Source organism: Amblyomma americanum, chromosome 5, assembly GCF_052857255.1.
Source record: "Amblyomma americanum isolate KBUSLIRL-KWMA chromosome 5, ASM5285725v1, whole genome shotgun sequence".
NCBI classification, from domain to species: domain Eukaryota; kingdom Metazoa; phylum Arthropoda; class Arachnida; order Ixodida; family Ixodidae; genus Amblyomma; species Amblyomma americanum.
Genome location: NC_135501.1, coordinates 50,670,339 through 50,728,677, shown reverse-complemented (window position 1 = coordinate 50,728,677; position 58,339 = coordinate 50,670,339). Strand labels below are relative to the sequence as shown.

Below are 58,339 nucleotides of genomic sequence, written 5' to 3'. Positions count from 1 at the left end.
TGTAGCTCTCAGTCATTATTCTGAGAGCTTTATGGCTTCTCTGTGTCCACTGGCGCTTTGGACGCAAGCAGACCAACGCTAGAGGATGCTTCAGCCGCACTTTTCGACCCACTAACTTGGCCGAGACTAGGTGTAAACTCTGATATAAAGCACAGTTGGTAGACATCATGTGCGGTGAAGGTGGTGTGACACCCATGGAAGGCTAGCGTCTTTGGTCTTTGACGATGTGAAAGTTCCGGCTCCCCAGAAAGCGGCGGATAATGATTTGCATCGTTACAAGTTGTTCGCAGAATGCGCTGTACTTAGCTTCAGGGAATTTGAGCTTTTATGAGAAGAAACCCACAGGCTGCCAGCAAAAGGCGCGCTGCTCTAGACGGGGCCCACTGCAACACTCGATCCATCGGCGATCACACGAAGCACTGGATCAAGAACCGGATGCATGAGCATGGTGGGGACAGCAAGTGGCTTCTTGGCAGCAGCGAAAGCAGATGGGGGCGTAGCCAGAAAGTCAGAGACCTAAGGAACGGGGTGCACTACAGAAGAAATCGGAGATCGAAGTTGACAAGTTCCAAGAATTCCCGGAGCTTGAGGATGGGGTGGGTGGCAAATTCTGACTCGCCTCGGCTTTCCTATCAAGAGGCTTGATGCCTTCTTTAGCGACAAGCTGTCCCAGTCGATTTTAATGACAGAGAAGACAGACATGTTCGGGTTTATCTCCTGGGCTCTAAAGAACAAACCGGTGGGAGCACGCAGGTAAGCTTAATGCTCAGGTCCAGAGGAGCATGCGACGAGTTGGTCACCGTAGTTGACGAGCACAAAGTTGACACCTCGAGTTGCCTCGCTGATAATTCGCTGAAATGCCTTCGTAGCGTTCCGATATCCCCTAAAGGCATAGTCCCGTATTAAAAGAGGCGAAGGCGGTGGCAATGACAGTCTTCGGAATGCCAGCGGGCTCCACAGAAACCAGATCGTACACTTTCACTAAGTCAGACTTAGAGAACCTCGTGCAGCAACCCAGATGTGACGTGATGACCCGTATCTGAGAAAGTGGATAGCGGTCAAGTAGGGCTTCAGCACTGAGGGCGCTACAATCGCCACTTCGTGATATCTTCTAACTCTGAGAGCCTTCAGGAGGCATGGAAGACACGAAGCGGAGGAAAATTGTTGCCTACAAGGTGATGCGAGGAAGGGCGCCTCGAGCTGCAGGAGCCAGGCGCTAGGCCTGCTCAGCCAAACCGGCGGCAGGTTGACGCGCTCAAACGCTGCCAACGAAGTTCCGCTAGGCCGAGCGTCCTGCGAGTCGCCAGTGGCAGGAAGGCCAGAAGAGCTGGCGCATTCACGGCAGAAAGGAGTAGGGTTGCGCGTTCGAAGCCAGGCCGCCGAACTTGTCGGAGCTATAGCGGTAACAACCAGCCCCGGAAGTTTTGGTTATCGAGCTCCCCTTATAATCACGCCGCTCGCGCTGTCAGAGCTGGTGTCGGCTTCAATATAGACAGGCGCCCCGCGCCAATCAACTTCTGTCCGCGATGCCACGCTGCTGTGGGCGCCACTGTATAACTTATTTCATGAATTGAAATAAGCGTACGCAGTCGCAGAGGACGCAAGCAGACCGAAAACGAAAATGAAACACTAAAATACCTTCCATGCATTGAACTCCCGCTTACCTTCACACCTTCGGAATCCACAGCGCCGACTAGCTCCTTGGCGTAGATGTAGCCTAAGCCGCCGTGCAACATGGCCTTTGTACCGTCTTTGTAATAAAACGGCGGGGCCATAGCTCCCAGCGACAGGGACAGCTGGTTCAAGACGTGAACGTACTGGGAGTACGGCAGCTCGATGCTGTCGCCTATTCGCAGCTCTTGCAAGCCAGCGTCGGAGCCGATGAGGCCGCGCAGGCTCCGCCGAGTCTGGATCCAGAAATCCGCAAACGAGGAGGCGTTGTCAGGGAAATTGGTATACGCCTCCTCGAGACCCTCGGCCGTGAGGAACTTCTTGTCTGGCCATACAACACTACGCATACCTCGTAGCTTCTCGGCCGCGACCTCTTGAGTTTCATTGTCAAACCAGTCTGCGGAAGATGTCTTCTGAACGGCCATCTAAGGAAAGACCGGGCAGACGTAGATGCTCTTACTGGGTATACGGCGCGACAAAAAAAAAATCCAGCGTGTCGGCCAAACAACGTACGCGCTGGCGCTCCAACAAAACTGCTTGTACGGAACTACCTGGAATCTGAAGACATAAAAATGACTCTCTCACGACTCCCTCCCTCATCATTATTCGACCCAAGGTAGAATACGCGTGCGTCGTCTGCGACCCATTTACTAACACTAATATTCAAGCACTGAAATAATTCAGCGCAAGGTCATTCAATTCATCTTTTCAAAATGCCGTTCAGCCGACTCACCAGTTGATAACATGGCACACCTCATTCTAACATTACAAGTAGACAAAAATTATCGCATTAAGATTTATTTCTTTTCCTTCTAGAACATAACAAGTTGTCAATGTGCCGCGATTACTACGTTAGGCCATTTCCGGCTCAACAGCCAACATGGCATCGCCACTCTGATTCAATAACTCCATACACCACCAGAACTCACCTATTTAAATACTCCTCCTGCCCTCGCACCGTAACTGAGTGGATTGATTTACCTTTGACAGCACTACGTGACATAGACGCCATTGAAAAAATATAAAATTGACGCCATTAAACTTATCGCCATTGTGTTTCAAATTTATTCGTTTTTGTGTGTTTTTGTGTTGCATTGTATTGCCGCTCCTGCTAGGGCCCAGAGGGGCCAGCAGTATTATGTAAATGAATAACACCAAGACTTTCGTGGTTCCCCCTACGTACAAGCACAGGCACCTTTGTCACAGTCTCAAGATGGCAGCCCTTCAAAGCACACGAATGAACTGACGACAAATTCGCTCTGGAACGGGATGGAGACGGCTGCTATCATCCTCGGTAGTTTTTCTGTTTTTCATATGTATTTCTACACCCAGTCTGCCAAAATACAAATATACTTCGTAACTGCAAAAATTTTAAATACGGAAATTTTGTATGGTAAATTACACCCAGAATTTTAAGCTCCTAACCCTCCAACCCTTCTTTATTAACCTCTGCCGCTGATACATTCACAGTACCTTCGTCTCTAAACCCTATAGCGTCGGGAATAGTGACTAGATGCACCCGTACCTGTAAGGATAGAGCCGTATTATACCAATATATGCCAGAGTTTTGTTGAGGTAAACCGCTCACAACACGTATGTCATGTTTTCGGCTGAATTTATTTTTATAGCTTGGTATTCTAGGACACACCGATCTCGCTTAAAATAGTAGCGCACTGCGGCTTGCATTACCACAGAACCTTTGCATCACATTGACGAGAGCGCTGCCTCCCGGAGAGGCCCGCTTCAACAATGTGCTTATTGGCCACTAAGATAACACAATATTTTACCTGCGACAACGGCGCGAACTCTCACACCATTCACCTGAAGAAAGTTCCTTCTGATACTGTCGCTATTATTGTGCTTTTGTTAACCATGTTATAGTAGACTGTGTTTTTGCTTGTTCTTGTATTCAAGCACCTCTGCCCTTTCCACAATGCATCAAATCTGAGAAATGCTGCATTACAATTTACTTCAATGCCCGATACACTGTTGTACTGAAACTGTGGTTACAACTATAGATTTAAAATTAATGCGCGCCTGGCATGTATTTGTGACGTTTAACTCGCCAGAGAAGATGCTCGATTATACGTAATCCAGTTTCATGGGTGCGACCTCAATCCACCACTAAAGCTGTCCAGCGGAAATGTATCGTTTGAACAATGACATGTGCAGGTATCAAACGTGGTTCACTCCTGACTCCAGACAGGGCAATAGCCCGACAGTTTCGGAGCACAACACACCCTAGACGCAGTACGCATTCGCGCCTACCTCTAGGATACTGGCGAGGTGGGTGTCTACGCTGCGGCGTTCTTCCTCCGAAAACTGCATCACCGCGACCATAGCGGAGACCAGAAGCTTGTAGCTGGCCTCAACCTGCCCGGCGCAGAACAGGGGGCGTACCGCTTCGGCTCGGCGCTTGCTACCGTATAGGATAAGCAGGACAGTGGCAGGGCTGGCCACGGCTGCGTACGCTTCCAGGAAGAGCCAGGCCAGGTGACGGCGCACGACGCTGTCATCAATTTCTCCGAAAATGTTCAGGATTGCGTGGAGCAGCGCAACGTCACTCATAAGTATCAAGTCTTCCATTGTGAAGGGCGGTTGGATTCCCAGCTTGGTGTCTATGGCGCGCTTTATATAGGTGGAGTTGGTGAGATCCGTGAGGTCGTCCAGTTCCCTCAGTGGCAAAACGGCGGGGACTCGTGCCTTGCCCGTGCTCGACGAAATCATTACGTCGAATACATGCTTTAGCCTGTTGTAACTCTCTGTGATTCTGTCAGGCGGCGGCGATGTATCTGTGCCGCTAGCGAAAAGCCTGAACATGGCACGGTAGACCTTGTCGAAGAACTGCCTCGGTATTTGTCTGAAAATGCTCCTCCACTCAAGCATAAGGTTGTTTGGAGCAATGAAAAGACGCCGCTTCTGCTGGTCATCCGCGGCGCGTGGAAGCAGATCCAGCGTGAACCAAAGGTTGACGTTCCAATTAAACGCTAGGTCAAAGAGCACTTCCACCGGGCCTGGACTGTTACCTACGGGATCCTCCGGCCAGACGAGGCCATGCGCACTCATGAAGTTTTTGATGACGTCGACTTGCAAGCCCGTCTGCGTCATGCAGCTGTTGAACATGGCAGCCGCTTTTCTCCCCACGGGAAGCCGGGCGACTCCCTTGAGCAGCGTGTCGGGCACCTTGGACTTCCACGCCATCACCATATCCGTGAGCGCGGAGCGGGACAGTTCGACGAACTCCTTGCGGGGTGCCCAGCGGCCGCAGACATGAGCAGCGAAGTCTTGGCATGGATCCAAGCTCTTGTCCAGCTGGCTTTCGATGAGACCCCTGTCAAAGAACACGCGACACACGCATCATATCCTTCCGCCGTTCGTTATGTTGAACGTACAGGGTGCTCTACTGTATCGTTTAATTTCCGCCTCCAACCATGGACGTCAGCTCTGTATAGTGTCCATTCCGCGTGTCATTTATCTAAGGTTCGCACGCTTAAGAAGCCTCAACGATAGTGTAATTTCATTTTTATGTCAAACGTTTATCTAGCTAAAGAAACGTTTTGCAGCGGGACTGCAACATTTTCCCATAGAAAAACAAATACTTGAGGACGCGTTACTTGCATGCGGATGTGGGCTATAATGGCAGAAAATATTTCAGCCCCTTGGTGCGCAGTGGTGTTAAGTTCCCGCAAAGAAAGCAAGTCAACTTGTAGAGATTTAGCTTCTTTTTACCTCATTATGTTCCGTGCGAGCAGTGGCATGATTCTTACAGTTACGTGAAGCACACAAACGAAGATCTAAAACTTTTGTTTGTGAGCGCTTCTCTTCAACATGAAACCTGCAACCTAATAAATCAATTATTTTAGTGATGTTAACCGGAAGATAGAAATAAAGAACCATTCTTCTAAGCACTCTAGTGCATGGAAATCAATTGCTTTCAGAGAACAGCACAGCGCCCGCAAAGAAGACTCTTCATAGAATGGGCTGAGGCCTCCAGCGTGCATTACTTGTTTCGTTGATAAAGTCTAACCTTTGTCTCTACGCTGTTCCAGATATGCGCACATACGTGGGTGGTCTCAAAAACAAGGTCTCCCATTATTTTAGAAATAACAAGAAATATTTCTTGTCGATAATTGGCAGATCACTTTAAACCCTGAGCAATCCTTTTCTTCTGCACAATCGGCATTTCGGTCGATGTATTTTCGTAGGCGTTGGGGCCATTTTTGGATGTCCATGTCATACCAGCTATCCGCCATGTTGTTAAAGAACCGTTGGACCGGATCTTTCATGGCAACTACGTTGCTTAAGCGCATTCCGGCCAAATTGTCTTTCAGCACAGGTAATAAGTAGTAGTCAATGGATGCTAAGTCCAGACTAGGGGTGGGTGAGCGATGTCCCATGTAAAGTGTACAAGAGAGCGATAGTTTGTCTGGTGATGCGGGGGCAAGCATTGTCGTGTAGAAGGCTTAAGCTCTTGCTCATCATTGTTTTTCCCCGGTTTCGAACCTTCCGTGCGAGTTGTTTAAGTACCCCACAATACCTTTCGGCCTTTATTGTGGTCCCGGGAGCCACGAAGTCGGTCAAACATAACCCCGTTGGATCCCAAAAAACCATTTGCATGCCTTTGCCGGCTGTTTGCTTTGGCTAGGGCGAACAGAAAAGCGGCCACTCAAGTGACTGCCCCTCAGTCTCAGGTGTGTAATGAAACACCCAGGTTTCTCACAGTAAGAATCCAATCCAAAAATTGTTCATTTTGTCTGCAAGCACCGAAGGAATTTGCGGGAATTGTAGGCACATTCCCGTTGGTGGTTTGCTATGAACATCTGCGGGACCAATCTTCATTGGAGGCAGAGTGCTAGGGGTCAGTGTATTGTGCGTATCAGTGCGCGTTAAAGGGGACATGACAGCCTATTTTCGCGCATACCGTGCTTATTGCGTTTAACTACAAAACCGTTAAGTTACAATTCCCCGATGTTTGAGTCGATTCTGTGCGTTAGATATTTTTAAAACAATTTTTTTCGTTTCTTTTGCAAACTGCTTGCTGGTCTGGCAACCTTTGACCGCTGACACTACAAGGGCATGCCCGCACCCCATCGTCTGCTGCGCGTTGTTGGCTGCGTTGAGGTTCCCGCATGCACACCTTAGACAGTGGTCCCTCGAAGTTTTTTTTTTTCTTAGAGAAACAAAATTCATTTTCCGTGTGTTCTTTTCAGAAGCCATCAGCTTAGTACAGGAGCTTAATGATAATTGGGAAAGTGAAACTGCTTGTGTCGCCAGTTTTCTGATTGTTGAGGAAAAAGAAAACGATGGACCCCTGCTTTATTATTTACAATTAGAAGCGCGTTGTTCGCATATTATGAGTGTAGTCTCTTTACAGCATTCAAGTGCTCCCGTATGAGAACACCGGCACATGCCATGCATGTCTTCGGCGATGTGCGCCGTGAAGCGCGTGACGTTCTCTCGCAGGCTGCGAAGTTCTCGTCCGTTATTCGTCGGCTCGATAAGTAAACTCAAATCATCAAAAGGTGGAACAAAGAGCAACCTTGCGGAACGAGAGGAGCACAGAAAAGTGCCCAGTGCGATGACTTCCCCGCTGCATGCGTGTGTTTATAAGTGGAACCTACATTCGCTTTGACCCGTATAACCCTTTTGCAGGAACCAATCCGCTTGCAAAACCCTACGCGACTCGAATGCTTTCAGTGCTCGCACCGATGAATAGTCGCCTCCGTCTAAATGAGTGCTTCATAATAATAGTTAGGTATGGTTTATGGGGTTTTACGTCCCAAAGCAACACAGGCTATGATGGACGCCGTAGTGGAGTGCTCCGGAAATTTCGACCACCTGGGGTTCTTTAACGTGCATTGACATCGCACAGTACACGGGCCTCTAGAATTTCGCCTCCATCGAAATTCGACCGCCGCGGCCGGAATCGAACCCGCGTCTTTCGGGTCAGCAGCCGAGCGCCGTAGCCAATGAGCCACCACGGTGGCTCAAATTAATAGTATATCATTTAGCATTTTTCTCTGCGTGCGCATTGTGCTTGGGAGAGTGCGATGATTACGACAGCTGCACCCCCAAGCTAAGGTTGTTTACATTGCTGTGTTCAAACAGTACTGCTCGTTTGCTTGGCATAAAATGTAAGCTGGGCTCTTGTTATTTTAAAATATTATCAACACTTGCTCACAAATTGTAGTTTTACTCGTTTACACAATATGAGAACACGTACTGCTATAAACGCCGATGATGCTTTCTCCGGCTTGAAAAACGTTTCGCGTTAGACCGGCGCTTCCCGCTAAATGCGTCTGCTTCCTCCAATATCATTAATAGTTATATTTTAAACCGTTTTATATAGAAATACGTTCAGGGAGCATTTTCACTAATGCAAACAACCAAAATTGTTGTCCACATCGACGCCGACAACTACTGCTGGCTGCCTTCAACAAATGCTGGCTATATCGCCACTACACTCTTATTGTACACGCGTCGTGCGATGTAAGAAATCATCGCTTTGTGGTCACTGTAGCCAAAACTACACTTGACGTCTATTTGCATGCGCTAAAACTTGTACATTCGCTCTCCGCAGTAGCAGAAATCACACAGACAAATCTGCTGACCCGCTAGGCTTCGTCACAAAAGGAGCCGGCGGTTCGCTGCCAACCGAAATATGTGTCTGGCAAAAGTTCAGTGCTGATTAATATTAGAGTGTCAAGATATGAAGTGTAGCCGCTCGTTTCGCTTTTTTTCAATGCGTGTAAGGTACACACAAGCGTAGATTTTCTGACCGTCTATTCAACGGGCGTGAAGCTTTCGCTCGGACAAACAAGCCGAGGCTAAGGCCCGTTTCATACGCTGCGACTAGAACTAAAATGGTCGGCCTAGTCGGTGACGCCGCAGTCCGATTTTCGGCCAGTGCTTTCACAAGCAACGCGTACCCATAAATTCATTCAGAGGGACATGCAAGGTCGCTTTAAGTGTGCATAAGCAAATAATGAGCGAACGCGACAGAAACGCTACACGAAATGTGTTCGCGATGTTATGATCAGCGCACATTTAGATGCAAGGCAATATTTCGTATGTTTTGACTACAATAAATAACTTTGCTCCCGCCGCGGCAACAGCTCCCACGTGACCTCACGTCGCACGGCGTCTCGGCGCTCCCCATTGGTCAGTCGCAGAGCGAACTTACCGACACTGCGACTGAATACCAACCGGATGGAACTCGATCGCAACCTGTCTACGGCTAGACCGACGGCCCTCCCCAGTCGCAGACGGACAGCATTCGCAGTGTCGCAGGCTAAATTCGCATTCAAGTGAAACGGGCATAAGGCCCTGGATACATGCGACGTTTTTTCCGACGATGTTCGCGCTGCAGGAAACGTCGTGGCGGCGCGATGCCCGGCCGGAGATACATGGACCGAAAAAGCGGCAGCCCGCCGCCAGTATCTTTCACCGCGAAAGCAATATGAGCAACAAGTGGCAAATATCATTGAGCGAGGAGCTCCTTGAGAGCAGCGACGCTGACTCCTCTGTCAGAATAACGAACCTGCTCATTTGGACACCGTTGTACTGATTGCAGCACGCGTGCATAGATATCTACAAGGTTTTGCGCGCTCGAATGCAAGCGGTCGCGTACCTTTCGATGCCCGCTGCGGTACATAGATATCTACAAGATATGAAGCTGCGGTTTTCTTCAGCCCATTCACTTCACGGAGGAAAAGCGGGCATTTCAATCCAAGATTCGGTCGTGTTCTCCAAAAAAGGGACTTTTCATGTCTCGTGAAGCGTTTATTTTCACGACAATAACATTTCCGTGCAATAAACACAGGAGTGCTCGTCGGCCATGGCGGCCATGTTGGCGGCGGCGGCGGAGGCAGCCAAACCGGAAGAGCAGCTTTCTGCGCTGCTATTGGCTTGCTACGGCTGCCGCTTCCGGTCTCGCCGGACGCCTCCCGTCAATATCGGGCGCGGCCAGATCGGCGGCGGCGGGCGTTTCTTTCGAGGCCGGGCGTCAAATGCGCGCCGTCGAGCGAAAATTGCCGACAAAAACGCTCCATGTATACCGAACTTAAGGCGGCGAGCGACAAGCGGCGTCGTCGTGCGGTGTGTTTGCCCGTGTCGCTTGCCTTGCATTGCGGTTCTATGCTCAGGTAGCGATTGAAAGCACATCCTCGCTGGTGCACTCGCATCGCTTATGTCACCGCGGCTAGCATGAGGTCCAAAACTTAAAATTTAAGTTTATAGAATGCCATACCAACTAGCCCCCTAACACTCTTCTGGTTCCCACTAAGTTCACTCTTTGCACTACTACGATACGCGGTCGTTGGTCGTGCTGGCGTCATCGTCGGTGTAGTGTGAAAGACCGGTGCGTCATCGACGGAATCTGAATTCCGATCAGCCTAGCGGCCGTCGATCGGCATCGCATCGGCCTATAGTGTGACCGGACCCTACCTACACCGCAGAAGAACTGCGTTCAGTGTTATCGCTTTTCCGGCACCAGTCACTGATATATGAGGGACGTCTGCTAGTTAGATCGCCCGCGTTAATTACAGTGGACAGGAAACCTCGCTGCCCGCATTTCTTTAACGATAGCAGACGATGCTGCTCCGCGCAAGCCCTTGTGACGTCACGACAGCATTCAGTATGGTTGTCGCTGGCGGTAGTAGGAGTTTCCCGGTCGCAATTTCAAGCGCCTTTTTTAATATACAGCGAGTTCAGGGTACATAAATTTTGGAAATTGAATCCTAGGTTCTTCTATAAGTTACTGAAGTACAAAACTGTAATAAGAACAACGACCATGTCATGGCCCCTTAACGAACCCCCGGTTCGACATTATCTGGAGCCTTCCACTACGGCGTCGTTCATAGCTTTAATCGCTGTAGCACTTTAAAACCCATAAAACCAATGTAAAACACCTTCCGCACACATTCCGATATTTCAGTGCAGCCCCTGTACTTTTCAGATATTACTTCTGAGAATACCCGCGTATTTGTAACACAACATGTCCTGCAGCCGTACACTAATACAACAACCAATAAATATGTATTTCTTTAAAATCCATTTTATGAGATTTACTACAAGCCAGAGACCAATGCTAATTTCACCAGAAATCTCTTTGATGTTGATCCTGTTAGGGAATATGTTTTTTCTCTTGGCATACCACTATGTCCATGTTTAAAAATTTCTTGCCGCTTGTGTTTCCCTCACGCACATCTTTCTAATCGCCGGAAAAGTGGACATCTTGTCAACGCAATTTTAGTGCTACGTATTGTTTTCGGTTTGGTCTACGGGAGTTTAACGTCCCAAAGCGACTCTGGCTACGAGAGACGAGTATTGTTTTCATTCAGATCCATATCTCCCGAACTATTGTCTTGTGTAATAGTATACACTGTGACTTTTCATTTGTCGGTCACGCCAAAAACCACATCGTCCAAAAGATTACCCCTAATTTAATGTGACTGTTAATCTGAAAGCATAATTTATAAGGGCTTCAAAACTTCGCACTTTATGGGAGAGAAAAGCCTTTGTTGTTTATTCGCCGGAACATGTGAAATAATCCTCATCTCCAAAAAGCAACTACGAACTTGTATCGAAACGTGATGAACTCTTGAGGGTTTGACACCGCGAGGTCAGCTTAAATCTCAACACGCGCTCAGCCTCACTACATGGGACAAGCACTGAAGTGACCTCGGGCATGATTTAACGTATTGGTTAAGTGGTTTCACCTCAATCATGGACTCGTGAGTGAGGTCGGCAGTGGCGGCATCGAGTAGAGATATTCGATCTCTTCGCTAAGACCCAATCTCAGTATATGCGGCTGCTGCAGAACAGGTATATTATAGCGCTTCTATTTCCCCGCTGCATTCTATATATTACTTTTCCTGTTCATGATCTCCTTATGCATTGACAAACCCCACTTTCAATGCAGAATGTTGGCTCGCGCCTAGCAACAGCTAGTACCTGGGCTATCCGGAAATTTCGACCACGTGGGGTTCTTTAACGTGCACTGACATCGCACAGTACACGGGCCTCTAGGATTTCTTCTCCATCGAAATTCGACCGCCAAGGCCGGGATCAAACCCGCATCTCTCGGGTCAGCAGCCGAGCACCACAACCACTAAGCCAGCGCGGCGTCTGGTTGAAGGTATATAGATGTTAAATATAAACACACAACGTAACCCACTCAATATTCATTTCCACTTAATTTGTTTTCTGCTCTGAATCTCGTGTGCTCCTGAATGGGAGCAGGAAGGGGGCAGACTTTTGGTCAGACATTTGTGTGCCTTTCGGTCTGCCCCCTAGACAACTGTAACAGCGTACTATAAATAAAATACTTTTGTTCTACTGTTCAATTTAAAGAGGAATTAGATAAGTGTTAGACTTCAGATTTGAGTCGATCATGGGACCAGGCTGGCGTTCGGAAATGCAGCATACGTAGTAAGCCAGCTGGCAGCAATCGAAACAGATGTTAACGACAGCTTCATGTCTGTCATTCTTGATATTGCAGAAGCATAAGAGTGTTTTCGCAAACTACTTCCCTGATATTTTGAGGACGTTCCACTTCAGACTGGCGAGAGAACGTTCTGTGTCTGCCGCTATGGACGAAGGTGGCGCTGGCGAGCACACTAAATTCTACACGCAATATAAGTAGCCCTGAAAGTAGAAAATTGGACGGCCGCCTCCTTGGCTCTGTTCAGGCCGCCGCGGTGGCTCAGTGGTTATAGCGCTCGGCTGATGACACGAAAGACGCGGGTTCAGTCCCGGCCGCAGCAGTCAAATTTCAATGGAAGCGAAATTCCAGAGGCTGCCACCGAGGCGGCTGTCACAATTATTGAGAAACTTCCATTAATCCCCTGCACATTGCTGCCGTCGACCTCTGTTATAACAGAGTTTTGGTGCTAAAGCACTCATACGCTCACCAACACCGACCAAGAATCTCGTACGTCATATACTTCTTGTGCCGACACCTAGCCACAATAACGTCATGGTAAGTTTAAAAAGAATGCATTGAAAGACAGAAATCTCCAAATTTAAACCGGCCGCCCCCGTATTTTAACGCGCCCAACATGATGGTGACCTCAAAATTTGTACCAGACCACCCCAGAAATTTGGCCCACCAATTCCCTAAATTTGATCCCGGCCGATTTGGATCAAAATCTATGTTCAGCCCTAATTGACCGCAACCAACATGATGGTGACCTGCACATCTGGCCCGCAACACCTTGAAATTTCACCTTAGCCGTCCAACGGCAACTGACAGTGGTCCTACTTTGGATCAGGCCATTCCCAAAATTTGCGCGGGCCACTACCAAAAAAAAAGACAGTCTTTTCGCACTTCCATTTGTTTAACAAAGGTATAACCCTACCACTTTCTTGTTTTTGCTGTGAAATCCTGAAATCCTTCACTTTTCCTGTTACAGTCAACTAGTTAATTTGCTTCTTCCTTACTAGCTTCCGCTATTCCGTACTCAAACCTAATGTAGCAGCAGACCTCACAATCCTGCGAACCCTGCATTTAATCTTGGGGAGCACCAATCTGTCCTCCCCGGTGCCAGGATAACCGCACACTGTGAACTCTAATTTTTGATATCGCTCTGCAGCTCATCAACGTCCAATTCCGAATTTGGAAGCGAAAATCTTCACTAAGCCAGCTTTTCAAGTCGTCAGCGGGGCCGCAAGTTCTCCTTGAATCTAGGTAGAGGTCAAGCCATGAGCATAACTGGTTTTAGTCAGGTTCGACAAATGGCTTCAGCTACAGCAGGAACATCAGCGGCTGTTACAACAACCTCGACTTAGACCTTAACCTTGACATTTGACCTTTGACGTTGCGCTCCGGTAAACCTGGAAATCGTCTGCGAGCATCACATGCGCAGGTCATGAAACTAGGTTCTGCAACGATATATTAGACAGATACTGCAATATTTCCGTTCCCCAAAAACCAATTATATACATAAAACGTCGGTGCACATTGATGCGTTCAGCAGAACGGCAGGTGTGATCGATGCGACGCCTGCCGACTGACACCCGACCGCATCAGTAAAGGAAGGAGCATGAATTTAAAATTGATTTTAAGGAAACGAAATGACGCCTGTCTCACATATCTCGGTGGACACCTCAACCGCGCCGTATGCATGAACCGGAAGTAAAAACACTAAATATGAAAAAAGGTGGCGTGAAACTGAAATATCACATCAAAAAAGCACTATAACCAGAAAAACAAAACCAGAAATGAACGCGTGCAAACAACATCGGGGTCAAAGGACGGTGTCAAGAACGCTAAAACAGCAACAACGAGCGAGCCTAAAAGGGCCCAAGCAAGCGAAGCAAAAGCAGTGAGTAATCTCAAATCAAATAAAACGTCATACAATCATATGGATGCCGCAAAAAAATGGCTGAACAAAAACGAATACAACTTAAAAAGGAGCAAATCTTTTGTCAATGCTAGAAAGGCAAAGAGGCAAACGCAGACAGAAAACTAATAGTCCACATGTAAATGTGGACTGTTAGCTGGTTCCTTTACTAGCCAATGGCTATGGGTCCAGCAGCTGTTTTGTATTTTGAAAGAAACACAAAAAAATTCCTGAATTGAAGAAAAAAAATCACAATTTTCACGATTACAACTTATAGACCGCGCCGAAGCCTGAGGAGATGCAAGCGCACTGGCTAATATAAGAAAACTTCATGAGTAGACAGGAAGTGGCTGGCGAACATGCAAAAACAGGAATTCTTAGGCATGGTCAAGGAAGCGGATTTCTTATCCCTGCAGTGAAATTGAGGGCGTGCTTACGCAAAAGTCCCCTGCCTTAGCAATACAGAAGCCCTCAATAACCTCCCTTTCTGTTTTGTTTTTCGACGTTGCTAGGAACCTTGTATTCTCTAACATAGGTTTGCACTTCTGGTGAGGCTGGCTGCAGTGGTCTGCGAGATTGCCTCCAGACCGTCTATCTACGTTGAGGAAGTGCTCCCAGGGCCTCGTAATTAATCATCTTTTCGTCTGGCCCATATACACACTACCGCACGTAAGGGGCATCTGTAGACGACACCAGTCCGGCAGTGTGTGTACCCTTCCCCGTGCCTCATAGCGGTCTGTACAAAGCAGTTCACCAGAGGCTAGACGACAGTGGAGTCGTAATATTTCAGAATTCAGCCGGCATAAGTTTTATGAAGATCCTGAGTTTTTACCTTTCGCCCGCTTTGTTCTCTTTCAGTGGTCAATTTTTTACCAAGAAAACCGGAATTTGTATTGGCTCGTCAGTCGCCCGGTTTTGTGCGATATTCGTCTGGCTACACTGATTATTTACCTCTGCTTTCTGCCGTGTCTTCAGTTACTTCATTTAACCCGACAATTATTTCCACTATGAAATATCTCTATCGTTTGTCTTCTCTTGCCTAATTTCTTTTATATCATATCCGGGGTCACTCCGGTATTTTTGGAAATGAGTTAACCGACCAGGCTGCTGGTAGTGCTGGGCAATATGGCCGTTTACACACTTCTATCCTTTCACGGCGTTGCGTGCGTTCCCGTTTACACCATTATTTACTTCTTTTATGGCGAACTTATTGTCAAGAAAATAATGGCGGCACAGAATTTAACTGGAACCCTGATACGCTCAAAATTCCTTCCATTCATCTACCTAGGAGTCCTCCTATTAATTTACTCACTGGACATGGTCGATTCCCTTTCTACTTTAAAAAACTTGGCTTGTAAGCGCTGTGTCCCCTCTGTGTCGTTGTTTGTGAGCGCCTGGATTTATTATCTCCTTCTTCAATTTGCTCATGCGGTGTTTTGTGCGAAGATGTCAGTCATTACTTCCGGAATTGCTCCCTTACTGCTCCTTTAGTCTCCCGTTTAAAGTCTCTCTGCTTATCTGACATTACACTGTCTACTTACCCTCTCTTCTGAATAACCCTGCTGTTTGTGCTGTTCTGATTCAAATGGTTCATCTCATCAGCAGCACAATTCCTACAAATTTCCGATGGGTTCCTTCGTCACTCTCATTTCTCCTGCATAAGCTCTGTACAGAGAAGTGCTCTGTGTTCCTTTGCTGAACAAGGATGCATCTCTCTGTGGCCTTACACTGTGTTTGCACCATTGTGCCTGTGACTTTATCTGTGCTGCCATTATCTGTGTTTCTGATGGTCTTTGGTGTTTCGACCAACTGTGTCGGTGACATTATCTGTGCTGACATTCTCTGTGACATTATCTGTGCTTCTGTCTGTTCTGTGCCTTTGGGGTTTTATGGTTTTTTGCTTTTCTGTTGTATCTATTTCCAACTTTTCTCTTTATGTTAAGTTTTTTTTTTAGCGTTTAGCTCCTTCTCTATTTTTTTATTGCGTTTAAGTCCGGTAAAGCGTTGCTGGTCCGGGCTCCCTCTCTCTTTAATTTTTTTTTGTATTTTTTTCTGAGAGGACCAATAAAATGGTATGTAGATGACTACTTTGTAATTATGAACAGAGCCGCCACTGACCATTCGACGGGGGCCGTTAACGGCATCTTCGAACTGTTCAAAGCCTCATCTGGTTTTCTTAATTTCACCATTGAATTGCCTGTGAATAACAGAATCCAGTTTTTAAACCCGTTGCTTCTTTTTATGGACGACCATGCTTGCTGCTCTTACAACGTAAGATCTAGAAAGAGTCTGCTACGTTTTGACACTATGCACTCTAAGCTAGTATAGTAAAAAGAATGATAGTAACAAGGGCACATTTGCCTGCGTTAGCCAAGAGTTGTGTTCATATGGCAAAACTAAAGCTTCGAGAACCAGGTACAGTGCTCCTACTCTGCTGGGTACTCGCCTTCATTAGTAGATAATCTATGCGAGACCATGCATAAAAAGTTAAAGGAGGGGAGCAAGGCTAGGAAGGAGCGAGGGAAGAAACGTGTTGCAGTCACACCTTACCTCTAAGAGGTGTTCCACAACGTAAGAAAGATCATCATCATCATAATCATCATCAGCCTTACTACACCCACTGCAGGGCAAAAGCCTCTCCCATGTCTCTCCAATTAACCCTATCCTTTGCCAGCTGCATCCACCCTTTGCCTGCAAGCTTCTTAATCTCATCCGCCCACCTAACCTTCTGCCGCCCCCTGCTACGCTTACTTTCTCTTGGAATCCACTCCGTTACCCTTATGGACCAGCGGTTATCTTGTCTTCGCATTACATGCCCTGCCCAAGCCCATTTCTTTCTCTTGATTTCGACTAGGATGTCATTAGCCCGTGTTTGTTCCCTCACCCACTCTGCCCGCTTCCGATCTCTTAATGTTACACCTATCATTTTTCTTTCCATGGCTCGCTGCGTTGTCCTTAACTTAAGCTGAACTCTTTTCGTTAGCCTCCATGTTTCTGCCCCGTAGGTGAGTACCGGTAAGATTATGCTGTTGTACACTTTCCTCTTGAGGGAAATTGGTAAACTGCCACTCATGATCTGCGAGAATTTGCCATATGCGCTCCACCCCATTCTTATCCTTCTAGTTATCTCCCTCTCATGATCCGGATCAGCTGTCACTACCTGCCCTAAGTAGACGGATTCCGTCACAATTTCTAGGCTCTCGCTGCAGATTGTGAACTGTTGTTCCCTTGCTAGGCTGTTGAACATTACCTTGGTTTTCTGCATGTTAATTTTTAGACCCATCAATCTGCTCTGCCTGTCTAAGTCATTGATCATGATTTGCAGTTCACCTCCTGAGTGACGCAGCAAGGCAATGTCATCAGCAAATCGCATCTTATTTAGGTATTCTCCATTTATTCTTATTCCCAACTGTTCCCAATTCAGGCCTCGAAATACCTCCTGTAAACATGCGGTGAACAGCATTGTCGAGATCGTGTCTCCTTGCCTGACGCCCGTCCTTATTGGAATTTTATTATTGACTTTATGGAAGACTATAGTAGCTGTGCAGTTGCTATATATATATATATATATATATATATATATATATATATATATATATATATATATATATATATATATATATATATATATATATCTTCCATTATTTTGACAAAAGGTTCTTCTACACCCTGATTACGCAATGCCTGTATGACTGCTGAGATTTCCACTGAGTCGAATGTTTTCTTGTAATCTATGAAGGCTATATATAGAGGTTGGTTATATTCTGTGCATTTTTCTCTCACCTGATTCATAGCGTGAATATGATCTATTGTGCAATATCCTTTAACAAAGCCAGCCTGATCATTTGGGTAAATAAAGTCCAAGGTTGCCCTGGCTCTATAAGCGATTACCTTAGTAAATACCTTGTAGGCAACTGATAGTAAGCTAATCGGTGTGTAATTTTTCTATTCCTTGGCGTCTTCCTTCTTATGAATTAAGATAATGTTTGCATTCTTCCAAGCTTCTGGTACAGTCGAGGTCATAAGGCATTGCGTATACAGGGTGGCTAGTTTTTCTAGCACGATGTCCCCTCCATCCTTCAACAGATCTGCTGTTACCTGATCCTCCCCAGCTGCTTTTCCCCTTTTCATTCCTTCTAAGTCTTTCTTTACTTCATCTTTCGTTACTGGCGGGATGACGCATTGCTGTGCACTGCCGTCTTTCTCATTAACGCTCTGATTACATTGGCTACTGTACAGGTCTGTGTAGAACTCTTCGGCTACGTTAACTATCTATCTATATTGCTAATGACATTGTCCTCCTTGTTTCTTAACGCATACATCTGGTTTTTACCTATGCCTAGTTTCCTCTTCACTCTTTTTAGGCTACCTCCGTTCTTTATAGCATGCTCGATTCTCTCCATATTAAACTTCCTTATGTCAGCTACCTTGCGCTTATTTATTAACTTTGATAGCTCCGTTAGTTCTATTCTATCGGTAGGGTTAGATGCCCTCATGTTTTGGCGCTTCTTAATCAGATCTTTCGTCACCTGAGATAGCTTCCCGGTATCTTTTCGAACTGTCCTACCGCCTACTTCTACTGCGCACTCCGTAATTATTGATGTCAGATTATCGTGCATTGAATGAACATCAAGATCATCTTCCTCAGTTAAAGCCGAATATCTGTTCTGCAGCGCTATCCTAAACTCCTGTGCTTTCCCTCTTACGGCTAACTCGTTAATTGTCTTCTTCTTCACTAGCTTCTTCCGTTCCCTCTTCAAGTCTAAGCTAATTCTAGACCTTACCATTCTGTGGTCGCTACAACACACCTTTCCGAGGACGGCCACATCCTGAATGATGCCAGGTTTAGCGCATAGTATGAAATCGATTTCATTTTTAATCTCACCATTGGGGCTCTTCCAGGTCCACTTCCTGTTTTCTCGTTTGCGGAAGAAGGTATTCATGATCCGTAAATTATTTCTATCCGCGAATTCGACTAATAACTCTCCCCTGCTATTTCTAGAGCCTATCCCACAGTCACCTACCGCGTGGTCGTCCGCCTGCTTCTTGCCCACCTTCGCACTGAAGTCACCCATCAGTACCGGGTACTGCGATTTTACTTTATTCATTGCCGATTCTACGTCCTCATAGAAACTTTCAACGGTCTGGTCATAATGGCTGGATGTGGGTGCGTAGGCCTGCACCACTTTCAGCTTGTACCTCCTATTCAGCCTCATTACTATAGCTGCTACCCTCTCGTTAATACTGTAGAGCTCCTCTACGTTGCCAGCTATATCCTTATTAATGAGGAATCCCACACCTAGTTCTCGTGTATCCTCTAACCCGCGATAGCACAGTATGTGTTTGTCCTTTAGTACTGTATACGCCTCACCTGTCCTCTTAACTTCGCTAAGCCCTATCACATCCCATTTAATTCCCGCTAGTTCCTCAAACAGCACTGCTAGGCTAGCCTCACTAGCTAAAGTTCTAGCGTTAAACGTTGCCAGGTTCAGATTCCAATGGCGGCCTGTCCGGATCCAGAGATTCTTAGCACCCTCCGCTGCGTCACAGGTCTGACCGCCGCCGTGGTCAGTTGCTCTGCAGCCGCTGGGGAATGAGGGCCGAGGGTTAATTGGTTTGCTCATAGAAGGTTGTGGCCAAGTACTACACCAGGGTGGCCAAATCCTGCTCTGGTGAGAGAGTGCGTTGTCGGTTCTGGTCACCGAGACCAGGCCGCACTCCAGGCCTGGTTATGTAATTCCATCGACACGCGGATTTTTTTTTTAACCGGTCGAGAATTGCGCGGCACCAGGATTTGAACCCCGGTCCTCTTGCATGCGAGGCGGATGTTCTACCTCTACGCCATCGCTTGTACCTAAGAAAGATAGCAGGGCGTCAAAATATCCAGGTCGTCTTTTCTGTATCATGCAAGCTTTCTAAGATATGTGTCTTAAACAATAGAGGAAGACAGGTGACCTACACTACGAGACACGGGGACCGGTACACACTCTGACGGACTGGTGTTGTCTACAGATGCCCCTAACGTGCGGTAGTGTGTACATAGGCCAGACGGGAAGATGCTTTAGTATCAGGGCCAGGGAGCACTTCCCCAACATAGATTACGGTTCTGGAGGTAATCCCGCAGACAACTGCAGCCAGCCTCGCTACAAGTGTAGACCTATATTAGAGAATACAAGGTTCCTAGCAACGTCGAAAAACAAAACAGAAAGGGAGGTTATTCAGGCGTACTTTATTGCTAGGGCAGGAGACACATTTGCGTAAGCATGCCCGCAATTTCACAGAACGAAAAAGAAATGCGCTTCCTTGACCATGCCTCAGAATTCCTGTTTTTGCATGTTCGCCTGCCACTTCCCGTCTAATCATGACGTTTTCTTCTGTTAGCCGATGCGCATACTTCCGGTCAGACTTTGGAGCGGCTTATAAGTTGTAATCGCCGAAATTGTGATTTACATGTAGACTGTTAGTTTTCTGTCAGTGTTTACCTCTATGCCTTCCTATTCTTGACAAACGTATTGATCCTGTTTAGGTTGTATTTATTTGTATTTAGCCATTTTTCATAGCATCCGTATGATTGTATTACGTTTTATCTGATTTCAGATTACTGACTACTTTTGCTTCGCTTGCTTGGGCCCTATTAGGCTTACTCTTTGTTGCTGCTTGTGTTCTTGGCACCGCGCTTTGGCCATGATGCTGTTTTCACGCGTTTATACCTTGCTTCTTTGCTGGTTATAGTGCTTTTTTATGTGATCATTTCATAAAGTTTCCTGCCCCTTTTTTTCCATATTTAGTGTTTTTCCTTCCGGTTCATGCATGTGTCGGCTACCCTTTGTGACTGTGCGTTAGGTTGTAATCTTTGGCCCCCTGACTGTCTCGTGTGTTTTGGCATGTATTGTGCTGGGTTTTCCTCGAAAAAATACAGTTGTTAGTCAGCGCCCGTCCAGTCGTCAGTGTGTTTTTTCGTTTTCTTGTCTTCGTTTGTTTCCGCGCTGGTCATTTCGAAAAGTTTGCGCGTCGTTTGGAACCGGATTTGGCCCCATATCTCCGCATACAACCAGCAATATTAGAGTTGTAAATAACACCAAAACTGGAATAAATATATACCGTCCTGTGTGAGCGCCTTTGATGTCGTTTCGAAGAAAACAAGATGTTTGAAAAATAAAAAACGCCTACTAATGTGTGACAGTACGTATACCTATGGAAACCGTCTGTCGCTCGACCACAAACGTAGCCAGGGAGATGCAGCTTTCGCTTTCGACTAGGGTTAACCAGAATTCAACCGGCAGAAATTTTTTTAAGTCTGCAGAGGTAAGTACTCGTGATTCCTAAATTATATCGTCCTGCGCACTCTACTAATACCTCCCTTTTTTGTTTCCAGTACCTATGCTATGATCATCGCTTGCTTCGTCTCCTTCGTGCTTCTTGCTAACCTTGGCCCTGAAGTCGCCCATCAGGACAGTGTTCTGCATTTTTGCTCTACTCACTGCTGATTCTACATCTTCAACAACCTTTCGATTAGCTTCTCGTCACGACTGCACATCGATGCGTATGCTTTGAGATAACTGCCACCCTCTTGTTAATGGGTGTGAAATTTGAATATTCTATGTTGCCAGCTATAGCCTTATTAATCAAGAATAGTTAAGCTCTCGGTGGTCATCTAAGCCATGATAGCGTAGTACGTGCTCAACCTTTATCATCTGTCCTCCTTACTTCACTAAGCAGCTTGACATCCTGATGAATACCCCGTAGTTCCTCCAACAGCACTGCTAAGCTAGCTTCTCAGCCAGGCAAAGCAGGACTAAATACACAGGCCTCTCCTTCACCTGTGCTCGACGCAGGACTGTGTTATGCAGAGCCGACTCCTTTTCGGGACCGGGCTTGGAAGCAGTAATATGGTGAAGGCCACCACAGCGCCGGCAAACAGCATGATGGCGAATACCTTGGCCTCCGTCGACGCTTTCTCGGGATAGGTACTAACTCTTTTGGGTGAATGCGTGGGCTGCAACAGAAAGATGGCACAGTAAAAAACCCGTGACGTGCATTATAATCCTAAGAGGAGCACAGTGCCTTTGACGTTGTGTTTTCCTGTACACATGATGCATCTAGGAAATTTATGGCGTGGTTGCCATAACAATGAAACGTATTCCTTTATTTGCTCCTGGCTATTAATTACGGCTGTGCTAGTACTACGAATAGTACAGCCACAATACTGTAATGATCCATTCAAGCAAAAGCAAACACAATTAATTCGAAACAGGCAAATGTACACAATGCTGTCACCGGGTGAGGCAAACAGAACTAGGTGAAGCAATAGTTCCTCACGAGACCTTCTCCGCAGATTCAGTGATAAAGCAGACTCCAGCAAACCACGCGCCTAAAGCATTGAAAATTATTGAAAACAAAGATACATTATCATTCCTTCATGCTGCTCACAAGGTAATCACCACAAAAATATAGCACACAATACATACAAGCAAACGAACTAAAACAAGACAAATAACCGTCATACATATTTTCTCACTTTATCATTAGAAGCAACGAAAACACTCTACGACTGCTAGTCAACAAGTTTTGGATAATCAAATATTAAGAAAACAGGTATATATATATATATATATATATATATATATATATATATATATATATATATATATATATATATATATATATATATATATATATATATATATATATATATATATATATATTAAGGAAGCCAACAGTCACGGAAACTAAGGGGCATAGGGGAATGTTTTTATTCTTTTTTTTATTTGTAGTGCCAATCAATCGGTAATAAAAAAAAGATTAAAAACATTCCCCTATGCCCCTTAGTTTCCGTGACTGTTGGCTTCCTTAATATGTTTGTCAAACGAGCCCCTCATTTTCCTTTACCTTGTCTGCTAATATATATATATATATATATATATATATATATATATATATATATATATATATATATATATATATATATATATATATATAGTAAAAGACCGTTTCCCCGTTTAAATAATAAACTTAGACAACACTTGGACACCCGACAGTTTGCATTACAATGAATGATATCTTGTATTATGGCATGAAAGATACGACATTGAAAGTTGAGAGCCTGTCTCGCACAAATTCCGACTTTGTACTAGAAAGTTAACATTTCTTTACATTCGCAACAACGGTTTTTTCATGATAGATTCACATTAATGATGTATTCACATTTGGAATTCACAATTCTTAAGGCATGTTAGCCTACCTGCAAAAAAATTTCAAGCGCATAATCATGCCTAAACATTGCTCTTGGGTCACAGATAGGCTGCCACTACAACAACCACCGCCGCCGCCAAAGCGAAGCCAACCAATTCGCCTGCCACCAGATATTAAAAAAGAGATGAAATATTTGCGCATAGGCTTTAATCTCAGTAAAAGTGTTCACTGCATATATGAAAACCTCGTTTAACTCTGGCTTCCTGCCACAGCTTTCCTGTACGTGGCTATCAATATTTATTGCGTAGGGGTGAACGCACATGACGGCGCGTACTGACGTTTTTTGTGTAAGTTTTCTGCTCCAAGAATAAAGGACTACGTCGGAAGTGTTAAAAGTATGACCCACTCACTACAAATATTTACTGGTTCCATGTGATCCGCAAATATTCCCCCCATGTGAGCAATGCTTGCCTGTAATGTGACCCGTCACAATAAGGCTTAATGCGACATAAGTGGTGCAAAACCACCATTTTACCGTATCGATACTCGAAGCCCGGCCTTTTCACCGCCGGCACCCATCGTAAACATTGGCCTCTCCCTCATCACTGTGGTAGTAAAACCAGGTAGCGAAGTTATGTCACGCCGAGCTTCCCGACCAGGTGAGGATCAGCTCACCGTGTCGGAGAAGGCATCCGCGCCGGCATTCAGCAGCTCGTTCAGTGCCTTCATAGACTCTTCCCTCGTCCACGTGCTGGCTGCCTTCGAAGCCGTGGTGCGTTGCGATGCCGCATACGACGTGCGGGTTGTGGACGTCTTGTGCTGCGGCGACGTCCTTGCGGCAGCGGAGGCAGACGGATCCCGGGGCATCTCCTGCTGGATGACTGCCTTCGCCTCCTGCGAAAGGAAGCTGACGGTGAGCGCCCCCTGCACAAGCCTGATGCCAGTACTTGTAGTAACACCGACAGTGTAACCATGCTTGTGGCCTACGCCGCCGCATGGCCTACGTCATGTATGCAGCACCGGGTATATTAAGATTGTCCAGATTTTTTTACACAATTTTTTTAAGACAATCGATACGCGTAATGTAATAGACACGAGATATGTACAATATCGGCTTGACCATGTTCCAAAATACGGAGATGGCCTCAACGAAAAGGGGAGAAAATTAGTCGTGGGAAGAAATTGGTCTGCACAATACCAAGAGCATTGAGCCATTAGCAATCTTGTTAAGATATGGATATTTTCCACAATAGCCTAAATAACCCTCACGCCGAAGGCTGTGGCAATGGAGAAAGGATATTCCGAGGTTGACTAATTGAGAAGTAGGGCAATTTTCGAAAGCAAAGGGCAAAAGCAGCAGGCGATGGTAAAATAATTGCGGGTTTGTTATAGGATGGTCGACGCATTCGAGCTCGAAAGCATATTCCGCTGTATAAATAATGCTTGATCACATGGATTTGGCTGCTAGCATGAAAGATTGCTACTATTCCGGTAATCCATAAGAAAGGGGATATTAAACATTTGCAAGATTACGCACCGATTAGCTTACCGCGTATTGATTACAAGTAATTTGAAATCCAAAAATAATTGCTTATCTGGCCTACAGTTAATGGCGTTGCTCATTGCATGCTGGTGGAGACTGTGCCCAAGCAAGCAGCAAAAAGTTTCCAAGCAACCAAACACTAGCTCACCAAGGAAGCATCCACGCCTGCGCTCAGCAGGTTATTCAGCGCTTTTAGGGAGTTGTCCGTTGCCCTCTGGCTGCCTACCTTCGACACTGCGGTGTGCTGCGATGGCGCAGATGACGTGCGCACCGAGTACGTCTTGCGCTGTTGCGACGCCCCACCCGGAGCAGAGGCAGACGCGTACGGACGAAGTTCTCGCTGGACGGCTTCTTTAGCACCCTGAGCCGAACAAATCAAGTTAAGGTTTCTTCTTACGAGCGCTTCCGTCCACTTCAGTTGGTCACAACCACAGTTCGCTTAAGAGACGCCATTTCGTTTTTGAAGGATTGCGCAGACGTGTGCAATTGACACGAGGCTTCAATATTTGTGTTGTATAGTGGATTAAGTTCTGGTCTCGATTTTTTAGATTTTCTGATGCCTTCTCTTTACAGATGTTTGTTTATGAGGGTTTAAGGCTCTAAAGCGACTCAGGCTATGAGGGACGCCGTGGTGAAGGGCTTCGGAAAATTCGACCATCTGAGGTAGCAGACATCGCAGACACTGACATCGCAGAGTACACGGGCCTCTAAAATTTTGCCTCCATCGAAATTTAATCGCCGCGGCCGAGATCGAACCAGCGTCTTTCGGGTCAGCAGCCGAGCGCCATAACCACTTTGCCAATCTTTACAGATGTCTACTTTGTAACTGGCCACTAAGTGTCATGTGGCCATTTGGTAAAAACAGTGTGTCGTCGTGAAATAAAGAGTTTTCTGTCTACTCCTCGACCAGTGAGCCTCGTCCAGGTTCTTCCCGGGTCCTGGCCTTAGGCCCCAAGTCTACAAACCACATATAAAACAATCTCTACACCAAAGTGGGACTCTTCTGCTTTGCTGCAGCATTGGGTGATCTCTCAGCAACTTAAGGTCCTGCCTTTCAAAATAAGATCGGGCGCCGCAAAGTTCAGCCTGCGACTGAAATCATGTACCTGTCATCAACTTGAACGGAGAAATTGAGCACCCAGGCTGAATCCGACGAAGACCGGTACCCTGTAGGCACAACGGCTAACTTGTTTTCGAGTGTCCGAATGTTTGCCTTGTTACAAGTTCCGCCAACAATATGCGCCCCTTTTCACAAAGTAATCCTCCCAAAGGAAGTGCTGGGCGCTCATAAGAACATCAGCAGACATGAACCAAGCGGTAAAATAAGTAACATTAAACGCAGTGGTGTGCCATGGTCCCATTGTTCTCTGGCGCAGTCCAAGGGTTCTCGTCAACAGTGCGGCTACGACGAGCTCAAGGAAAGAGAATGACATCAAAGTTCCCAATTGTCTTCCTTCTTCGTGTACCGAGTTGATCACACTTGTCTAGAGCGCTCGGGTTTGTGCTGCATAGCAAATGAAGTGAAATCTCTTCGCACCTGCTTTGCTAGCGGTAAGGCGCTGGTGCCTGAGTGGTTCACGTGTCTATTTTGCTGCTCTCCAGCGCAACCATTATCAGGGAAAGTCAAGACCTGTTTAAGAAGTTCGCTTTATTTCCCCAGATGACACTTCTCGAGCACTTTAGACAAGTGATATCGACTCTGTACGTGCTCGGATTGCGTTGATATTGAGTGTACACGAGATATGGATGCCCCTTAAGACAAAAAAAATGATGAGGACTTTGGCCGGTGTTAGATGTATCTCAAGAGGCTCTTAGGTTCAGCAAGGTGCGAAGAATATGGCTGATTGTAACGCTTCCTTGCTTAAGCACCAGAGTGCATGCTGTCAGGTCAAGTCAAGCATTGGGATGTCTTATCGGGGCGTACTAGAAGGGCTGCATGGCTAATAACATATTTTATGTAAAAGAGGACAACCACGGGCTGAGGCACGCCATAAAACTGCTTGGAGTTAAACTGTACCTCGTGTTCTTTAGCGTGTAACCTACTCTAAATACACGGCCGTTTTCACTTTCCACCAGCGTCTTAATAGTGCTTTTTGAGGAAAGCAAATGGCGCTGCAACTATCTCACTTCTCGGTGGACATCTGAACGGCACCGCAGGGGTAGGGAGGAAGGTGGGATTGAAAGCAGAGAGAAAGCTGTGACGTAGTGGCGGGCTGCAGAATAATTTAGACCACTTGGGGACCTTTATTGTGCACTTACATGACAGAGCACACGGGCGCCTTTTGCGCTTCGCCTCCACAGAAACGCGGCCTCCACGGTCGCGATCGAAGCAGGGAGTTTTCATGCCTCTCCTGGCACTTTGTTACTGCTATTAAGCGAGCAATCGATGCACCTCGGCCCTATGATGGCAGGCGCTGCCGCCTGTCGGGCTTGAGACCCACGTTGCTCTTGCCGACCAACCCCTGTGAACCCATTAACTTCCACCTGCCCCAGTGTTCAGTTCGGTCACAATCAGGTGGGCAGGTTGTGACAACGTCACAAAGTCACGTGATGTACGCAGGCCAATAAGGTGGCCGGAGCGGCCGGAGCCGCTCCAACTGCGAGACTTCAAACAATCGCAAAACACCGACGCCAACGACGCCGACGCGGGACCATTTTTCCAACATGGGAGCACTAACGCTCCAGCGCTAAATTATTTGCGCCTGGCACTAGATGTGTTGCAGGAACTTCTTGCCTCTTGAAGAAAGTGACGCGCGACACGAAGCGAACGTCATGTATCAATACTGAAGTACGTCGCTAAGACGCATCTTGTGTCTTTTCCCTAGAGCTGCCCTCAATGTTCACTTGAACTCGCGGACAGGAGCCGAAGACCGTTAGCAATGAGGGGCAGTCGTGGCCTGGATTTCTGCAATGGCTCAGTGGTTACGGTTTTCGGTCGCTACGGATGCGGCTGCTTACTGAAATGACAGGATGAAAAAGTGACAGGCGAGATACGATAGTCGATAATGCGAAATTTGTCCGCAGCTCTTCATGGCTGGCATGCGGCGTGCTGGGCTGCTATCCACCCTTCGGGATTTCTCCCAGGCAGCCACCTTCCGGGCCTCCGCTCTGCCGTGGCAGGCATAGCGAAATGCCACCTGCCATGGCGAGAGCGGAGGAATGGACAACCGGTTACGCCGACTGCGCCGACAACGGCGACGCCGAATCAGCAGAAGCCAGGAATGAGCGCCTATGAGCTGCGGTCTAACTTGAAATGAAAATTACGTTAACGAGAACGCTTTTCCACACTGCGCCATAAGGAAGGAAGCAAAGAAGGAAGGAAGGCGAGGGCGCCGCACTAACCACGGCAGTAGAATCCGGCAGGGCCAATGAAGTCGGGTACATCGAGGACTGCTGTCCAAGGGCTGTCTGGGCCGTCGTTACGCCGGAAGTGGCCGCAGGATGCGTGGGCGGAGAACCCGTAGAGGGCTGCAGCGTCGACATCGCCGCCGGACCCTTTTCGGCGGAAGGCACCGTCCGGGTTTTAATGGGCTTTTGGCTGGGCCGTCGCTTTCTGCGGCCCTTCTTGGTGCTCTTCTTCCGCGACCGAGGCTGGGAAGACGACTGCGAGGCTGGAGGAGCCTTGTCGGCCAAACCGACCACCACCGCGTTTGGGGCAGGCTTGTCGCTAACTGCGCCCTCCGCGGCTTCGGTGGAGCTCGGCATGGCGCCCTTCGATTTCTTGGGGTTGCTTGGACGGCACGGGGCTGAGGGCGACTCTAAAAGTGTCACACAACGGGAGCTGGAGGAGAGCGACACACTCAGCGAACAGGAGCTTTCTTCTTCTTCTGCGCTTGCAGCTCGTGTTCCCATGCGCCGCTACCGTCTTGAAGGCGTTGAAGTAACGAGCGTTAGCTGTCTGGCAGCGCCATCTATCATCCATGCGATGTATTACCAGGTGATTAGGCTAATTTTCTATACCTCACTGCGAGCTCCTACCGCCTTGAGCTCGATATTTCAAGTGCGTTAGCTCTTTTCACGTTTCGAGATTTCGTGAAGTCTGCTACCACCCTGATATACAACGCCATCTGTGACAGCAACTACTCGGCACGTTTCGAGATTTCGTGGTGTCCCCTACCATCCTGAGATCACAGCGCCATCTGTGGCAGCCACTAGAAAACAGCACATCTCGCATTGACACTTGTAGCGCCATCTACAATATTATTGCAGAAGCAACTACCTGCCGCGTGCCAATGATAACGTCACGGTCCAATATGGTGGATAGATGTGGATCAATGTGAGTATGACGTCAGGGCACGAAATTATGACGTAGTTTTAGTTTCTCAAATCCAAGATGGCGGCCATTGAAATTGGTTGTGCCCTCTTATATTTTTCCCCATATCACTAAACAAATGCAGCCACCGGCTGGAAGACGTTGAAGTAACGAGCGTTAGCTGTTTGGTGTACTAGATGCAGAAAGCGGAGAAAAACGCGCCGCTCGTCTCGAGAAACGGAATGTAATAAATATCATTTCAAACGGGGTGGGTGGATGGCTACTATGCTGGGCGGACGGATGGATGGATGGATGGATGGATGGATGGATGGATGGATGGATGGATGGATGGATGGATGGATGGATGGATGGATGGATGGATGGATGGATGGATGGATGGATGGATGGATGGATGGATGGATGGATGGATGGATGGATGGATGGATGGATGGATGGATGGATGGATGGATGGATGGATGGATGGATGGATGGATGGATGGATGGATGGATGGATGGATGGATGGATGGATGGATGGATGGATGGATGGATGGATGGATGGATGGATGGATGGATGGATGGATGGATGGATGGATGGATGGATGGATGGATGGATGGATGGATGGATGGATGGATGGATGGATGGATGGATGGATGGATGGATGGATGGATGGATGGATGGATGGATGGATGGATGGATGGATGGATGGATGGATGGATGGATGGATGGATGGATGGATGGATGGATGGATGGATGGATGGATGGATGGATGGATGGATGGATGGATGGATGGATGGATGGATGGATGGATGGATGGATGGATGGATGGATGGATGGATGGATGGATGGATGGATGGATGGATGGATGGATGGATGGATGGATGGATGGATGGATGGATGGATGGATGGATGGATGGATGGATGGATGGATGGATGGATGGATGGATGGATGGATGGATGGATGGATGGATGGATGGATGGATGGATGGATACGGCTGAACCCTTTACATCGGGCGGTGGCTCAAGCCACCTAGCCATGTCTTGTGAAATTTTACTCCTGTCTTGCTTTTAGCCACCAATCAGATAACCTTAGCTTGGTTACTTCTAACCTCTTAAAATCCACTTTCCCTTCACTATCCCTAAACCCCAATGCCTTGGGTAAGTCAGCCCCGCTGCTTTCCACTGTAGGGTGAGGCCCTTTACAGAAAAGTATCAAGTGTTCAGCCGTTTCCTCCTCCTCTCCGCTCGCAATGCACAAAGTGTCTATCTCCTGGTACCTGACTCTATACGTCTTAGTCCGCAAAACTCCAGTCCTGGCCTCAAACAACAAAGAAGTTCACCTACAATTATCATACATATTTTCTTTGACAATTTCCTGTTTAAAGGTCCGGTATGTTCCCAGTGCCGATTTCGTCAGCATCCCTGTTTTCCACAAAGCTCTCTCTGTTTCTTTAATTTTTTTCTTAACCGATAATTGTTGATTTGCCCCCTTACTGCTGTCCAGATATTTGCTTGTCAATTTTCTAGTTCGCTTTCTCCATTTCGTGTCAACATTCTTTATGTACAGGTATCTGAAAACTTTCCTAGCCCACCGCTTTTCCTCCATCTTTCTCAATCGTTCCTCAAATGCTATCTTACTGCTAGCCTCTCTGCTCTCGAAAGACGCCCATCCCATATCACCCTGTACCCCCTGATTTGGTGTATTGCCATGTGCTCCCAAAGCTAACCTCCCTACTCCCCGTTGCCTAATTTCCAGCCTTGCTTGAACATCTGGCCTCATACACAGGACCGCATTACCGAAGGTCAGGCTAGGGACCATCACCCCTTTCCAGACCCCTCTTACCACCTCATACCTATTGTAATTCCACAGTGCCCTATTTTTCATGACAGCTGCATTCCTACTAGCTTTATTCATTACATATTCTTCATGCTCTGTCAGATACTCAACACTGTTATTTATCCACACCCCAAGATACTTGTACTATTCAATACTTTTAGCAGGAACTCCTATATTCTATGCTCGCCGCCCTCTTCAATAAATATCATGACTGCAGATTTTTCTTTGCTATACTTGAAGCCTAATCTATCTCCCTCTGTACTGCATATGTCTAACAACTTCTGCAGGTCTTCCTTGTTGTAGCCATTATCACTATATCGTCCGCGTATATTAGTCCCGGTAATGTCTGTTTAATCAATTACTCTTGCTTGAAAAAAGATAGGTTGAGCCTAGTCCGCTCCCCTCTAGCTTGGTCTCCAACCCTTGCAGGTACAACATGAACAACAAAGGGGACAGAGGACATCCTTGTCTAAGCCCCCGCTGTATCTCTACAGGCCCTGATATATTTTTTTCCCATTTTATGAGCACTCTGTTACCTCTATATATATCTTTTAAAATATTAATTACGCCATTTTCCACATCCAATGTGCCCAGTATGTCCCACAAATGCTCCTGAGTAACGTTGTCATAGGCTCCCCTAATATCCAGAAATGCTAGCCACAAGGGTCTATGTTCCTTTTCCGCAATTTCTATACACTGTGTCAATGAAAATAGATTGTCCTCCAACCTCCTTTGTTTCCGGAACCCATTCTATAGTTCCCCTAACACCCCCTCGCTCTCCACCCAAGCCTGCAGTCTATCCTTTATAATTTGCATCACCACCCTGTAAACCACAGATGTCACTGTTATGGGACGATAGTTACTTACGTCTGCTTTGTCCCCCTTTCCCTTATATATCATGTTCATTCTACTTAATCGCCATTCATCGGGGACTTTCTCATCCACTATCATTTTGTTCACTACCTGTATTAATGTTTGCTTGGATTTTGGTCCTAACTTCTTTATCAACATAATCGCGATACCATCTGGTCCTGTTGATGTGCCACTAGGAACCTTCTTCTCTGCCCTTTCCCACTCTCCTTGCTCAAGTGAAGCTATTGCTGTAACCTGTCTATCCTCCTTTGATAAATTATGTACCACGTGCTTTGTTGAAAAATTTTCCGTCATCCTTGTTCCTATGTGTTTTATTGCTTCATCCCCTTCTAGTCGAATACCCTCATCTGTAACAATAAACCTTTGTTCTAGCCTAGTTTTAAAACTCATTGCAATTAGATGTTTCCACAATTTTGGGGCTGCTTTCCCATCCTTTTTATTTACTTTTGACATCCATTGGGCACCCTTTTTTCTAATTTTCTCATTAATCAAATAGGATGCGTCCCTTCTACACTTTATGAAGGTATTCCATTTTCTGTCTACTTCGGGTTTTGATTCCCCCCTCTTCTTGGAATATCTGTGTTCCCTGGACGCTTCCTGGTACTTTTCTATTGCCCTCTTCACCGCCTCATCCCACCAACTGCTGGGTTTGCATCTTTTCCCTTTTAGCTTTACTCGCACCTTAGCTAGCTCTAGCTCCAGTAATCGAGTTAATTTGGTATAAGTCCATTCTGTTTCACTATCCTCAAAAATTACTTTCTCGATTTGTTTGGCTGCTGCTTCCATTTGCTTTTCTGAGTAAAAATTCCCCCCTGATTGTTCATCTTGATTCAGTCCTACATTGCTTTTTCTTCTGAAGCTTAACTTGATACGCTTGTGGTCACTACCTAGACTTCTGGAACCATCTTCATCTATGCTCATTACCCCTAATCTATTATACATCCTCTGTGACATTAGTGCATAATCTATCGTCGAGTGCAGACTCCCCGCCTCCCATGTTATGAGCCCTTCACACTTCTCGGCGCTGTTGCATACAACTAAATCATGCCTGTCACACATGTCCTGCAGCATGCTTCCTGTCGAATCCGTGTACCCATCCAGGTCTTCTATGTGTGCATTCATGTCGCCTAATATAATTATCTCGCCCTGTCCTCCTAGCTCATCAATGTCGCTGGCAATACATTCTAACATTTTCCTGTTTTCGTCTTTCATTAACCCCTGTCCACAGGTATACAAAGCCAAGGAGTGTTTGCTTCCCTGCCACTGTTCCTTTTAGCCATAAATGTTCCCTGCATCCCAGTCTAACCCTTTGAAAATTCATACTTTTATGAATGAATGCCCCAATTCCACCTCCCTTTCTGCTGCCCTCTGTTCTATTGCAATATTCCCATGCGTAGTTTGGGTTACAGGGTGGTTGCTCCATGTCTCTAAGATGTGTTTCCACTAAACCATATACCATTAATTCCTCCTGTCTTAACTGTTCTTCTATTTCCTCCCATTTCAGTCTATTCCTGCCACCTTGCATGTTAATGAAACCTATATCTGAATTAACTTGGCCCTGGCGCTTGCGTTTCTTTCTTCCCGTATGGTTCCATTGTCCGTTTGATCTTAATTCTTCCTTCTCTACACTGGTTCCTTCAGAGCTCTGGGTCCCCCAAAAAAAGCGGTTGCCTGGCGACCTATCCAACTACCCACCTTCTTGCCAGTGGCACCACCGTAGTGGATGCCATCCTGTGCAAAAGGGTGGGGCCTAACCTCGTACACTTCCCTGTTGACCTCCATCACTTCGTATCTTAGTCGTCGACTCAATAGCCTAATTACCCGATTAGCCTCAACGACCCTCCTTTCCGTTTCGCGAGCCTGCCTCTGGACCTCTGGGATTGTGCATATCGTCACATGCATACTCTCAGAGGCCTCTCTAAGCCTACGCATCCCCACCTCCAACTGCGTCTCAAGATTCTGGCTCCTCCCCTGCAGCACATCATTGAGACCAGCATGGATGACGACAAGGTGTTCGCCATCCATGCTGCCCACCACCACCTCCCGGGCTCTGGCCATTGCATCCACCATGCACTTCCCCGACTGAGCCTCCACCTGCACCCACCTGTCTGCCTTCACTGCCGTCAGAACGCCTCCCTCAACCCTCGCTACGTTCGAGTCCCTGACCACCAGAACCCTCCTGCGCCCTAACCGTTCGCTTCCTAACTCCATCTGTTGGCCTCCGGGTCGCTCTAGCTGACTCTCCTGCCGCTGTACGCTATTGTCGCGAGTCTCCATGCCCGCGTTAACCTCTTTCATCTCTTTCTCATTTTTCTCACTCAATGCTCGCTGCGCTAAAGCACTATAGGATCGACGAGCCTCGCCCCCCACCTGACACTTCTCCGAACTGGGGTGCCCAGCCGGCCGCGACCTGAGTGCTTCAACCTGTTTTTCTAGCTGGGTCCACTTTTCCCCCTCTTCTTTCATCTCGCCCACAATTCGCTTCAACAGGGCGGCATTATTCTCCTCCTTTTTAATCAAATCGGCGACCTGGGCTTCCAGCTTAATCCGTGCCTCTCGTTCTACCTGCAGGTCCGCATTAAGTGCATTAGACCCAGCTTCCCATTCCCCTTTTAACCTATGAACGGCGTCCTCAAACCGCTTACACATCTTACACACGAAGCTAGCCTCATCCGCCTCGGCGAAGCTCCCGAACCCAGTCTCATCTAAATAACACCAACGGTCGCACTCCTGGCACTGTACAAACTCCCCGTCCTCGTCCACCTTAACTTTCCTAGCTTGCCGACCCATCGTCCGGCCGACTACGCCTTGTGAAAGCCCGCCAAAATTCCTATGCCGATAGCCCTCGGCCCTGCGTAACGTAAAAGCCCGCCAAAAATTATTCTCACACACCTCCGCTGGCCTCCCTACCCTTAACTCGGTCTCAAACTACCGCCCGACAGCATGTATACAGGCGCAAATACCAAAAGCACTTAGCTTCGGACGTAGTCGCTGCGGCTCCCAGCCACGTTGCTTCCACGTTGCTCAATGCTGGCTACGCGTGCACGCGCGCCGCCTAGCGGGACGACCGCTGCCTAGCGCCATGTATCAGAGAAATTACGATGCACGTCTACCCATTGTGGAGTTGCACCCCCCTCAAGGTACGTCCCAAACGAAATTTGCTTCGTTTGGGGGGTGAAGGTGGGCCTAGAATTCGGCTTGCGGTGCGGTATGGTAATGCTTTAATTAGTAATTGCATGTATACAATATTTAACTATTATTTAATTCTGGTTTTATTTATATATCACAACCCATAGGGTTTTATTTGCCTACCAAATTCGGTATATAACGGTCCCCGGATGGGTTTCCTTTGTTGTCGGAGTATATATAGCGGAACGAATGCATACATGTGTAGCGGTTCCATAACGAGACAGTTTTCATACCCAATTTAAAGCTGTGGCGATAAGGAGCTCGTGTCCTAGAAAAGCCAGTGTGTTTGGCCGTGAGCGAAAAATGGTGCATTTCGGCGGACACCTGAACCGCGGGGTAAGGGAAGGAATTTTCCTTCTATTAAGGCACAGTACGGGTGTCCAGCGAGAATTATGATACAGGCGTCATTTGATTTTCTTAAAACAAATTTTCATTTAAATTTCCTCCCTTACGTTTCATTTCAATTTTCGTTTCAATTTCAATCCTGACCTTACGGCCCGGTTCGAGTGTCCACCGAGATATGTGACACAGGCGCCCTTTTTTTTCATTTTCTTCGCCTTACGGCGTGGTTCGGGTGTCCACTAAGATATGTTTCCTTTCATTAAATTGTCAGGGCAAGGGGTCGTACCGAAGGACGACGCCGTTCTGTGGATTCCTTTTTCAATTCTGCAACACGCTGTCGCCTCCTGCTCTTAAAGGCGAAGTTTAAGCGTCCTCCAAATTTTTAGCACATTTTTGGCTAGAGGGGAGGTGATAAGAGGGCACAATCAATTTTAATCGCCGCCATCTTGGATTTCAGAAACTTAAACTATGCCGACATTTCGTCCCCTGACATTTCGTCCACCATATTGCAACGTGACTTCATCATTGGCACATGACATTTGTAGCCGCCGCGGTGGCTGAGTGGTTACGGCGCTCGGCTGCCGGCCCTAAAGACGAGGGTTCGATCCCGGCCAGCGGCTTTCGAATTTCGATGGAGGCGAAATTCTAGAGGCCCGTGTACTGTGCGATGTCAGTGCACGTTAAAGAACCCCAGTTGGTCGAAATTTCCGGAGCCCTTCACTACGGCGGCTCTCATAGCCTGAGTCGCTTTGGGACGTTAAACCCCCATAAACCATAAATCACATGACATTTGTTTTTACTATGCTATTGTAGATGGCGCTACAAGTTTTACTGAGAGATGCGCTGTTTTCTAGTTGCAGCCACATATGGAGGTTTGATCTTCGGGTGGTAGGAGACCTCACGAAATTTCGAAACGTGATGAGTATTTGCTGCCACAGATGGCGCTGTGATCAAGGATGTAGCAGACACCACGAAGCTCTTAAAGATATCTTATAACGGGTAGGAAAATTGTCCCGTTACGAGACCACTATGTATGCATGCATTCGCTGCGATATATATATATATATATATATATATATATATATATATATATATATATATATATATATATATATATATATATATATATATATATATATACACCGAGGGGCACTCATTCAGGGACAGTTGTGTACCGAATTTGCTAGCCAAATGAAACCCTATGGGTTGCGGTATAGAAAAAAAACTGCAATTAAATAATACGTAAACATTGTATACATGCAATTAATAAATGAAACGTTACCATATCGCACCGCAAGCCAAATACTAGGTTTACCTGGACCCCCCAAAGGAAGCAAATTTCGTTTGGGACGTATCTTGAGGTGGTGTAACTCGACAACGGGTAGACGTGCATCGTAATTCCTCTGATACAGGGCGCTAGGCGTCGATCGCTCGGCTAGGCGGCATGCGTGCACGTGTAGCCGAGCATGGGGCAATCCATCCCGTTTCTATAGGTGTATTACATTCTTTTTCTCAAAACGAGCGGCGCGTTCTTCTTCGCTTTCTTCGTCTAGTAAACCAAGCAGCTAACGCTCGTTAAGTTAACATTTTCGAAGCGATGGTGGCCAGTTTTTCTTACCAGTTTGGGTCGAAAAAGTTTTTCGACTACTAGGAGGGCCATTCTTCCTTGCCTTAAGGCAGTAGGTGACCGGTCGCCATGAGGTACAAATTGTGAGCTGCCGAGTGCCGATGTCACGGCTGCCATGTTAAGCCTAAATATTAAATTAATTGGGCGATATTGGTATCTAACATGTTCTACTCATCGAGTTCGTTACGAATATGCCATTATTTAGACAATGACAACAGCAGTTAATTAACTAAAGCAATTAAATTTAAGCGTAACGATAAGCAAATATTGAAATCTTTAGTTAACATCGGTGTTAAGGGTCTTTTGCTCATCTAGAGGATTCCAAATATATTATTCGTTTTATGATGACCTTAATAATTACTAAGTTATAAGCGACTAAACATAGTCACATGACTAGTTAAATTTTGACCTTACAGACTGATTATTAAGCTTAATGAAGTCTCCTCATCACCTCCATATATAACAGATTGGGTTGCTATATCCATTTACTATAGGAGCCGCCATCTTGAATTCCCCGGACCTAGAAAATTTCACGCCGAAGGGAGGTGGTAGCAGACCCCAAGAAATCGAGAAATGTAATGAATAAGAGCTAACGCTCTTAAAAGACAGAAGATAGCTTAAATAAGTGCAGTAAAGGTAGAACTTCAAAAGAGAAAAACGCTCGTAAATCGAGTTTGGGCAAAACTTCTGGTTATTGTTACGACTGGGCATCCCACAGTTGCCACCACTGTTGAGACTGGGCCTCGCAGCCTGGTTCTACTATAGACCTTTTCACGGCCTATCCTTGAACCAGCGCGCCTGCGCTGGCATCCCTGGTGTTGAGAGTATCCTACCACAGTTGCCACCTCTCTCCGAGCTATGACATCGCCGATTTGCCTAGCAGTTCGTTGGCCCTGTCTGTGCTTTTTGAATCGGCGTGCCTCTACTATGTCCTACTCTAATCGAAGATCATCTGGCCGGAGCTGCGCTGTCTACGGCTGCACTAACAACCAGCGCAAAAGAAACATTCTAGGCGTCATCGTGTGCCCACAGCACAGCGTTCCGCGAGAGGAGTGTCGATGCGATATGTTTACTTTGCATCGTTTCCCCGCGTCGCCTGAACTGCGGCAGCAGTGGATCGTAGCCCTAAACAGGAAGAACTTTAACGCGCCAGAAGCCTCCCGTGTGTGCTCGCGACACTTCGTCGGAGGAAAGAACACGGGCGAAAACGCTGTCCCCATGCTGGATATGGGCTACGAGAAGAAAGTAAGTTTCCGTCGTCTTTCACTCACGATCGACCCAGATGAGCGCACACGTTTCTGCTACGACGATTTAACAGCATCTTTTTTCAGGTGGTTGTTCGACGACGACGCCTAAACAGACAGACGTACACACCGCAACCGAAGAAGGTACGCTGTCATGTTTCACGCCCATATTTCACGCGCATTTCGGAAGTGTGACAGCTCGTGCCTCTTTGTAGATGCGGAGATCGGCTGGCGCCGAGACGGGGTTCTGCAGCGATGCTGGACAGATAACTGACGTTGGCGCGCAAGCGTTTCCAGATTTGGTAAGTTTATTATCTTCTGATTCTTACAGTGCAATTCCCAGACAATGTCCGCAGGCACAATGAAATAATCAAAAAAGACGATGGCATGCTCGTTCAGGTTTTGGAGCTTGCGCAGTTAAGGAACATCGCGAATCGGCGAAACCAGACGCACGTTACTTTACTTTTTCATGTGCTTCGGAGAATAATTCTCTCTGGTGCTGCCCCCCCCCCATTCTTTTTGTAAGCATTTGTGATACCGCTCAGGGCGATCTAAGCAGGTAGAGCGCATTACATTCTTCATACTTTTTCCAAAGCGCTCCAGTCGCGTGCTCTGGTACGCATTTGGACATCCGTTGGTGTCTGTATGTATTTTTGAGGTTAAGAGAGGCGAGATCAGATTCGATCCCTGGTTCACTTAAGTGTCTGTCGAGTCATATCAAATATTTTGGAGCTCAGCGAAACGTGTTTGGCTTTTTGATATAGTTGTTTTGCTAATAAGAAAAAATACAATGCAGACAAGCCTCCTAGTCGGTTAGGCAATTACTCTGTTGTTTTTCTTTGCACTGTTACATAGCAAACAAGTACCATTGAAAGGCCCCTACCTCATGGGCAGAACAGTTTCTTGATAAGTGCACGTGCAGCATTGAGTGAATGCCCTGAAAATTGTTCTCTTCCTCTCCTGTACGTGGGTGCATAATTTGCATACTAGAGTGTGCTGGTATTATGTTTCGGCATAGTTACCTTTCATGCCGAAAGGTTACTATGCATAGTTGTCTTTAAGACAAGTTGTTTCCTTCAGCTGCAATGACACATAGTTATTCATCTAAGGTGAAATTGACAATTTTAATGATGCCCCTGCATTCATGGTGAATGTGGCTCATTTGGCGTATACAGTAAATGTTGTCAAAGGTTACGTGGAAAGCACTAAATAGTCAAATTGTTATTTTTGTGCAGTCCATGTCCGATGACAAGGATACTGAAACGCCACTCGGTGAGTATGAGGCTTGCTTGGTAAGTGAATGCCATGCATACCACTTAATGTCCACAACTTTCACATTTTGGAGCACATTTGTGTGCATGTCATGGCATCATTGATTGCTCGCAGCTACGCTCTCCTAGGTCATTAAATGATGCTCTTGTGAGATGTTTGGAATCGTTGTTAGGTGCAAAGTAATGCGAATGAAAGCTCTTATAAACATTTTCTCTTTTCTAGAAAGTTGCTCGAGCATATCAAGTAGGAACCATCTGTACTGTTGGGACAAAAGTTTGCGGGATGAGAGTTTTTGGAAAAACAAACGTTTATTGCAGCTCCACCTCGCTACCCAGTCACCCGATATCGTTGCCAAAGGAAGGTGCATTTAGGCCTTTTACACCATTCAATATCATTCATTCCAAGAACTCACGTCCCACAAACTTTTCTCCCCAATAGTACAGCTTGCATCAGTATATCAATTAAGGCAGGACATGGTCACGCTAATGTTTCCTTCCGCAGTCAGCATCTAACACCTAAGGTGCCAAAAGGCAGCGTCATTGTATGATTTATCTTCGTTACATGATACAAGCTGTGAGAGAAGTTCATATTCATGTAGGCATATCTGAACTGCTAATAAATATAGACTTTGCTCAGAATGGAAACTTTCAAATACAACACCATTGTGTAGTTTGGAGCAAGGGCTAGTTTCACTTCATAACTGCACGATGGCCGAGTTTATGCATCATCGCACCACATACCAATATGTCACTGCCTCATAGGCAGAGCTGTTTCTGGATAAGCGCACACACAGCATTAGATGAATACCCTTTAATTTTTATTTTTGCTGCCTTGTATGTATGCATGTAACTTGCACACCTTAGTGTATAGGTATTTTATTCGGCCCTGTTCACCCACCAAACAGTGCCTTCGGTGGACAAGTTCTAGCTTTAAACGCATCTAGAGTAAAATGTGGGCTGCCTGACTGACTGTGCTTTGACATCTAGGTTAGGTGAAAAGGCCAGTTTCACCACAGAACTGCATAAATGGTTGAGCTGGTGCTAGATAGCAACATTATGAGCATAATTTTGACCAAAAGGTCACTGGTCATCACTACGCGATGCTCTTATCAATAAAATAGTTATAAAAATCTCAAGTGCTGTAACTCTTTTCTGCTGCCGCTGAATCAGGCATTAGGTCCCAACACTATGATGCATTAAACTGCTAATACCCATCTGTAACCTGTCTTAGTGCATATTAGATAAAAAGTCGTCAATGTGAAGTGAAACACTAAAAAAATTGGCTTGCATTTTGTCTATGGTTGAATTCTGGACCGGAAAATGCATTTTACTTGCATAATGGAAGCTAGCGCTGATAACTATGCATGCTGCAACACATTTTTTATTTTATAAATAAATTAAAACCACACATTGGTAACTGTGCTTTAATATCAATTGATACAGGCAGCTGATGACATGGTCGAGGAGCCGAAATCAGATAAAGTGGCAACTGGTGTGGTAAGTGCTTTCATAGGGGCCTGTGTTAGCACTAAGTTCTACATAAGTTCTAAAAAGCGAATGTGGTTATACTATGATTAACAATTGACACGCATTTTTCTTCGATGCAGGTAGTGCCCGACATGGACGAGGAGGCAATTCCAGGCCAAGTAATACCTACTATGGCAAGTGCACTCCTATCATCTGTAATCTGTCGTTTTAGTTGGCAGCACTCGGAATGCACATGCCGTGACATATTAAGCACTTGTGCTTCAATTTATGTCGAAGCACTCTGCTTCAGTTTATGTTGAATCACTCTGATATGGAGGTAACAAGGACTTTTGGTGCGCAAGCACTCATTCGATGGGTACAAATCCTGAGCAAAATTGTTCGTTGTCTGTTCGTCCTCCGTGAGCTCTCCGTCCCGCGACACTGCCCACTCTTCGTAATCTCCTACAAGGAAAAAAAACGGTGCTTTCGCACTGACTTGAATGTAGTAGACATTATTTGCGTGCTTTTGTATATGTTTAGTAGACAACACTTGTAAGGCCACGGCTTAAAATGTTAATGTTTGCGGCTAAGCAGATAAGTTCTCTTCGCATACCGGTTTTCAAATGTTTGGGGAAAAAGCTCCAAGATCATCTTGCATATCAGAAAGCATATTGGGTGCTAATGTACATCACGCTACTGCTGACACTGAATGCACAATATTTTTCCATAATGCAGGCAGCTGCTGAAACGGCTGAGGAGATGATGAAGATGAAGCGACACCTGTCGTGGTAAGTGCCCGCCTGCCTCCAGTTGAGTGCAATTCTTTGAGTGTTAATATCACGGCTAAGGGCAGATGCTTGCACAAGCTCTGACACGCAAAAATATGTGTCATTAACAAAATACAGGTTGCCAGCACCAGTACGTTTTGCCGGTGCTAGAGAGCTGAGCATGTCGAAGTGTATCCGCACTAACAACACACAGCAGTGAAGACTCATGTAAGGAACTGGCAACTCACCATGACAGGTGCAGTGTGCTCACAAAGAAATTGAGAGATTAAGAGTTTCATTTCATAATTAAAATTCATATACAAGAGAATAAAATAATCCAAAATGTAAACCTATGAAAGGGTGGTTGCCAAGTGATATTTGGGCCAAGCAGTTTAATTGGTTTAAGAAATAAAATCAGGATGACCTTTGTTCACGGAGATGACCTTTTAGTGCGCTAAATGTGGCGTGATGTGGAGGCAATGATTTTTGCAACTCATATGACTAAATGTATTGCTGGCGATCATATCATAGGCTTTTCAGTGAGCACTTTTTCCTCAATCCTCTATCATAATCTCATGATGTGAAATGCCAGTCCCCAATGTGTGCCACAGTTGTTTACACCTCAGCAGAAACAAGTTTGCCACCAACTTTGTGAAGAGAACCTTTGGAACGCGTAGGGGAACTTAAGGAATGTTCTATTGTCAAATTTTTATGGTTGCTGCGGGTTGGGTCCACCGCGAAAGCAAACAAATGTTCATGCTGATAGAAGTCCATGTGGCCACAAATAGCTGCTGCGCAGCTGAAGAATTCAAGGCGCTAGTTTCTTGAAATGCAGAAGCCATTTTATTACTGGAATGCATTTAAAATGTGTACTGCTCTGGTTCATCTCTAAGGTGTTAGTTAGGGCTCAGAAAAGACTCAAAAGTTGACAGGTGTGCCACCACTTCAAAAATATGTGCAGCTCACAAGCTGCAGTCAGAGAATGCACCTCTGCTTAGGTTTACAATCCGCACTGACATAGAGACCTGGCAACTTACTGTTGCTTTTCCTTTGCAATAAGAAGAAATTTGTTTATGGCCAATGAGTTTCTTATCACCAGTCAGGAAGGAGGTAAAAGGGTTCCAGCAGTCGTGGCATGCTGATGACTTTCGAGCTTGAAGTTATGCCTAGCTGGCTTTGTGATATGGAGATGAAAAGTGTTTCAGGACTATTTGTGGCAAACCTGCAGGTGTAGTTCTGGATAATCACGAGACTTTAACCACTGTATTGGTGCCTTGTTTTGTTATTTTGTGCGCAAGTAACTCTTGCAACTTTCTTTCAATGCAGGAACATTCTGTTGAAGTGAAAACTACTTCAACTCAGTGGGAGGACCAGAACAATGAGCATAGTTATTGCTAACCTGGACTTGGCACATTGTCAAAGAAGCGGCAGCTATCTGCAGTAACGTTATGAGGAGACGACTGTGTCTTTTATACGGGCTGGCTAAAAGACCCTTCCGAAACTTGGTCGCAGCAGTGAAAGTAGAATCGAAGAAGGTCTTCACTGTGCTCCCCTATGAAGATCAGCTGCTGCTCACTCTCATGCGACTGCGCCTTCGCCTTCTCTATGAGCACTTGGCTAGAATATTTCAAATATCTGTAAGGAGTGTCTGCAACATTTTCAGGCGTGTCCTGTCGGTTCTGTGCACCATTATGAAAAAAGTCGTAATTTGGCTACCACGATCAATCATACGAAACAGCATGCCCAAGTCATTCATTGACAACGAATACGACACAACCAGATGTATTGTCGACTGCTCCGAGATAAACCTGCAGCGGCCAAAAAAAACTGATGCTAAGGGCTCAAACCTACAGTAGCTACAAGGCGCACAACACTGTGAAGTTTCTTATTGTCATAGCACCAAATGGCTACATAATGTATGTGTCTCCAGCTTACGTAGGACGTGCATCGGACAAATATTTCACACAAGACTGCAAGCTGGAGGACCATCTCGGCCCAGGAGGTGAAGTCATGGCTGACAGAGGCTTCACCCTGACAACAAGCATGATAACCGAAGGAGTGAAGCTAAACGTGTCTGCCTTCACAAAAGGTAAGGGTATCGCGTAAACATGCGATAATGAATGACTGGATTGCCTCATGGATATGTCATTTTGCAGGGAAATCTCAACTCAGTGAAGAAGAAGTCACCAGGACGAGACGGATAGCTTCCGTGCGTATTCACGTGGAGCGCGCCATAAACAGGATTAAAACCTACAGAATATTTAAGCAGGCCCTGCCCATCAAGTCCAAGAAGACGATAAGTCAAATTATTCTTGTTTGTGCAGGGCTTTGCAATCTTAAAGGCCCTTTAATCGCTACCAGGAGAGAAGCCACAACTGAGTAAATTTGTGCCAGGTACAAGAGTAAGCTTGGTCACTACTGTGGAAAGTGAACAAAATAAAGTTGTCGTGCCATTTGACTGGAGCCATGTTGCAGTAGCCTTCCAAGCTAAAACTTTAAAAGGACCTCATTCCAAAGCAATGACGTGGCTGGCATTTAAAAAGCAGGTCCTTTTACACGTGCTCAAAACTTATCTCTAATACCTTATAAAAGAGGTCATTGTAATCCTCAATGTGCATATGAAGCAAACTGGCAAAGCAGACGTGGGGCACTGCACACATGCATGTGGCTTCATTTCGTATCAGCATTTTCTAGATTGGTATTGCTTGCAGCCAATGTCAACACTTCTCACAGCTGACTGGACTTCAAGGTATTTGCACTTGAGGTGTTTCACATACACAGCTTTCCAGTTTATGAATGCATAATAAATGTGGAACTAAATAGGTGCATTTGCAATTAAAAGGCCTTCTTATGGCACTCACTCGTTAAAATGAGTTTGTTCGCTCTGTAATTACATTACTATAAACAGCGTGCGCTAACAGGACGTACACAGTAAACTTGGAGACAGAGGAAAGAAGCGCAACTTTCAACTTTAATGACAGGAAAGGATGCCAGACGCTCTTTTATATCTGCTGAGGTGAGGGTGTGCGAAATGAATGACAGAGGCAAACAACTTCAAACATCGGCCAACAAAAAAAAAAACAAAAAACCCTGCTGTCCCAAGATTGCTGTCTTAAGTTCCACGAAACAAAGTTCCTAGCCAAGGCACCGGACAAGACTGAAAGAGAAGTCATTGAGGCCTTTTACATTGACCAAAAAAAAGACAAGTGCGTTAGCATGCCTTCTAGTCTTCTTTCTAGAAAGGAACTATCCTTTTTAGATGGTTTCGTCTAGGTTCTTTTCTGATGTTTTTTTAGCAGTATTCTCTTACTCTGCATTGCCCTATGTTGTTCCGTTTTTACTGTTTTTATGCGCCTTTTACACGCCACTTTATGTGGCTTTTTGAAGTTTATTCTTTTACATATGCCTCGTGTTGTTCCTTACGTTTTCTCTGGTCATGTTTTTGCACTTCATATCAACCGTTATCTCCTCATGTTTTTGCACTTCGTATCAACCGTTATCACTCTTTAGTGACCTGTTGTTGCATTCAGCTTTTCGGTCTGCATGGTGAGCTTTGTTATGCCACGTGGTTTTTTGTTTTTTGTTTGCCGATGTTTGAAGTTGTTTGCCTCTGTCATGCATTTCGCACACCCTCACCCCAGCAGATATAAAAGAGCGTCTGGCATCCTTTCCTGTCATTAAAGTTGGAAGTTGCGCTTATTTCCTCCGTCTCCAAGTTTTCTGTGTTCGTCCTGTTAGCGCGTGCTGTTTAATAGAGATGTACCAACTAGCCCGTCAGAAAGTGCCACTACAGTAATTACATTGTGCCAGCAATGCAATATGCACTTACTTTATTTGCAAATATTTCCCAAATAGCACAGTGGCCATTAAGCAATGTACACACAAAACAAGTGGAAACTGTAGACATCATTACACGTAACAGTGCATTGGCCATGAAGATATGGATTATAAAAATGCATACTGAACAAGATGGCGCGATGAAACGAGCACAAGCGAGACAAACAAAGACGAGCGCTACTCACACCTGAAGGTCTCGCTTGTCCTTGTTTTTTCCACGCCAACTTCTTCAGTATGAATATCAACCAACTAGCCCAACTTTCTGCTCCCCTAATTATAACAATTGTTTTGCACTGAGCAGATCGCATGCACAATAGATCACACAGGGCACAATTATAGGCCATAACTTGGTGAATACCTGTCTTGGACCGGCAATAAATTCATTAATTACAGTGTTGCCTATTCTGCACGCACATTTCAGACACGCAGTATCTCGCACTTTAAATGAAGTACTGGATAATACGCAGCCCAAGAATTTTTATTCCAGGAGCACTCCCTTTTCAAACTCTGAGTTCACAGAACCTTGAGTACTCTGTGGAGATAATGAGCCGTTCAGACGCATGGCACTTTTCCAATTCTGGCAGGAGGTTACGGAAGTAAAACGGTTGGAGTCGTGGCAAGTTTGAGTTCACGAACATAGGTGCAAAAGGCACTTTAATAACAATTTCAGCTTATATACTCCACATGTAAAAATAACAGAGTTCACGACCTGTGCACAGCATCTGCAGCTGAACTTGGGCATAGTAACTGCTCGGCCCGTTTTCGGACAGCATGTACCTTCACATCAACCACCTTAACGTCGTGCCTTCCAGAACGCACAAGGTCCACACAGTTCATCACATGTGGACACTATTTCTAGAACAGCGGGAGCTGTCTCAAGGAGACCATAGGGAGACGCAGAGAGCCGGGGCATATCTGGACCTAATATTGTGCCGCACCGTGTCACACTATGCCCTGTTCTTTTTTCACACTGTGCACGAGCCACTGTTTCATATTTCTGGCCATACTTCGTAGCTTCATTGCCAGAAAACGTGGGACTGATTATAGCACTCACTGCTTTGTGACCTGGTGTGCTGCTTTTCTTAGGCACTTTTCTTATACAAGATGCTGTCAATCTAAGGCACCGCGCCATTAGCCAAAGGGGCGAATTTTGGCTCCTTGTTTCTTTATCCAAAGCTGGTGCTGCCTTTGGCGATAAGTTTATGAACTTGTTATAGAAGGCACACAGCATCGAAGGCAGCTGGCTGGTGAATCACTTGTGGCTTCATGGCTGCCATGTGGTGCAGCCTCTTGCCGAAGTCTGCTGGGCTGCCGTGGTGCTGCACGGAACGTTGCATAAAGCTGTGTGCCTGGAAGTGGAATGAAAGAGCACACCACATTGAAATGAATATGCCTCTGTAACCTCTATCTACATAGTCTACAACATGAGTTTAAACTTTTTCTGTGCTCTAAATATGTAATAAGGCTGACATGCTAGCGATAGCAAGTTAGGTTTTTCAGCCTGCCAAGACCTAGAACCATTTTCAAGTAACAGGGAAAACTGTCCTACAAAACACGTGAGGGGAATCTGGAACCAAACGTGCATTTGGTTTTGCACAAAACCATGCATGGGAATATTTAGCATCTGCCATTTACTCAGCACGCAGCCAAGTAAAGACAAAAGTTGAAAACAGCTGAGCACATTAACAAAATGGATAATACCTGGGCTATTGATGAGCTCGGGATATCCTGACTCCTCAAGCATTTTCTTCAATTCCTCTTCTGAGAGTGGCGCTTTAAAAGGCACAGTCTTAGCCTGAACTTCAGGGTCGACTGTTTTTTGCTTCGACTTGAAGTCTATGTGGTCAAGTCTGCTGGGCTCAACGTTGCGTTTTGTTCCTCTATTCCATTTTGCGGCAGCGTATGTGCAGACCCTTCCAGTGAAGCCACGAGAAACTTCACAGTCCACCTTCCACGGTACCGCTCCCACATGGCTGCACACTCTTGCCTGTCCAGCCATGCAGGAGCAACCAGCACGCAGAACTTCACCTGTGCTCTTTGCTGACAGCCACACTTAATGTGGCCTGCTAATTACAGCCTGTGAGGGTGTCACTTCAGATTTTAGCACCACAATGTCATCACTCACTCTGTGTGCAAGTACTTTCCCCACCCACTCTGACTGCAAGTAATTATATGACTCTAATGATTTGTATGCTCTTACTTCAAGCAGGTCACAGGCTTTTGTCTGCACTAAGTAGAACACAATGTCCGGTCCCCTTATCTCTGGCCAGTCGCGCATGTCTTCTGACCAGTCTTTGATGTCATCTGGGTGGGTGTACGTCATGGTTTCTTCAAATGAAAAGAGCACATAACTATTGCTGCATTACTCTTCCATAATACAGTTTTTAGATGTTGAATTCAGAAAACTGCTTTTTACTAAGCAATGCAAATCAGCTGTCTCAAGGAGACAAATTCAACAAAGCATTGTAATCATAATCTATGTCAAACATTAAAAGACCATCATCTATAAGTTATGCACATGTTGTGGGCAGACATTCTTTTTTACATACCCACTGCAAATTTCTCACTATGAATTATGGCGCACTTAATCAATAACAAAATGCATGCAGCTAGCCTACATTGCCTCCTAGACATTATTAGTGGTTAAATGCCCAGTGCAGTACCATACACTATATCCGACTATGCAGTTAAGTGAAGCAATGTACCAGTAAACAAAGCATTCTCGCTGCAGCCATTAACAGCTACTAGCAAACTTTGCGGCGAAGAAACTTATATTCAAAGCCATTTTTCAAGGAATGCTTTTCAGTCAGACGAAGCAATAACACCACGCACCCACTTTCGCTTCTCCAGACGTACGGCACGAAAAAAACGCGAGTACGTGTAATCAAGCTCTTATTTCGCTAACATGAACGCACGGGTGCGACAGCGACGATTGCGTTTTTTTACTCAAGAGTATGCGTCCATTAAATTACGCTCGGCATACCAGCACTAGCAAGAATAAGTGCAAGCAAGAGTGTGCGCTTTCTTGCCGCCGTGGCGTTCACAGGTGATGCGAAAGCGGGTGTCATTCTTCTCGGTGTCATATATCGGCATTACCCTGCGCGGGGGCTCACTGGTTAGGACGCTCGACTGCTAATCACGAGGACACGGGTTCGATACCGGACGCAGCGGCCACGTTTCCATGGGGGCCAGACGCAAGGTGCTGCGTGATGTCAGCGCATGTTAAAGAGGCCCAGGTTATCGAAATTATCTGAAACCTTCCACTACGGTATCCCTCATAGCCGATGTCCCTTTGGAACGTTAAACCCCTTTAAAAAAATAGCCTCACCCCAAACGCTTAGCCTCCCTAAGATCGTTAGCGAGTCCCCTCCTTGGCGACAAATACTATGTTACTTTTAAGAGACATCATCCAAGAGCGCAACTATTCACTGATTACCTGGTTAGTTGTGCCCACAGAATGTCTGCCAGCACGTTCACTTCCTCAAACCGAAGAGTGGCTACACTAAACAACTGCTATCAATGTATCGCCGTTATGCGCATTATTAATACATGATGAACCTGCAACCACCAACTTGGCAGGAGACGACACAGGAATATTTTCGAACGTTACTGAATGCGCACAATGGGTAAATTTGCTCCGGATCATGCGCAGCTTCGCAACTTGATGAAGCGTGGCTGCACACAAACACTGCTGCCCACAAAGGAATGAGTACGCAGTAAAAACACTCACCACTGATCAGCACATGTCGCGACGAACTCAACGCAGTCGACGAAGCGCAGGCACCGCGGGCTCTGTTCTCGGTGCCCATCACGATCGCGTTATTAGAGATCACCTAGTTGCTATTTGTTCCTCTGCGCAGGGCAAAGGAAGTGGACAATACAGCAACAAAAAAACGAGACGGCAAAAATCAGGGATGCTGAGAGGTCACAGTAACTTTGGTTGCACAAGCGAAGCAAGGCACGGCAGCAGAAGTAAATTTGTTGTCACAGCTCGAAATGGCGCTGATTCTTCTTTCTGACGTTAGGCGGCGCCAAAATGCTAACATGGCGCCGCGCAGGGGGGGGGGGGGGGGGGGGGGGGGGGGGCATTTTTAAAAGGTGTATTGGGACTGGTTCCAATTGGTTCCAGCGAAAGTTTACTGAAACGAAGGGGAAAGAAGAAGAAGCGGTCGTGCTGTGCTGACGTGTCTCGCATGGGCTCCCGCCTCGAAGCCACTTTTCGGCAGAAAGAGTCAGCCTTCGGGCTCGAATATTTTGGACGACATCCGGGCCATTGTCCAGTGCCTGCTGCAGCCGGATTTTGCCAATCTACGGACACCTAGGCATATTGCCGGCTGACTGCCGGCCTAGCCATCGAGCTCGACCTAGCTCGTCACCTCTCCGCCGGGAACTGAGCGCCCAGGGACCCGCACAGATGGAGTACGCCGTGGAAGGCGAGAAAATATCACCGTCGGAGCTCGAGGCCGGAAAATGGGAAACCATTCTTCGTTACCGCGACCGACAACGAGGCCTGAAGAATAAAGGGCCCGCATCAACCGACGACGAGCCTGCGCAGGGGCACGGCCAAGGCAAGTCTAATTCCAATTTTCCATCGCGAAAGAACGGGAAGAAGCTACTTGCACTCAGCAAGAAAGCCCTTCTCCCGCGCTTACCGACCGACGACTACTAAATCGTCTGCCGACCACAAGGTTGGAATCTGAGGGACTTTGCGCCCGGACTACTACTCTTCTGCGCCTGCGAGGTGGCCAGGCTGCGGTATGATACGGTGAAGAATGAAGACATTATCAGAGTCAATACGGCCAACAACACCTTTACGCTATGCACGCCCGATCGTCAACGGGCGACTGCATACGCCAATATTGGAAAACTGAACCTCCAAGGTCAAACCTACAACGTAACGTCGTACGTGGCGGCGCCCGAAGACTCGGTAAAAGGGGTCATTTACAACGCCTACGCGGGAGACTCGCCCGAAGCGGTTCGCCAAGGCTTCGGAAACCGAAACGAAGGAATAGAAGTTGTGGATGCCCGAAGGATCGGGAAATCCAGAACAATACAAATCACCTTTTTTGGAAAGAAGCTACCCAGCCAAGTAATCTATCAGTGCGGCGTCTTTCGGGTCCACCCCTTCAGGGAGCAACATGAGGTATGCTACAACTGCAGGAGAGTAGGACACCGGGCCGATGTCTGCTACAAACCTACAACGAACCTTTGCCGCCGCTGCGGAGAAAATCACTCGCCTCCACCTGAGGGAGAACAGCCAACCTGCCAACCCGTATGCATCGTCTGCAACGGGGGCCACAACACAGGCAGCCGGAACTGCAAATTCCGGCTGATCAACAAGAACAAACAAGGAACGCCCCATGGCAACCAGACACCCAAGCAAGGGGACAACGACTCATCACTACACGGACACCAGTCTAGGCCCAGGAAGAAGGAACACGGTGCTACCGGAAAAGGAGGAAGCCACAGCCGGAACAACTCCAGCTCCTTCCCGCCCCTGGGGAACCCTGCAGGGAACGACAAGAGAAGCTCAAGCCGCGGACGCAGCGATAGCCGCTCCAATAAAAAGGTGAGCTGGCCAGCAGAGGCCTCCCAATCTATTGACGCTCGAGAGAAGGAGTTTCAGATCCAACTACAATCCCGAGACAGAGAAATTGCCAGCCTTAAAAAAGAGTTGGCTGACATTAAACGCCTGTTACAAGCGCATCAGGTACAGAATGCCACCCACCGCGTCCCAGGATTCGACCAATAATGCGATGGAAACAGACGCTATTTGCCACACTCCCTCCAACGCGTCCCAGTCTTCAGCCCATAACGCGACGGACACAGACGCCAGAATAGCAACTAAAAGACCGCATCCTACAAAAGAAGGCGAGGAATCCAAAAGAAAGGCCGAGGCTTCGGAAGCCGACACCCCGCAGCCGTCGAAAGCGCCTACCAAACTCAGGGCAGACATCAATACTCTGTCAGAGAGAACTAGCGCTATATCAACAGAACAAGCAAGCTTCCAAGGCTTCGTTACTACCAAATTTGCAGAGATAGATATTCGCTTTGCAACACTAGAGGGACAGGTATCCCAAATAGCCACCTGCATGCAGCAAATAATGGATAGGCTTACAACTATCGAGGCCCGCCTACCCCCCACCTTGGATCTGTCCACGACGCCACAACCATCTATAACCCAACATGGCACCACGCCAAAAATTTTAAATTTGGCAATGGAACTGCAGAGGCTTCCGCCGCAAGCGGGCCCACTTGCAGCTCCACATCCAACAAGCACCGTCTGTTCCAACCCCAGATGTGATTGCATTGCAAGAAGCTAGCGGCAGGGCTACACTGCCAGGCTATAAAGCATATCTGCCACCTCATTATGATACTAGTAACGCAGCCGGCTCCTTCACAGCCACTCTGGTGCATAGAAATATCACCGCAATTCAACATTTTATAAATGATTCGGAAGAAGATTACACCCTACTTGAAATAGTACCAAGGCAAAAAGGAGGCTCAAATCTCTTCATCCTTAATGTATACAACCATCCCCGAAACAAAGGCAATGGACTCCCACACTTGTTGATAAACACAGTAAAGCTGGCTGCTAGGGCTCAACTATTAATTGTGGGAGACTTCAACGCTCAACACCCAGCATGGGGATATACCAAAGCAACTCCGAAAGGGAACCTGCTCTGGCAAATCATACAGTCACTAGGGCTCACAACGCTAAACAACCCGAGCGACCACACACGCATGGGTAACAGTGTATGTGTAGACACATCTCCAGACTTATCCCTCTCTAAAAACGTCAAGGACGCAAAGTGGGTCAACACCGGGCAAAACCTTGGTAGTGATCACTTCATCCTTAGCATCACCTTCCCCACGACAAAACTTAAAAACAAAGCAAAAGAAATACGAACCACGGATTGGGACAAGTTCAGGCAACTTCGCGACAAAACAGCTCCAAAGGAGATCTCTAACCTTAGCGACTGGGTTATCTCCCTGAATGAGGATGTCAGCTCCACTAGCGTTGTGGTGCCAGTTGAGAAGGAGGAGCAGATTGCAGACTCAAAACTGTTACACCTGTGGCAGGCACAAAAAGGCCTCCAAAAACGCTGGAAGCAGCAAAAACACAACAAGCGACTACGCAAAAAGATCGCTGAAATCGAGAGGCGAATCGAGGAACATACACTTACTCTCCAAACACAACAATGGAACCAAATATGTGAAAGCGTCAATGGACAGCTCGGAAATAAGAAGACATGGCATCTTCTAAGACACCTGCTCGATCCAGAACAAACACGTCCCGTGCAACAAAGTCAACTGTACAGACTCATACATAAATATGAGGGTACAACTGAAGACCTAATCAAAGAGCTAGCAGAACGTTATCTAAACACGGATGATAGTACCACACAACCAGACTACCGGGGGACTCCTAATCCAAATTTAGACGCAGACATCACAGACGCAGAGGTCTGGTACGCAATTGGAAAACTGCGGACAACATCTGCGGCAGGACCAGACAAAGTAACAAATAAGACTCTCAGGAACTTAGACGCAACGTCGATCGCGGCGGTTACAGACCTTATGAACAAATACTGGCATGCCGGCAACATACCACCAGAGTGGAAACACGCGAAAATCACTTTTATTCCTAAAGCGGGTAAGAAACTCAGCACTGAGAATCTACGCCCAATTTCATTAACATCATGCCTAGGCAAACTCATGGAGCATGTCATCCTCAATAGGCTCCAAAACTATGCGGAGGACATGAACCTCCTACCTGAAACAATGTTAGGATTCAGGGCCCAACTATCTACCCAGGACATTCTCTTGCAGCTTAACAAGGACATAATTGAAGCTGACGAGGGAACAGGAACGAAAGCAATATTGGGTTTAGACCTTGTTAAAGCTTTCGACAACGTCACCCACAAAGCCATCTTGACAAACTTGTCAGAAATCAACCCCGGAGAAAGGACGTACAACTACATCCGATCCTTCCTCACTAACAGAACAGCAGTGATAACGGTCGGAACAATAGAGTCTGCCCCAATCAAACTAGGAAGTAAAGGAACGCCACAGGGCTCCGTCCTGTCCCCTTTCCTTTTTAACCTCTCCCTCATCAAAATTCCCCCCAAACTGGCACAAATACCAGACCTACATCACACGTTCTATGCAGATGACATCACACTTTGGGTAACCAAAGGATGCGAAGGCTACATAGAAGACACACTCCAAACAGCAGTGGACATCATCGAGGCATGCGCATGGGATTCCGGCCTCACTTGTTCTGAGCAAAAATCAACTCTTCGTGATCCGTCGTAAACAAAGAGGTAGGCGTACCACGACATCCCCCCCGCAAATAAAAGTCTATGTTAATGGACGATCTGTCAAAGAGGTACAGACCATGAGAATACTGGGGTTGTATTTACAAACAAATGGAAAAATACTGACACACTCACTAAGCTAAAACGCACGGTAGAAGCGACGGCGCGATTACTCCGCCGCATAGCTAACCGCAGACAAGGGGTGAGGGAAAGAGATTTATGCCGCCTAGTGCAGGCCTTTGCGCTGAGCAGGATACTCTATGCCACCCCTTATCTGAAATTTTCGAAAGCAGAAAAGGACAAATTGGATAGCATGATACGGCAGGCCTATAAGGCTGCGTTAGGACTCCCACTAAATGCCTCAACCGAAAGGCTTATGAGGTTAGGAATACATAACACCTACAATGAACTGAAAGAAGCCCATTTAATGGCTCAAACAGCGCGATTAGCCAATTCCAGAACTGGCAGGAGTATTCTTACCAGGCTCGGAGTTAACTTTCAACCTACGAATAACGATGCTAAAGTAGACTTACCCCGCGCCTATAGGACGGCCCTACTAATCAAACCACTCCCCAAAAACATGCACCCCTTACACCATAAGGGTAGAAGACAAGCACGAGCCAAAGCCTTACATAAGAAATACAGACAGTGCGCTGCAACACTTTATGTAGATGCGGCAGAATACAAAAATACCAATGCCTTTGCAGTTGTGGTTGTGAACGAGAATGGTGACCACATCGTCTCGGCGACAATCAAAACGGAATCCTCTGAAACGGCAGAAGAGGCGACTATAGCCCTCGCCCTAGCACATACCCAAGGGAGCATCATCCTCAGCGATTCCAAAATGGGTATCAATAATTTCGCTAAAGGGCGAATTACAAACACCTCCCTTAGAATCCTTAACGCAACCAAATTCTCACCAAAATATTCCGAATTGATATGGGTCCCAGCCCATTCGGGGAATCCGGGGAACGAGGCAGCCCACAATAAAGCCCGAGGTTTCGTCGACCGGGCAGTGGATGAGTCTGGCTCCCTGAATTTCACGAAGGACTCAATGATCACATATCATGATCTCACCAATCATTTTAAACTAGAGAGGAGAATTTTCCCCCCTCCAGACAAAAGACTTACTGAAGAACAAGAGGTTACGTGGCGTCGTCTACAGACGAGATCGATACGCACCCCATCACTCCTCGCGCACATTTATCCAGATCTTTACAACCCAAACTGCAAACACTGTGGCCAACGTGCTACCTACGATCACATCCTGTGGGACTGCAAAATAGAGCCACCTCCGGGTGATCTAGTTACAGCTCCTTCTCTCGAGCGGTGGGAGACCGTGCTGGCTAGCTCTGACCCCAGAACGCAAGTTTTGGCGGTGGAGTGGGCTGACAAAGTCGTCGAGGGCTATGTACTCTCGACCACTTAACGCGACCTCTTGCCAAGCTCTTCCCGGCGAATAAAATGTTTTACAATCAATCAATCAATCAATCACAACCTGCTGCCACTCTTGCGCAGAGCTGAGCAACGAAACGGAAAGGCGACAGGAAGGCAACGAAACATTTATATGCAATATAAACAAGGGCGTCGCATTAACGCCACAGAGGGCAAGACCACAACGGGCTGGCGCAAATGGACACGGCAGTGTGCCGGGAGAGCGTCTCTCTCGCTAGATGTCCCCGTCTGCTCGCCTGCTGCTCTCGTCCGGCGCGGCTCGAGCTTTTATAGCCTCAGATGACCGTTTCCCCAACCAGCAGCTCACTGGTCACAGTTCGAATTTCATGAATGGACGAGAGGAGCTCGGCTGTTTTCAGCCTGCAAAGGGCTGCCGGAGAAGCGTCGGTTTCGGTTCGAGCCGGCTCTTCCGAGGGGGGGGGAATTCCGCCGGCCCTGCCTGGATCATTCACGCTGCAAGGAGAGTCCGGCCTTGCGTTGCGCAATGGCGGGCGCACGGCGCTGGCTTTCACGGAGGCCAGCGCAATGCGTGCTCGAGCATAACATTATCACAGGATGACCTGCGACTCGAAAATCCACTTGCCGGTACCCAATCTATGTTCCGCCGCCACAGATTCTTGGATATCGTCTTTAATCACGGATTGTCGGGGCCAAAGCATGTCAGTCTGTTGAACAAAAGATTCGTTAATTTTGGTCATGTCATTAATAATTAACTAATTGCATAATTATTTATTTGTAATTAATTTATTTGCCGACACTGCACGCCAATCTTCTCGATTTCAGGCGGAGAGGTTTCATGTGAGCATGCACAAAAATAAAAAGTGCACAACGTGTGGAGACAATACTTCCTAAAAAACATAGTTCAGGAAATGCTATTGAACGTTATGACAATAGACTTCACTAAAGCAGTAAAAGGCAAACAACATATCTCGCACAAGGTAGGAATTAAAGTGCAGCACAAAGTAACTCTTTGTGCAAGATAACAGGATGAACTAAGAACGTGTTGGTTTTTTGGGGGGAAAGGAAATGGCGCCGTATCTGTCTCAGATCTCGGCGGACACCTGAACCGCGCCGTAAGGAAAGAAGGGAATGCAATAAGAAAAGAAGAATCTAAAATAGGAAACGCAATGCTGGGGGAGGCGGGGGAAGAATTCCTTTGTGTGGCTGTGCGTGGCAAAAAAAAAACGATTTTTAAATGTGTTCGTGTGAGCAAAAATTGCGGCCAGACAATGCTCGACTATGTCGCGTTTTGCTTGCACTAAGACGCTTAACAGGTTTTGGAAAGCGCAATTTATTCTTTCCAAAAAGGTTGTCTCGATAAAATTTAAGACGACAAACTTTGAGCCGTGCTTCAAAACTCAATATATTATTGAGATTCATTAAATTTGAAGGGTAATCTAGCGGTTTGTATTTTAGTGCAAAAGCACAAATTACCGGTGTCGAACACCACCAAGAATCTCGGGTAGGCTCGAATTAGTTCACAGGAGCGCCGCGCCAGCTATAGCCAATAGGGGGAGGGCGTCGCGCTAGCCGCAGCCGAGAGGACAGGGAGTGTGACGATGAAGAGCGAGAAACGTGGTTGCGTGCACATGCAGATCCCAGAAAGAAGAGACGGAGAATGCACACATGTTTTCGCACGTCTACTCGGTTTAGCAACGTTAAAACCCTACCTCGTTTTTACTTCTCAGAGCCCTTTCGAGTTGCATAATATATACACATTTGTATCATAGTGGAGGCACCGTATGAAAGAGGCATATTCCTGCTTTCACCTTATGCATACATTACAAGCTACAATCTTCGTCCTGATTGGTGCACTTCTAAGTTTTTCTTCTGAGGAACCACAGTTTTCGAAGGGTGGTTACACAAATATCAGCTATATGTACTGACCGGGCCAGCTTTGTAGTGTAACGCCAAGGTACTTAAACTTATCAACTGCTGAGTTGGGACTGTTATGGATTGAACATGTGAAAGCACTGAATTTCTTCTAGCAACATGCAAAACTACAATTTTCTCTGTGTTCAGTACCATCCATCAACAAATTGTTAGAATGCAAGAATGCTGTTTTCTAGTAAGATGTGATCATTAGCATGTGATATATATTTGAATACAACACAATCATCACCTCACATTCGAATAGATACATCTCCGAGGCCACCTCTACTAAGCCCTTAACATAGATAAGAAACTGTAATGGACCTAAAACAACACCCTTTGGTGCGCCCGAAGCAGCAAGAAGCACCTTAGATTAACACTATTTTATTTTCACTATTTTTCTTCTATTGCAGAGATATTCACTGACTCATCCAATAAGAAAAGAAATCAGAACACGGCGTTCTAACTTGAGACTTGACGAATGATTTCTAAAAATCTAAAGCAGAATGTTTATACACTACGCTCGAGAACGCTCGAGAACTCATCCGCATCTTAAATCCGCTGAGTAACCGCAGACACAGCTTTTCTAAATCCATGCTGGCCCGAAGACAACATTTGACAATCTGCAAAACATATTGACTGTAACATTCAACAGCGTGTTCTAACAGTTTGCCACAAGTGCTTCTGATGGAGAGAGGAGCCTAACTATTTACAAATTCACCCTTTTTATGCATTGATGTAACAAGCGGCCTGCGCCAATTAGCTGATATGTCGCTTGTAGCTGTCCGCAAGTCGAACATATCGGTCAGAAAACGAGAAATCAGCTCGGCTCAACGTCTACGAAAAGCTTTCGTAATGCTATCATGTCCTGTGGATTTCTTAGTATATCAGTACCTTACAGGCTTCAAAACATGGTTGGTCCGAGCGCTCCTCGACCCCTCCGGCTATACCAGGCTCCTTCCTTAACATACATCCGGTACAGCCTTCCACTACTTTCTAATATGGGCATTTCATTCTTGCACATGTTGGGAGGCGTCCAACCGCGCAAGTGCTGAGCATGTGCTTAAGATTGGCATTGGTTACGTCTCCGCAAGGCAAAACTGAGGAAGCTCGTGCCTACATGTTATATGTCTAATTACATAAACCACTTAAACTGTATTTACGTCTGGTGGCCCGACACTGCCGGCACCCACTGTCGACGCTTTCCGGCGATCGGCAGGACAGGAGTTTTAAGGC

The 58,339-nt window shown here is 46.5% G+C and overlaps 3 protein-coding genes and 1 pseudogene across 3 annotated transcripts in view; 1 reads left to right on the top strand and 3 right to left on the bottom strand.

Annotated features, from left to right (window-relative positions):
• LOC144134679 (endothelin-converting enzyme 1-like) overlaps positions 1-4,932 on the bottom strand; it is a 19,791-nt gene extending 14,859 nt beyond the window's left edge. The window contains exons 1-2 of the mRNA XM_077667534.1: positions 3,940-4,932; positions 1,665-2,096 (exon numbers count right to left, since the gene is read on the bottom strand). Of these exons, the coding sequence (XP_077523660.1) occupies positions 1,665-2,096; positions 3,940-4,878 (1,371 nt within the window). The 5' untranslated portion in view covers positions 4,879-4,932. The remainder of the gene's footprint in view (positions 1-1,664; positions 2,097-3,939) is intronic.
• A 16,899-nt stretch (positions 4,933-21,831) lies between these two features.
• On the bottom strand, positions 21,832-28,559 carry LOC144133858 (uncharacterized). Its single transcript, XM_077666930.1, has 4 exons — positions 28,093-28,559; positions 24,977-25,111; positions 23,883-24,101; positions 21,832-22,011 (listed from the first exon to the last, which is right to left on the bottom strand). Exons 1-4 carry the CDS (start codon positions 28,453-28,455, stop codon positions 21,832-21,834), a joined length of 897 nt encoding a protein of 298 aa, XP_077523056.1. The 5' UTR covers positions 28,456-28,559.
• Positions 28,560-38,087: 9,528 nt separating this feature from the next.
• On the top strand, positions 38,088-44,062 carry LOC144133857 (uncharacterized). Its single transcript, XM_077666929.1, has 8 exons — positions 38,088-38,114; positions 38,329-38,415; positions 39,349-39,405; positions 40,828-40,881; positions 40,992-41,049; positions 41,591-41,639; positions 43,549-43,707; positions 43,775-44,062. Exons 1-7 carry the CDS (start codon positions 38,088-38,090, stop codon positions 43,622-43,624), a joined length of 408 nt encoding a protein of 135 aa, XP_077523055.1. The 3' UTR covers positions 43,625-43,707; positions 43,775-44,062.
• Positions 44,063-46,666: 2,604 nt separating this feature from the next.
• On the bottom strand, positions 46,667-49,251 carry LOC144133855 (uncharacterized; annotated as a pseudogene).
• Between the last annotated feature and the right edge of the window lie 9,088 nt (positions 49,252-58,339).

Coding starts and splice junctions, on each gene's coding strand:
- LOC144133858 (XM_077666930.1), bottom strand. CDS start 28,455: ATGCCGAGCTCCACCGAAGCCGCGGAGGGCGCAGTTAGCGACAAGCCT. Junction 25,112..28,092: donor TGCCGGATTCTACTGCCGTG/GTTAGTGCGGCG, acceptor TGTTCGGCTCAG/GGTGCTAAAGAAGCCGTCCA. Junction 22,012..23,882: donor CGGATGCCTTCTCCGACACG/GTGAGCTGATCC, acceptor TTTCTGTTGCAG/CCCACGCATTCACCCAAAAG.
- LOC144133857 (XM_077666929.1), top strand. CDS start 38,088: ATGCTGGATATGGGCTACGAGAAGAAA. Junction 40,882..40,991: donor ATAAAGTGGCAACTGGTGTG/GTAAGTGCTTTC, acceptor TCTTCGATGCAG/GTAGTGCCCGACATGGACGA. Junction 41,640..43,548: donor ATGAAGCGACACCTGTCGTG/GTAAGTGCCCGC, acceptor ATGTGTCTCCAG/CTTACGTAGGACGTGCATCG.